At 34.6% G+C, this 51,894-nt stretch overlaps 3 protein-coding genes and 1 pseudogene across 3 annotated transcripts; 2 read left to right on the top strand and 2 right to left on the bottom strand.

Moving 5' to 3' along the window:
* Positions 1 to 4,674: 4,674 nt before the first annotated feature.
* LOC114393802 lies at positions 4,675 to 8,044 on the bottom strand. Its single transcript, XM_028355258.1, has 3 exons — positions 7,789 to 8,044; positions 7,559 to 7,632; positions 4,675 to 5,519 (listed from the first exon to the last, which is right to left on the bottom strand). Exons 1-3 carry the CDS (start codon positions 7,806 to 7,808, stop codon positions 4,834 to 4,836), a joined length of 780 nt encoding a protein of 259 aa, XP_028211059.1. The 5' UTR covers positions 7,809 to 8,044; the 3' UTR covers positions 4,675 to 4,833.
* A 14,193-nt stretch (positions 8,045 to 22,237) lies between these two features.
* Positions 22,238 to 22,936, top strand: LOC114376064. The gene has a single exon (XM_028333983.1). It carries the CDS (start codon positions 22,238 to 22,240, stop codon positions 22,934 to 22,936), a length of 699 nt encoding a protein of 232 aa, XP_028189784.1.
* A 9,833-nt stretch (positions 22,937 to 32,769) lies between these two features.
* Positions 32,770 to 33,601, bottom strand: LOC114376051 (annotated as a pseudogene).
* A 6,773-nt stretch (positions 33,602 to 40,374) lies between these two features.
* Positions 40,375 to 43,233, top strand: LOC114376042. The gene is made up of 2 exons (XM_028333953.1): positions 40,375 to 41,832; positions 42,292 to 43,233. Exons 1-2 carry the CDS (start codon positions 40,375 to 40,377, stop codon positions 43,231 to 43,233), a joined length of 2,400 nt encoding a protein of 799 aa, XP_028189754.1.
* Positions 43,234 to 51,894: the final 8,661 nt, after the last annotated feature.

Below are 51,894 nucleotides of genomic sequence, written 5' to 3'. Positions count from 1 at the left end.
TATCAAATTAAATTAAATTTATCATTTCTAACTAAAACTAACTTAACATAAAAAAACTAATAACACATATTAATAAAACTATAATTATCAAATTAAATTAAATTTATAATTTCTAAGTAAAACTAACTTAAGATAAAAAAAGCTAATAACACATATTAATAAAATTATAATTATCAATTCAAACTAAAAATAACTTAAGATAAAAAAAAACTAATAACACATATTAAATTGTCAAATTAAATTAAATTTATAATTTCTAAGTAAAACTAACTTAAGATAAAAAAAGCTAATAACACATATTAATAAAATTATAATTATCAATTCTAACTAAAACTAACTTAAGATAAAAAAAAATAATAACACATATTAAATTATCAAATTAAATTAAATTTATAATTTCTAACTAAAACTAACTTAAGATAAAAAAACTAATAACACATATTAATAAAATTATAATTATCAATTCTAACTAAAACTAACTTAAGATAAAAAAAAACTAATAACACATATTAAATTATCAAATTAAATTAAATTTATCATTTCTAACTAAAACTAACTTAACATAAAACAACTAATAACACATATTAATAAAACTATAATTATGAAATTAAATTAAGTTTATAATTTCTAACTAAAACTAACTTAAGATGAAAAACCTAATAACACATATTAATAAAATTATAACTATCAATTCTAACTAAAACTAACTTAAGATAAAAAAACTAATAACACATATTAATAAAATTATAACTATCAATTTCTAACTAAAACTAACTTAAGATGAAAAACCTAATAACACATATTAATAAAATTATAACTATCAATTCTAACTAAAACTAACTTAAGATAAAAAAAACTAATAACACATATTAATAAAATTATAACTATCAATTCTAACTAAAACTAACTTAAGATAAAAAAAACTAATAACACATATTAATAAAATTACAATTATCAATTCTAACTAAAACTAACTTAAGATGAAAAACCTAATAACACATATTAATAAAATTATAACTATCAATTCTAACTAAAACTAACTTAAGATAAAAAAAACTAATAACACATATTAATAAAATTATAACTATCAATTCTAACTAAAACTAACTTAAGATGAAAAACCTAATAACACATATTAATAAAATTATAACTATCAATTCTAACTAAAACTAACTTATAAAAATACTACTAATACATATTAATAAAACTATAATTATCATCACAATACAAATAAAATAAAAAAATAATTAAACAAACTTACAAAAGAAGAGGTTTGCTCAAACACAAACAGCACATCAACACTCCTTCGTTTTTCCTCAAACACACAGCACCAATCTTCTCTTTTCTTTTTTTTTTTTCTCGTGTGAAATGGTCTACGAGGAGGGGGGATTTAAGCAGCTCAGGCAACGCAAGTCGCTGCTGGTGCTGGCGCCTTTTGCCAACCAAAACGCCATTGAAGATGGCGACTTCCTGCAGCGTTGCAGACTGCACCCACCTTGGAAACAGCCTCTGCTGCCTGCACCCTAGGAACTCTGCACCCTCAACTCGCCAGTCAAACTGGCGAGTCCCCTACCCTGCAACACGCCATTGATGCTGGCGACACCATGGCCAGCTGTCGCGTTCACACGGAAAGCGCCATTCCCTCCGGCGATTTGCATGTGCTCTACGTAAAAAAGAGCACCATGCAGGGATTACTTTAGAAACAGACCCATTTCGAGAAAAAGTTTCTAAAAGTAACCCCATGCAGGAAATTTGCCGTGGTAGGTCATATGCTCAATATCTAAGTACCTGGTGGGGGTCACGGGTCACGTGCTTGCAAATATGGGTGTTGGTGGTAGTTTGTTTCGATTTTTAGATAAAAATCCGGAATCAAACATAAAATAATAATGCAATTCTATTTGATATTGTTTAAATATAACATCAAATTTAAATCAAATCAAATTAATCTTTTATGATTTGGTTTGTTTCATGGATTTTTATTTTTTTAATCTATTATTATAATTTAAATTAAATTTACATAATTATTATATATGTTGTATTATCTTTAAATAATTTTTCATTAAATTTTATTTAACATATTTGAATTAAAAATTATTATTTTCACTTCTATTTAGCATAGATATAAAATAATATTACCAACTCTTTTTGTAACATAATAATAATTTGTGCATAATTTGATATTTAAAACTAATTTTTAAAAATATTAGTACAACTTTTTTTAACATATGAAAAAAATATACATATTAATTATAAAGCAAAAGAAAAGTAATAAATTATTTAATACTTATCATTAATTATCACAATAAAGATCAATATAATTATAATATACTGTTTGGTGTGATTTGATTTTTTATAACAAGATCGAAAACTGAACCAAATGGCAAAAGGTATACGATTTTTTAGATTATTGGTTTTTGTGATTTTTGGTCTAAGTGGTTTTCAATTTTTTTCAATCATTTCGCGGTTTACAAACAATTTGATTTAATTTTAAACACCCCTACTTGCAGATCTGTTTTGACTGTTGGGTGTTGATTTAGGTTCACGGTGGCGCAATGGTGGTGATTTGGGTTGCTTTTGGAGGTTGGGGGTGTCATGCGTGTTCACAAATCTGCGTTCGTGGTAGCGCAACGGTGGTGTGACAGTGGTGGTTTGGGTTATGTGCAGAGATTGGTAGTGTTGTGGGTGTGGAAGAAATTTAGGATGACGAGTGAGAGGAAGGGTTAGAGAAAGGAAAGGATGAGGTGAGGAGTTGGTCAACCTAGCAAAATTAACAGAAAAAGGTATAATTGAAGCAATTTTGCAGAATAAGTAACCTGATTAAATTTTAAATTATAATTAAGAGATCAAATTTATAAATAATAAGCCTACAAAGTTTAAGCCATTAGCCATAGCTTACTCGAAGAGGTGCTATGGTTTTTTTACTGTTTTAGTTACAGCTGCATCCCATATCCATTTATCCGTAAATGATTGAACAATACTCAGGTTATGGTTTTCGTGCATTCCATTTTATGAGTGATTATTTGATCAAAACACAAATAATATCATGCCCTAAGACTCACCAAAGCTAACCTCACTAGAATCAGTCAATAGGGGTGAAAATGAGCCAAGTTAAACCAAACTTTACTAGACTTGAATTTGGCTTGAGTTGAGTACGTAAAACTTGAGTTTGGTTCATTACCTGTCATAGGTTTTTTTTAAGGCTCGACTCGACTTACATAAAAGCCTGACCTGACTTGACCAACGAGCCTATTTAAAAACTTGTTTAAAGACATCTTTGATTAATTAATTATTTTAAAACCTAGTGAAATACTAACTAAAAAAAGAAATTTATAAAATTTCATATAAGTAATATACAAATCCAAAAATAATTGATAAACAAAATTATATTGAATTCAAGTCGTTAAAGCACAAAGTATATCAAAAGAAAATAAAAAGAGCATAATATTAAAAAATGTATGGATTAAAGATGATTTACACTAATATAGCTTAACAAATTATTATTAGTTAAATTAACAATTTTTAACCCAATTTTTGAATATATAATTATATTAAATATTTTTTTTAAAAAAATATTAAACAACACATACACCAATTAATCATGAACGAAACTGATCATTAAGCATGAACGTAAATTAAGCGCAAAGACAATTAATTAAGCACTAAGCATGCATGGATTAATAGCAACAAATATAAAGTAATTGGTGAAGAGGAAAAATTGATCAGTATTCAATAGTAATAACAAAACCTCAAAGAGAACTATGTTTGATCCTCAAGAGAAAACAATGCTGGAGACATAGCCTTCCATTAATCAGTAGAAACGAAATAGATTGAAGCCGAAACGAAATTGCAGAAAACGAATTCTATTCTACGTGAACAGTGTGCATGAACAGTAATAAAAACTGAAATTCTAAAATCCTAGAATTATTCTCCTCTTCGAAAAAAACTCCCTAAACTAAAATTTTGGTGCTGTTATATAGGTCATCAGCCCCAAAGCTCTCAAATCTATTATAAGTCCATGTCCATAAACGAAATAAAATAAAATCTGGACAAAATAAAATAAGATTTGATGAAATAAAATCTGGACAAAATAAAATCTAAATGGAATAAAATTTGGATAAAATAAAATCTAAATAGAATAAGATCTGGATAAGATAAGATTTGATAAAATAAAATTATTATTATTATTATTATTATTATTATTAGTTAAACAAGCCGGTTTATCAAGCTTAACAAGCTTTTTTTTATAATTTGAATTTGACCTTTTTATCTAATAAGGCTTTTTAAAAAGCTTGAGTTTGACTTTTATAGTAAACAAGTTGAGCGAGCCGAACCTTACATAAGCCAAGCCAAAGGTCCTTGACAAACTGTTCGGCTCATTTCTATTCCTATTGGACAGGAATGCAAGATGAATGTGTAAGAAAATATATCCCAATATAAACTTTTCTTAATTTTGGATAAACTTTTCAATAAACACTAATATAAAGAAGATAAGAAAGTAAAATAAATTAAACTTTAGTGAGTTAAAATTAACTAATACCTAAGCTAATTTATAAAAAACACTCATTTAACTTCTCCAAAAATTGGTTTTAATTTTGCATACTCTTAGTTCATTTGCCTTTTTATTTTCTTCTAATAAAAGTGCTATTGAGAAGTTTATCTAACCAGGACCCTTAGTGCAAGAAAAGTTCAAACAGCAAAATAAATTATTCAAATCCATAGCACCATTCAAATAAATTTATCTCTTACAGACCCGGATTGAAAAAAGAAGAGCATGTGATTCACATACCCGGGACATTCTTAGGCAAATATATTTTAAACAAAGACAATGCTTAATCATTGAGTAACAAGCTGAGGAGATTGACGAGAAATATTCGTTGGAATTTGGGGTTCAACCACTTGCAGCAAGCCAGTGGCCAACCTTGTGGTTAACTGTTCAACCGGTACCTTCACCGCATTAGGCCTCATTCCAATGTCTGCCATATACCTACTAGCACAGTAGACTCCAACCGCCGTCGCTGCCATTCCATAAACGTTAGTAGTAACCATACGGAGGGGCGAGGATAGAGCAGCAGCAAGAGGTCCCCCTATGATGGAAACTGCTTGGCCACTTTGTCCGATTTCTAGGAGCCCGGTTTTGCAATAGATAGCAAAGTCTTCACAGTTTTTCTTGAAAACATTATAGCACCCAAAGCCATTTTCGAGCAGGTATTTTGCTCGATGGATGACGATATCATCACTATCAGAGACTGCAAGAGTACATGTTCCACCGCGGGCTTTTGCAAGGAAGAGGGCAGGGGTAACGGCATACTCGAACCGATACAGGACCCCACCAGCTAGGAAGCAGTTCAGGCATGAGGAGATAACCCCGTGTTCCTCTTGGGGTGCCATACAAGTAGGGCAACTTTCTCGAGACTTGGCTGGTCCTGAACTAATGAGGAGAAGATCTAGTGCAGTACCGGTTCCTACTTCTTGGCCACGTCTAGTGAAGTGAATGACTTTGTCATCACTGACATAGATGCCTATCATTCATTCAGACACAATAGAAGATTCTGTCATGACACAGACAATGAACTACAAATGAAGCATAATTCAATCTTGATAGATATAATATAGTGAGATACTCTACGAATAACAAGAGCACAAGCAGGGAAATGGGAGGGGATGTGAGAACTGGAAAGTACGAAATAAGGAAGATAATAGTTAATAAGCAATGTCAAGAACTCCAATAATAAATCATAGAGAAATCTTCAAATAGAGATTCCTAGGAACAGTGGGTGTAGACAAAACTCTTACAAAACACCATTGACTGTGATACTGCATTAGCTACATGGCTCACCATTGTCTTCCACTAAATTTAATTTTTGTGCTAATTTGTTAAAAAAAGACAATGTTGACAAATATAGTTGCATGGCACATGTTCAATTGTATAATGTAAGAGAATTGTTCAAAATCTCTTCTCTGTTAGTAACCTTGGCTCTATCTAAAGCTACAATCTTCACCACTTGCTCCCTCGTATGGTTTTCAATTTCCATGATCCGTAAAGCAAAGTGAATAGTTTTGTCCACTATTTAATCTCATTATACATGTCTCATTATATATCATGCTAAACCATCATTTAATCATGAAATTTTGTGCTAGAAACTTAAATAAGACCTCAAAGAAGTGTAAAATGAAGATCAAGAAAATGAGGACGCAAGGAAATTTTGAAATTTGAAATGAAGACAAAATTTAAATTATGTATTTCTAGAGTTATCTTCCCTATTTTTTCGTTGTTTTCTTTTCAACCAAACAAGAGAAAATCTCAAACTACAAAGTTTTTTTTCACCTCAATTTCTCTCTTCCTCTGAATCCAAACATAGGGGTTAGAGATGCAAGGCGCACACACACACACACACATATATATATATATGTTTCTCATGACACAGAAGCCAGTTATCTCCTTGCAGTTAATGATGTTCAAGACAAGTGTTATTTTATCTCCCAAGATGAAACTTTTCTTTTGTCTTCAAGGGTAAAGCAAAGTCACACTATAACTCCAATACAATATTATATGCAAAGCCAAAGCACAAGCCCTGAAGATGGAACTTCTGAACCAATGTGTTGCTTTTCGCTATTGTTCTCTTTCCCATGTTCAAGGTTTACAAAAATGAAAGCACCAATAGGGCCATGTTTCCATTAATTTTTAAAGTTATTATCATGCCTTGTATGGACCAATCATGTTATACAAAAAAAAGTTATTATCATGCCTTTTTTGGACGAATCAGATAATCCTATCATTTCATTGACAAATAATAAGGTTATCAAATGAATTGAAATTAAAATAGATACGACCAAAACCGATATATGAGTTAATATATGTTCTAAACTCGCAAATACCAAATATAATGGAAAAAAAATCTAAATACTAGGAATAGAAATAAGAATGGAGTTCATTATAGGACCTATTTTTTAGAAGATAAGAATCCAATCCACACAGTTGAAAATGAAATCCCTTTTCATGGCAGCAAATGATCAAAGAAGCAACCACACAGGTATCTCAAGGGCCATATCAACACTTCACTATAGGTCTAAAACCTTACAAAATAAAATAGGGTAAAATATGTTTTCAGTCCCTCCCTGTACTTTCGGTCAAACTTGGTTTTTAGTCCCGAACTTCAACTTTATGGTCCGTGAACTTTACAAAATCAGTGGTTTCGGTCCCTCATCACAGTGAAAACAGTCTATGTGGAGGGACAAAATCACTGTTGCTTTTAAAGTTCACGAACCAAATTGATCAAAAGTTAAAGTAATGCCAATTTTTTATGGAAAATACAGAGACTAAAGACACATTTTACCCAATATAATAGAATAAAATTATAACATAGTTTACTCTATGAATCTCCTGATGTTGAAGACAAGCACGGAATCTAAAATTCAAAATCATTAACTGCTTTTGCAACTCCTACTTCATTTTCATTTGAACCACGAACAAACTCCACAAGCAGGAGAACACGAAAGAAGAACAATAATACAAAAAAATAAAAAAGGAAAATAAAATAGAAAAGTGAAGAGAGAGAACCGTGATGAGCATATATATACGCAGTCCTCCAAGAGTAGATGTGATCCCCTGGTTTCAGGCTCTCTCTAGTTACTCTGCGCATCCATTGTTTCAATTCAGCAAAAAACAAATCCGTTCTTCTTTTTTTTTCCAGACAACAACAACCGCAGAATAAAAAAAACCTTTAAAAGACCACAAAACGGGTGTTTTTTAGTTTTGACCAACGTTGGAGGAATCGAAACTAAGCGTACCTGTTAGACAGAAGTCCCATCTCCGTTACCGTTTTCCCCTTTCCGATGAGAACGGAACAGCTTCGATTCCTCTCCTTTTTACTGGGATGGGAGAGAGGAGAATTGAAGAAACGGTTTGGGGGTGGGAATGACGGTTGTGCCCTTTTCGGCGATGGCTTCGCCGTTAAGGAAAAGTGACGGTGGGAAACTGTAAAATGGGATGAGAGTCGAGGATGGGTTAATAAAACGTGGCAACGCGTTGCTAAGATGCTTTCATTTATTGGAACTTGTATACGTACACGTAGAGTAATGGAGAAAAGGAGAAGAACAACAAAAAGAAAAAAAGATTAAAGATTATTTAGCAACATGTACCAACTTGCATTGGGTATCTTATGGGATATGCTAGGTGCACCCAGCAATATTGCTGGTGCACCCAGCAATTCAATGAAAGGTCAATTTTGTCCTTCATTTAAAAAAATAAAAAGCATTTTTTCCCTCTTTCGGAAGCATTCTCTCTTTTCAGTGAGTCTCTTCCGCAAAAGCTTCTTCTCTTCTCTCTTCCCCGACAAGCTTCTTCTCCGCGACCTTCTCCGACAGCCCTTGGACCCATTTGCTTTCGAGGTAGGTGACCTTCTTCTTAGCTTTGGTTTTGTTATGCACTACATTAGGGTAGGTTAGTGTAACGTTAGGTTAGTGGAACCTTAGGGTAGAAGACGGAACATTAGGGTAGAAGACGAGAGGGGAGAAGACGAGAGGACGCCGGAAAAAATGGCGCAAAAGGCTGACGACGGAGTCTTCCGGAAGACCCGTTAGGGGTTCTTCCGGAAGTTCCGGAAGAACCTTTTCCGGAAAGTTTCCGGAAGAAGTGTTCTTCCGGAAGTAATTTAACGTCTTTCGGAAGAACACTTCTTCCGGAAGACTCCCGGAAAACCTCTTCCGGGAACTTTCCGGAAGAAGTGGTTCATCCGGAAGAATTTCGGAAGACGCGCACTTCCGGAAGAACTTTCAAAGTTCCGGAAGACCTTTCCGGAAGAACCCCTTCTTCCGGAAGTGGTTTTTTTGTTTTTTTTGTGTTTTTTTTTTAAAAATTTTTTAAACAGAAATTGTTTTGTTTTTTTTAAAATAAATTATTTTATTTATTTTGGTTATTTTGTTTTTTAGATTTTATGAAAAATGAAGTTTGGGTTTTTGATGTCATATTTTTTTATAATTTAAATTGTGTATTTTTACTAAATATTAATTTGTAAATTAATTTTTTTTTTATAAAAGTAGTTGTGTTTGTTTTTGTTTATTGTTTTTTTTTAAATTAGTGTTTTCTCTTTAAAAATGAAGTTGTCTATTTTTATAATTAAAGTTGTGTGTTTTGGAAGTTTTATAAAAATACTAATTTTTTATAATTAATTAGTTTATTTTATTATAAATGAAGTATTTTATTTACTAAAAAAATTGTGGATGTTTACTAAATAATTTTTTTTACATTAGTTGTTTAATTTTTTTTAAAAATTAAGTTGTGGATGTTTAGTAATGAATTATTTTTATATTAGTTGTGTTTTGTTTTTATAAATGAAGTTGTTTATTTTTTTTAAAAAAAAATTAACTTGTTGATGTTTACTAAGTAATTTAGTTGTGTTTTTTTTTAGAAATGAAGTTTCTTATTTTTTTTTTAAATTAAGAGTTGGATGTTTACTAATTAATTTTTTTTACATTAGTTGTGTTTTTTTTTTATAAATGAAGTTGTTTAATTTTTTTTAAAAATTAAGTTGTGGATGTTTAGTAATGAATCATTTTTATATTAGTTGTGTTTTTTTTTTTATAAATGAAGTTGTTTAATTTTTTTAAAAAAAATTAAGTTGTGCATGTTTATTAATAATTTTATTTTACATTAGTTGTTTTTTTTTTATATAAATGAAGTTGTTTAATTTTTTTTTTTAAATTAGGTCGTGTATGTGTGAAAATAATTTGATTTAAGTTAGTCTTATTTGTTTATAAATAAAGTTGATTTTTTATAAAGAAAATTGTGTATATTTTGACCGAAAAAAATACGTGTTCGACATGATTTACAGATCATGGCCAGAACACGAGGTTTAGGTCGTGCCATAGGTAGAGTTGTAGGCAGAGATAGAGCTGCTGACGAGGATGCTGGCGATGTTCCCGAGAGGCGTAGGCCTACTGCCTCAGCCCGTAGGCTACGCGTTCATCAGATGACTACGGAGGGACGTGATATGGTTGAGGACGTCGCTGACATGACTGATGATGTCCCTGAGCAGCCTACGGAGGCACCTGAGATGCGTGCGGACGCACAGGGTGCTGATAGTGGTGAGGGGTCAGATGGTGATAATGCTGCAGAGGGATTCCCTGGTGGTCCACGTGACCCGTCAGTGCTCACATCATTTGCCGAGCATGTTGCACATGCCATTTGTAGTGGACAGGTATTTTAATTTGTTAATTATTTGTCATTGTTTATTTATTTGTTTATGATTAATTTTTTTTAATAATTGTATAATTTGTACTTCAAATCAGGAATGTCCTGATTTGAAGTTAGTGTCACATGGGAGGAAGGTGACACTGATTGGGAGGCCAGTGCCTGAGATTGAAGGCCTGGTGGCTGCCACAGGATTAAGTCCACTGATAGATTGTTCAGTTATTACTGGCGATCCTGGACTTATATCCGCATTTGTGGAGAGGTGGCACAGTGAGACTAGCACCTTCCACCTTCCAGTAGGAGAGCTGACGATCACATTGGATGATGTGTCGTCCATTCTACATTTGCCCATCACTGGCGCCTTGCACAGTTTCCACGCTCTTTCTACGGAGGAGGCCAGATTCTTGCTCACGGAGTTGCTGGAAGTGTCTGCGGAGGAGGCCAGAGCGGAGACAGCACTCACACGCGGAGCATATGTACGATTAGGATGGGTTCGTGACATTTATGAGACCAGATGTCAGGCCCGGCGGTGGATTGTCGCAGCTCGCGCTTATCTGCTGCACCTTGTCGGTTGCACTCTTTTTGCTAATAAGAGTGCAACATACGTGCATGTTGTCCACCTTGACGCTTTCCGGGACCTCGCTCATAGTGGTGGTTACGCTTGGGGGGTTGCCGCGCTGGTTCATATGTACGACCAGTTAGATGAGGCTTGTAGGACCACCACCCGACAGCTTGCGGGGTACTTAACGCTACTTCAGGTAAATTTTGTGTTTATTAATATGTTAGGTTCGATTATGATTTAAACATGTTTTTATGTTATGTTAACCTCAATTATTGTGTATTGCTGGATCTATGAGCACTTCCCTAGTGTGCATCAGTGCGTGACTGACGATACATACCAGGAGACGTCCCCACGTGCTTCCCGGTGGTTGACGTCGAAGGCGCACATGAAGGGCATCACAGGAGCACCCTACAGGGCACGTTGTGATGGTTTGACCGTCACAGATGTGTCCTGGTTGTCGTACACGGAGCATCGGGGTGTTAGGGCGTTTCAGGAGATTTCATCGTTCCAGGGTCAGCTCAGATGGGGTCCTATGATCGTCACAGTTCGACCGGAGAGGGTGGTACGCCAGTTCGGTTACATCCAGAGCATCCCTCCGCCGCCTGTTAGTGCACGATTGTCACAGGATCAGATAGATGACAGGTGGATTGAGTTTGCGGATCACTTACTACCTGCGGGTCAGCCTTGTCTAGTGCCTGGGCAGGTATCTGCGGATTACATTGAGTGGTTTTTCCGCATATCTCACCATTTCATGACACCGACCCAGGCAGCTGACCAGTAGAGGGATGCACCAGCTGCAGACCCTGAGGACTACATACAGCCGCCCAGCCCCCAGGTTCCAGTGGCATTTGACCCCCCTCCATATGTGGTAAGATTATTTGCGCGTTTAATGTTTTATGAGTTGTTGTTTATTTTGAATTTCATAATAAATGTTTTTACTGACTTTGACAGGATGATTACGAGGGATATGAGGCGATTGCACAGAGGTTGGAGCGTGTGCTCAACCTTAGGATAGTCACTGCAGGCACAGAGTTATATGACATTATGCAGGACTGCCTGACGATCGCGAGAGGGGGACCCAGTGCTGATGGGACGGTCAGGGCTCGTCAGAGACGCCGCACGGACCATTGATCATTGTATTTATTTTGTTGTGTTGTAGTTGACATGAATATTTGTAATTATTACAGTTTTTGTTTAATATAGTTGACGTGTTTTGCATAGTTTATTATTTTATAATATAGTTTGTTATTCCGATTGTTTGTGGTCCTTAAGCGAAGTTTACGGTTGCTTTAAATTTATTTTTAAAAAAAGGGAACCTAGAATCATGAGTTTTGTTTGTTAGAATTACATAAAAAATAAAAGTTTTTAAAATGATTAATAATTCATAAGTGAACCCTTTTTCCATGTTCAAGTACCCATGTTTGTAAGAATTACATAAATGAACCCTTTTTCCATGTTTGTAAGAATTACATAAAAAACATAAGTTTTTAGAATCATGAGTTTTGTTTGTAAGAATTACATAAATGAATCTTTTTTCCATGTTCAAGTACCCATGTTTGGGATTTTTTTGCGTGGGTGTGCCTGTGCCCTGAGACAATGGAGGGCGGCCATTTCTCATGTTTGGACGTCAAAGAATCCAAAAAAAATAGTCCCGTTCCATGGTTCCGTCAACTAACACGTCAAAACAAAGCCTCAAAATCCAAAAAAATAGGAAATGAACCCTTTTTCCATGTTCAAGTACCCATGTTTGGGATTTTTTTGCGTGGGTGTGCCAGTGCCCTGAGACAACGGAGGGCAGCCATTTCTCATGTTTGGACGTCAAAGAATCCAAAAAAAATAGTCCCGTTCCATGGTTCCGTCAACTAACACGTCAAAACAAAGCCTCAAAATCCAAAAAAATAGGAAATGAACCCTTTTTCCATGTTCAAGTACCCATGTTTGGGATTTTTTTGCGTGGGTGTGCCAGTGCCCTGAGACAACGGAGGGCGGCCATTTCTCATGTTTGGACGTCAAAGAATCCAAAAAAAATAGTCCCGTTCCCCGGTTCCGTCAACTAACACGTCAAAACAAAGCCTCAAAATCCAAAAAAATAGGAAATGAACCCTTTTTCCATGTTCAAGTACCCATGTTTGGGATTTTTTTGCGTGGGTGTGCCAGTGCCCTGAGACAACAGAGGGTGGTCATTTCTCATGTTTGGACGTCAAAGAATCCAAAAAAAATAGTCCCGTTCCATGGTTCCGTCAACTAAGACGTCAAAACAAAGCCTCAAAATCCAAAAAAATAGGAAATGAACCCTTTTTCCATGTTCAAGTACCCATGTTTGGGATTTTTTTGCGTGGGTGTGCCAGTGCCCTGAGACAACGGAGGGCGGCCATTTCTCATGTTTGGACGTCAAAGAATCCAAAAAAAAATAGTCCCGTTCCATGGTTCCGTCAACTAACACGTCAAAACAAAGCCTCAAAATCCAAAAAAATAGGAAATGAACCCTTTTTCCATGTTCAAGTACCCATGTTTGGGATTTTTTTGCGTGGGTGTGCCAGTGCTCTGAGACAACGGAGGGCGGCCATTTCTCATGTTTGGACGTCAAAGAATCCAAAAAAAATAGTCCCGTTCCCCGGTTCCATCAACTAACACGTCAAAACAAAGCCTCAAAATCCAAAAAAATAGGAAATGAACCCTTTTTCCATGTTCAAGTACCCATGTTTGGGATTTTTTTGCGTGGGTGTGCCAGTGCCCTGAGACAACGGAGGGCGGTCATTTCTCATGTTTGGACGTCAAAGAATCCAAAAAAAATAGTCCCGTTCCCCGGTTCCGTCAACTAACACGTGAAAACAAAGCCTCAAAATCCAAAAAAATAAGAAATGAACCCTTTTTCCATGTTCAAGTACCCATGTTTGGGATTTTTTTGCGTGGGTGTGCCTGTGCCCTGAGACAATGGAGGGCGGCCATTTCTCATGTTTGGACGTCAAAGAATCCAAAAAAAATAGTCCCGTTCCCCAGTTCCGTCAACTAACACGTCAAAACAAAGCCTCAAAATCCAAAAAAATACGAAATGAACCCTTTTAACAAATAAATTTTTGGACCACTGAAACAACGCATTCAACTTTATTATGGGAATTAAACATGCCGTAAACATATAAAGGTTACATCAACGAAAAAACAAAAAATTAAACATGACATTCAGTTGTTTAGCGACGTCCCACTGACCTCGTCTTCAACATATTTAGTAAAGACAGCTAAAATTTCTATTGGTCCATATTTTTTCCAGTAGTTAGATTGTACTAACACCTTCAGCAGTTCTTCGTTGGTGATAAGCTCATTTATTTCATATTTTATAACCGTATCTGAATACTCAAACCGAGCTGGTTGGCGGAAAAACAATCGTCTTACCGTTTGTGATTCGTGAATTCCAAGAGGGGGAATCCCTTTAGGTGCAACTTGCTTGATTAAATTCTTCAGTTCATCGATGGTACATGTTGAAGGAATTTGAAATTTCTTAGGATTTTTTCCTGTGAACGCGCAACCAACAAATTTGTTCTGCGGTGGCATGTTCCATTTGCCGTTGTAATACAGGATCGCGTCATGAATACGAGGCATAGTGCATTCAAGTAAGTTTATTATTCCATCTGGTGTTCTTCCAACGGTGCATAATAACTCAATCGGACCAACACAAGAAAATTGATCATTACACATTAACATTGTGTTGACATCGTCATCATTTATCAATTTGATACACTCAAAGCGAATTTGGTTACCTGTATCGGTGAATGGCTTCCGGTAGTGAATTTCATCCAAAAATTGTTTGTCGGATAGCTGAAGGGTATTGTGTATTCTGGTTTTTAGGCTTGCAAAATCACACCTATTTGGTACTCGAATGGGCACCGGAGTTGAAGTTTGGAAGTAAACCCCAGTATCATTGTGAATAATCGATCCATTTGGATAAATGAAAGCCAACCTTGAGTTGACAATCGTCTGACTGCTAGTTTCTCCTAGAAATGCCATAGTTTGTGTATCAGTTGGGAGATTATTTGAAAGCAAGATAATGTGTGATTTAGTAGCCTAGTCTGCCATATATATAGATGGTTGTGACCGAGCCTTTGTTTAACTTTGTTTACAAAAAAATAGACACGCGTAAATGTGTAGTCAAGTCAGCCAATGTGTTGTCGCTAATGTGTAGTCAAGTCAACCAATGTGTTGTCGAGCGACTGCTAGTTTCAAAATGTGTACTGAAGTCAACCAATGTGTTGTCACGCTCAAACTGTAATACGCATGCATGTCATTATGTGTTGTCAATTATGACAATGATGTATGCTGCACGCGTAAATGATTTTTGTTGGACCAACAATTTCCTTGCTTAACCAAACGAGTAGTTGATAATATTAATTGGTTAGTGACGGGTTACAACGAATTATATCGCATAATGAATACAAATAAATAAACAATGAATGTTTAGTCTTCATTTAGGTCTACATAGTGTGTTTTGAATGACATCAAGCTTGTGTATTCCTGCATTCTACTAATATATGGAATTGCCCATTGCTTTGCCTGAGAATAACAATTGGTTGACCACAACAGCGCTGGGGGCGGCAACGGACAATGGTCTTTCAAATAAACCTGTTGTACATGAACAAACATTATATCATGCGCTGACCGTGCCAAACGAACCAGCGAAGTCATTGCATAATTGTTACACTAACTATATTCAATGTACCTGAACAAAATGATTTCCAAACACGTGACCGACACATATGATGCGGTGGCCAGAAGAGTCAGGTGGTGGTTGACTTCTAAGAGGGAAAAATGTCATGCTTTGTTGTTGGGACAACGATACAAGGATTACGTTATACCGTGAAGCAATCACATATCCCATGTCTGTTATATCCATCCACTTGTCCACACTAACCTGAATGAACCAAACATACACATGTAAGTAATTTAAACATTGTTATTAAAAAAAATTAACCTAAAAACATACCTTTGAAAATCCATCAACAAGTAGGGACAACTTTAATTGTTCAAATCTCTCTGTGCCACCGAAGAGGTTCATGTACTCATGCGACCACCTGCCAAGTTCTTTAAGCAATTCATTACGCACTAACGGCCACGAATTTTCCCCCATACCTAATAAAGCGCCAATGGACCGATATCCACAGTTACCGTCCGCTTTCACATCCACAACGTCACGAATGAAACCTTGAAAGAATGACGCAAATTGATCCAACATCGGGATGATCCTTGTTGGCTGACGCGGTTGAGAACATGATGCACTTCGTTTCACTGGAGAGTTGTTGCTTTGAATAGAATGAAAAGCATCAACATACTCCCAGTAAGACGGATCACGCTTTGTGGATGTTTGACTTCTTTTCATCGGTTTCTTCGGTGCACCTTTAGTGTTCACCTTTGATGGAGGAGGGCACATAGAGTTATGATCAGGGTATGCGATTTCTCGAAGTTTACTCTTCAGATTTACTTTGCCAGCCACATCAAGTTCATCAAACCTTTTAGATATGACCTCTATTTCTTCCTTGATGGTGACTTCCGTCTCACATAACCCTTGGTCTGAAAAGCAAAGTCTCCTCCAAAAAAGATGGACTGACTCCAATGGGATGCTGCTAGCAATATACCTAGAAAGCTCACATGCACAAGGAAGCCCGTGCGTGCTTCTCATCACACAACCACAAGAAGAGAGATTGTTGCCGAGATAACGTACACGGTCAATCTCAGAAGCAATCTGATTTAAAGCATCCCTCGAAACCATCCCAAGAAGCCTCTTGTATAAGGTTTTTTTATATACATGGCCAACCACATGCGTACTGGTTTCAAAGGATGCTTTAATTTCGACGTGTTGCAGCGTGATCATGTTGTTCATGGCATCCCAAACACTACATAGGTCTCCAATGCTATTTTGTAGTACTCTTTTGAGAGCCCAATGAGCTGATTCAACCCTACATTTAAAATACACAACAAACATGAAAATATACAACAATTAAATACCATTTAATATTAATCGTTACTAACAAATAAAATCAGTTGTTAATACCTGTTTGTTGTTGTGTTGCCTAGGTGCATGACCTTATTCGTCCATGCTGTAATAAATTTTTCCTTGTGGGGGATAATCCATGTGTCGTTAACATAGTCAACGAACATCGACCAAGGCGAACAAGCAACTTGAAACTTCTGATATGACTCATGGAACTCGTATTCTGACGGACAATCAACCAAAGTACCCCAGTTATCCATTACATAGTCCCACGCATTTTTTTCCCCGATTAAAGATTTGCATTTCGCCTTCACATTCTTATCGATATGAAACCTGCACAACAAATTAGTAGACTCGGGAAACACAGTTTTCACTGCATTCATCAGTGCTAGGTCTCTGTCAGTGACAATAACAAGAGGGAGGCGATCGTGTCTTAAAAATAGGCCTCGAAATCGTTCCAAAGCCCATACAATATTATTAAAACGCTCAGCCTCCAGATATGCAAACCCAACAGAGAATGTCATCGCCGTTGGTGTCACTCCAACAAAGTCAAGTAGTGGGAGTCTGTACCTGTTTGTTTTGTAGGTACTGTCTATAAAAAATACCAGATGACATGCATTGCATAACTTTACTGCATCTGGGTGACACCAAAACAGATCACGCACCACAACTTCATCCTTCAATCTATGCCAATGAATGTATTGATCACGTTCGAGAAGCTTCATCAGATGCTGCATTTCGGTATCAGCTCCTCTTATTGAAGAACGATATGCACTTCTTGCATTGTAAATTTGCTTTATCGTGGTGTAACTATCGGCATTGTGTTCCTTCAACGTTAGCAAGATGTTTTTCGGTTTCACCATCGACTTTGTCATATCAGCAATAATTTTCTTTTCTTCCTTAGTCAATCGCCCGGCGTATGGATGTCCAACTAAGGACTTCGCCAATTCATGATTATGAATCCCACAGATCAACTTCACCATCCAACCTTCCCCTCCACGCACTGGTTTCCCACGAAGCCTGAAGGGACAACCACATTTCCTACTCCCGGTGTCTTTTCTAACGAATTCTTTATTTCTACACTTGTACGTACCACTCCTTTCACACCCAATTAACACAAATGAACTTCTTCCTCTGCTACCGGTCTCTGTGTCAGATCTCATAATCACTGCAACAAATCCATTTTCATGGGCAACTGTTTGAGCCCATTGCAAAACATCATCTCGAGTAGCGAATACCTACAACGCAACCCTAACACATTAATTTTCATACAAACCATCAATTCAACCAATGACTCAAATTATCTATGATTACCTGAGATGTATTAAAAGCATTTGAACAATCGACATGTGGTTCATTCACTCCACATTCTTCTTGATTATCATAATCATAATCCATATGAACTTCTTGTGACATCGCAAAGTCATACCTCCATTGATCTTCGTTCATCTTAAGGACATATGCATCATACACAAGTACATTCAAATTATCATATAACCACATCCAAAAATTTACTACACCTTAAATAACAAACATATTAATAGGACATATGCATCATACACGACTATATTAAAATTATCACTATATTCTAAATTTATAACTACATTATTTACTTAAACTAAACTTATCACTATAATAAACAACTAATAAAACATTTTTGTACCATTATACATTTAAGTTACCTAAATCATTTAATATTATACCATTATACCTAATTAAATCAATAATCCACAACATATATAAAACAGAAATAAAAAAAATTATAAAACAGAAATATATATATATATATATATATAAAACAGAAATAAAAAAAAATGCTAATAATTTAACATTCCGGAAGACCTTCTTCCGGAAGTTACTGAGGCCCATTCCGGAAGAAGTGCTTCCGGAAGTGTTTTCCGGAAACACTTCTTCCGGAATAGGCCTCAGTAACTTCCGGAAGAAGGTCTTCCGGAAGTATTTTCCGGCAACACTTCTTCCGGAAAAGGTCTCAGTGCCTAAAATTTCTTCCGGATACACATTTTTTTACTACTTTTCTTCTCTAAAAAGTCGGAAAAGAAAAAAAATACCCATAAAAGCGTACCTCCGACAAAATAGGAAGAACAGCCACTAACAAAACTTCAAATACCGAACACGGGACCACCGAATCTCTAAATACTTCATGGGACCACCAACAAAATAGCGAAAGCGCAACCGGAAGAAACAAAGCAATCGGAAGAAACAAAGCAGAAGAAAGCGAAAGGCAGTAAAAAGAAGCAAAGAAAGCGAAAGCGCAGTAGAAAGAAGCGTTTACGCGTTAATTTAAAGAAAATTACACAAGGGCAAAATCGTCATTACATACGCATTAAATATTATTTTATTTTTACTTATTATTATAAAATGAAAATTCTTATTTCGTTACATACGTTCACTAATTATTTAATTATTTATGTATAATAATATTAATTATTTTATAATTTAGTTTATCCATTAAAATTAAATTATATTATCAAATAATTTTTTTAAAATAAAAACTTAAGTTCCGGAAGAAGGTTCTTCCGGAAACTTCCGGATGAAACTTCTTCCGGAAACTTCCGGATGACGATCTTCCGGACGAAGTTTGTGGGTACTTCCAGAATTCCCAAATTCTTCTTCCGGAAGAAGTCTTTTTCCGGAAACTTTCCGGAAAAACTTTTTCCGAAAAGTTTACGGAAATACTTCTTCCGGAAGAAGAATTATTGAAGGGCAATTTTGCCACTTCACTGTTTGCTGGGTGCCCCAACAATAATGCTGGGTGCACGTAGCAACTCCCGTATCTTATTTATGCGTTTGATCTACTGTCCAATATTGGTGGGCTAAGTAAGGATTGGATTGGGTATCTTATGTTATTCTTACATCATTTTCCACTCTTTCCACCCCATATTTTTTCCAGCCTTTTAAATTTCAAAAATACCCTTAATAGAAATATATTTCTGTTGTACAATATACACAATGGAAGGTTTGGGCGCATTGCCCCTATCATTCACAAATAAAAAGAATATTGTTATATATTAAATAGATAACTTATGTTACCATTAATTTAAATTTCGATGAAAAGATATTTTACATCACAATTAATTTTTTTATTATTAAAAAATGTGCCCAGAATCCTCACTTGTCTGTAAAACATACCTAGATGAAGTGAGAAATTCATTTATTGAAACATGGAAATAAATTATTGTTTGCTTTTCTATTCTTTTAATTTAAAGTGAATTGATTGTGTACCAAGGAACATGCACCGTTGAACTGTTCTTTACATATTTGTATGCAGACATGCACCTCCTAAGCTACACTATGATGGTAGCTCATATGTCATGCTTGACACTGACATTGAAATTGTTTTTGTTAATTTTTCCCATCTTTTTTACACCATTAATTATCAACTTACATGAAGGAAATTGGAGGAAGGAAACAAGGTGGGAAACATTAGTAAAGCAAAACCTATGGCAGGAGAGCAGAGCAACATATTGGGAAAACTCGCTATGTTTTCACACAGGAGATGATTCCCGAGGAGCTAGATGAATGCAAAAATAAAGGGTTGTGTTATTTGTCATAATAAACCCCTCTTTGGCCGTGAATGTCTCCTGAATGATAAATTATTACATGATTATAGATTACCAAATGTTTATGATCCTACACTCCTATTACATGCTACTTCTTCTGAACTTAAAGTAAATTTAATTGTCAAAAAGATATATGAATTAAGGAATTCAGTTAATAACATTTAATTTTAAAAAAATATTATTTAAAATCTGTTTTCTTTCCTAAAATATATCTTACCTTCTTCATAGTAGTACTCATAAAATAATATTTGGAATACTGTGCCTTAATAATATTATTTAAAATCTATTTAAGTTTCCTATTTCTTTCATTAATTTGGTGACTTATCACTTGAATACTCACGCACTCATCATTGCCTGTTTTTATCGCTCACTCGTCACTAATTGGAGTATCTCACTTAAGGCTCCCAATAAAATTTTTAGGCGGCAAAATTTTTATCTCACTTAAGATAGTGACAAAGTCACTCTCGGTGTAGTAACTTTTACATTCTTTTATGCTTATTTATCTTAATATTTTTTATACTACTTATTTTTGTTATATGATGTTTTACTGATTCAAAATATTTTGTTAGTTCATGCAAATATTCAAATCTTGCCTGTCGATGTTGATTTAAATATCCCATATAATGATTTGAATGACGTTAACAATGAAGCATCATTGATAGACTCCAATGAAGGACTTCCAAATGAAAAAACCCAATATGATTCAAACAATGATGGAATGGAGATGTCTGTAGAAGTGACTATGAAGATTTGGTTTCTAATAATGATAACGAAGATAACATTGTCGTGGATGACCAAGAAGAAACTAAAACATCTGTTGAAGATACAAAATTTTGTTTATTAATTAAATGAATAAGTCTCACTTTATTTTATTTTATTTTTAAAATTTTAGGTCCCTGTTTAATTAGTTTTATTAATTTTAATTACTCTCTCTTTAATTTTATTAATTTAAATGAATTAGTCTCTCTTTAGTTTTTTAATTTTAATGAATTAGTCCCTGTTTAATTAGTTTTATTAATTTTAATGAATTAGTCCATATTTAATTAGTCCCTGTTTAATTTTATTAATTTAAATGAATTAGTCTCTCTTTAGTTTTTTTAAATTTTAAAGAATTGGTCCCTGTTTAATTAGTTTTTTTTAAAAAATTTAATGAATTAGTCCATGTTTAATTAGTTTTATTAATTTTAATGAATTAGTCGCTATTTAATTAGTTTTATTGATTTTAATTAGTCTCTCTTTAATTTTAATAATTTAAATGAATTAGTCTCTCTTTAGTTTTTTAATTTTAATGAATTAGTCCCTGTTTAATTTTAATAAATTAGTCCATGTTTAATTAGTTTTTTTAATTATTCCCTATTTAATTTTATTAATTTAAATGAATTAGTCTCTCTTTAGTTTTTTAAATTTTAATGAATTAGTCCATGTTTAATTAGTTTATTGATTTAAATTAGTCTCTTTTTAATTTTGTTGTAGAAGAAAAAATTATTCAGCAAGAGGGGCCATCTAAAAGACGTGTTTTCTTGGATAACAACCAACGGAAAGTTATCTCTCGAATTTTGATCAATTCAAGTAAGAATGATAAACTTGATAATGGTGTTGCTAAACAAGTGGCTCTTTCTTGTTCGGTCTCTATAGATGTTATTTACCGTATTTGGAAACAATTGAAACTAACAAGTGATGTTTGCCACTTGAAAGCCAAAATTTGTAGTCGAAAAAGAATTGAGATAGATTTTGAGAAAGTGCGTGATGTTTCCTTACCTAAGTGGAGAACTCTTCGAGGTCTAGCATATCCTTCAGGGGTGGTTAAAAGTAAGACAACATTGACGAAATATCTTAGAGAAGGGGTTTTGCGTCGACATTCAAATGCACTAAAGCCACAATTGAAGGATAATAATAAGAAAGCCAGACTTAAATTTTGTTTGTCCATGCTTGAGGAAAGTAGCATTTCTCATGATCCAGTGTTTAAATCCATGCATAATGTTGTGCATATAGATGAGAAATGGTTTTACATGTCCCCAAAATCCTCAAAGTTTTACCTACTTGCAACTGAGGATGATCCATATCGCACATGCAAAAACAAAAATTATATTGGTAAGGTTATGTTTTTGGTTGTGATGGATAATCCTAGATTTGATGATGAAGGCAACGAAAAATTTAATGGGAAAATTGGCGTGTTTCCTCTAGTTACTGAAGTTGTTGCAAAAAGGTCAAGTGCTAATAGAGCATCGAGGACACTTGAAACAAAACCAATTACTTCTATCACTGAAGAAGTTAGCCGAATGTTCTTAATTAACAAGGTGTTACCAGCTGTTAAAGAAAAATGGCCACGAGAAGACGTGGGGGAAACTATTTACATACAACAGGCCAATGCACAATCTCATATTTCTATAGATGACGAGAAATTTTGTAGAGTAGCTATCGAAGATGGGTTCGATGTGCATTTAACTTGTCAACCACCTAATTCTCCTGATTTAAATATATTGGATTTGGGCTTTTTTAGCGCAATTCAATCATTGTGGCAAAAGGAAGTGTCTATGACAGTTGATGACCTTATTGAGGTTGTGCAAAAATCTTATGAAGCTTTGTCTAGCAAAGATTCAAACAAAAATTTCCTTACTCTTTAGTCATGTATGATTGAAATCATGAAGAAAAAATAATCGAATAATTATAAAATCCCTCGTACGAAGAAAGATGCAATGTTTGCTAAAGGTGAACTACCTAGTCATTTAAAATGTGATTTGCAATTAGTTCATGAAGTTGAAGAATACTTAAACACCATTGAATAAGGTATGGAACTTGTTACTATATAAATTATATTTAAATTACAAAGCATATTGGTTAAAGAATTTTGACGTTTGTGAAAACTTTGACTATGTGGACATTCCAAAGGCAATCAACTAGCACTAAAAGGATGCTAGCAAGTAAATTGGCATGGGACCTAAATGTTACTATACCGCGCACTGCTTGCATGTTGCATGTTGCATGTTATTGTACCGTTCAAGTGACTTTTGCATGTAACTAACTCATAGTTTATTTACGTTTAGAAATTATCCTTTATAATAGTTTTTTTAGCCATATGATGTTCTAAGAGTATTATAGTATTACTACTAACAGAAATTGAACTTAAAAGAAGTTGTATCGAGAGAGAGAAAGAGATCGAGAGAGGAGAAAACGAAAAACAGCTTATGGAATGATAAAAAACAGCTTAAGCTTTATTTTCTAGTAAGTATGGTTTATATACAAAATTGAAAATGAAAAAGAGAAAGTTAGTTATTCAATTACAAATGAAATGAAGGGTAAATGAAATGTAAATGAAATGCAATAGCAGCAACTCTGCAGTAGCGGCAACTCTGCAGTAGCAGCAACACGAATTCTCTCATAGTGGCTAAGAGCCCCCCTCAAGCTGGGAATAGATGTTTATCATTCCCAGCTTGGAAATTAGTGTCTTGAATTGAGTAGGAGATAAAGGCTTGGTAAAAATATCAGCAAGTTGCATGGAGGATCTAACTGGAAGAAGCTTGAGAAGGCCATTTAGTGATTTTTCGCGAACGATATAGCAATCTAATTCGATATGTTTTGTGCGCTTATGGAAAACCTGATTGGAAGAAATTTGAATAGCAGATTGATTATCACAAAATAGGTTAGCTGGCTGAGTGAATGGAATGCGAAAATCTTGAAGAAGGTATGTAAGCCATTGAAGTTCACATGTGGTGGTAGCTAAAGCACGATATTCTGCTTCAGATGAACTTCGTGAGACAGTGGATTGTTTCTTGGAGTGCCATGATATGAGAGAATTACCAAGAAAGATGAAGAAGCCTGTAATAGAGCGACGTGTGTCACGACAACCGGCCCAGTCTGAATCACTAAAAGCTTGAAGACGAGTTGAACCAGTTGTAGGAAAGAAAATGCCACATCCCGGTGAACTCTTGAGATAGTGAAGAACCCGAGAGGCGGCTTTTGAGTGATCGGTAGTTGGGTTAGCCATGAATTGGCTTAATTGCTGCACAGCGTAAGAAATATCTGGTCTAGTGTTAGTAAGATAGATGAGCCTACCAACAAGTCGACGATATGAAGAGGAGTCTTCAGCAGATAAAGGATCTCCGATGCCTGCTTGAAGATGAGTAGAACTATCCATAGGTGTTGAAGCTAGACGGCAAGCAAGCATTCCAGAATCAAAGAGAATATCTAAAACATATTTCCTTTGACATAGATGGATGCCTTGCTGGGAACGAGCAACCTCAATGCCAAGGAAAATTTTTAAAATGCCAAGATCTTTAATCTTGAAGGTTTGGTCCAGAAATATGGTAATACGATTGATAGCCATTATATCATTCCCTGTTAGAACTATATCATCAACATACACCAAAAGGGCAGTAAATGAGGTATCATTGAAATAGAGAAAGAGGGAATGATCAGCTGAAGCTTGATTGAAACCATGAGTAAGAAGAAATGAGGACAAACGATGAAACCACTGTCGACTAGTCTATTTCAAACCATAAAGTGATCGTTGTAATCGACAAACTTGATTAGGGTGTGAGACTTGCATTCCTGAAGGCAGCTACATATAGACTTCTTCATTTAATTCTCCATGAAGGAATGCATTGCTAACATCGAGTTGACGAAGGTGCCAACCATGAATAGCAACCAATGCTAACAATAATCAGACTGTTGTGAGCTTCGCAACTGGAGAAAAAGTATCAAGGAAATCCAATCCTTCCATTTGAGTATACCCCTTGGCTACAAGTTGAGCCTTATATCGTTCAACGGAGCCATTAGCATGATACTTAATCTTATAAACCCAACGACACCTAATAGCTTTCTTATTAGCTGGTAAGTCTGTAAGGGTCCAAGTGTTATTCGTTTGTAAAGCTTGTAACTCGGCTTGCATCGCTTTAAGCCAACAACCATGTTGAGATGCTTCAGCATATGTCTTAGGCTCAATAGATGTAGAAATGGAAAGAATAAAATGTCTGTGGGATGATGATAGACGCGAATAAGATAGTACAAAATTGAGAGGATGACGCACTGAAGCTGAATAATCGAGAGGATGGCTCACTGAAGCTGAATTGATATTAGCAGCTGAAGTGAGAAATGCATGATAGTCGTGAAGGTAAGTAGGAGGTCTTCTATCTCGTGTGGAACGGTGTAAAGGTGTGGCTGAATTATTGTCTGTATGTTCACTAGACGTGGGTAAGCTTACAGGCACAACATCATGTGTTTCAAAAGGAAAATGATCAAGTACAAATGGTGTAGGGGAAACCAAAGGTTGTGATTGTTGTGTTTCAGGTTGTGAGGGAAAGTGATTTTCATAAAAAATCACATTTCGAGAAACAACTAAATCATTTGAATGTAAATTATATACCAGATAACCTTTTGTATTTGGCTTAAAACCCAGAAAAATGCATGGATGTGCTCTTGGGTCTAACTTTTGTCAATGTGCTGAGAGTGTGGAAATGTAACAAAGACATCCAAAAACTTTGAGATTTGATATATCACATGGACTTCCAAACAATTTTTCATAAGGGGATGCATTTTTCAAAAATGGAGTAGATATGCAATTTATCAAATATGCTGCATGACTTAAAGCAAAACACCATAAACTATTAGGCAAGTTTGATTGAAAAAGTAATGCTCTTGTTACATTCAAAAGATGTTGATGCTTCCGTTCAACAATTCCATTTTGCTCAGGCGTTTCAACACATGTTGTTTGATGTATAATGCCCTTTAAACTATAAAAATCATTCATAAGAAATTTCAGGCCATTATCAGTTCTAATTTTCTTAACCTTATTGTCAAATTGAGTTTCAACAAGAGCTATAAAGGCTTTGATATGTTCTCGTGTTTCAGCTTTGACATGCATTAGAAATATCCAAGTAAAACGTGAATAATCATCTACTATGGTTAGAAAGTATCAATGTCCTAGCATTGAAACCTTTGAACAAGGTCCCCATATATCTATATGTAAAAGTTAAAAACTATTCGATGCATGTGAGTTACTGGTGGGAAATGGAAGTCTTTTATGTTTAGCATAATGACATGTATTACAAACAAAATTCTTATCAAGCTTTAAGAAAGGATAGGTTGACTGCATATTTCTTAAACGTTCAAAGGAAAGATGTCCCATTCTGAAGTGCCAAAGATCTATAGGTGTAATAGTACAATGTGGATGAACAATGTTGGTTTCAATGTTGGATATGGCCGTATAGTTTGGGGTGAGGTAGTACAATCCATTTCTCACTTTAACTGTACCAATCTTTGCTTGAGTGATCACATCCTGCATTAAGCATGAATCAGAAGAGAAAACAAGTTTACAGTTATTGGTAGAGACAAGTTTAGATATGGAAATCAGATTAAAGGAAAAGGAAGGGACATATAACACTGTTGACAGGATGATAGAATCTGAAATGCATATGTCACCAGAGTGAGTAGCAGTGACATGATGGCCATTTGGTAGTCTAACTACAGTAAAAGGATTCAGCTGAGTGTAGGATTTAAAAAGATGAAGTGAGGTTGATACATGATCAGTTGCTCCAGAATCCAAGATCCATGTGTTGAGTGTGTGTGTGTGGTTTACAAAAGACAAAGACTTACCATGAGCTGGTGTTGTGTCAACAGAACAGGAGGCTATCTGTTTAAGATTGGATGACATGTTAGTTGAGTTCCCATTAGTTGATTGTTGGATTAAAACAAGCAATGCTTTGTATTGCTCAGGTGAAAAACGAATTTCCTTGAACTCTAAAAGTTGTGTTTGATCATTGGTGACTGCATCATCTCCTGCCACCAAGCTGTTAGCACTGCTCCTTGGGTTAGAAAACCTGTAACCTGGTGGGAATCCATGCTTTTTGTAGCATACATCAATAGTGTGACCCATTTTTCCACAATAAGTACATACTTTCCCACTCATATGGCTGCTGGACTTGTTCCTTTCACTGTTATTTGAAGGAACTCCATGTTTCTTATAGCAAACATTCTCAGTATGTCCAGTCTTCCCACAATAATTACAGGCCAATTTTACTGCATTAATTAAACTACCTTTCATGTCTATGTTATTAGCAGCTATCAAATTGCTTCCAATTTGTCTTTCCTGTTCTGCAACATAGGAAAATATCCTTGATATTTCAGGTAGTGGATCCATGAGGAGGACATGTGATCGCACATTTCCATATTGTTCATTCAATCCTCTGAGAAACTGAATTGCTCTATCCTCAAGCTTTCTTTGAGCTACAATATTAAGTGCTAAACATGTGCATCGCGTATTGCATGAGCATATAGGATCAGGTCTAAAATTTTCCAGTTCATCCCTGTGACACCCTCTACCCCTCACATATATACTGATAAAGGAATAAAAATCCAAATATTAATTAATAGCATTTTTTTTTACATTTGTAAATACAAGTTTTTCAAAGGGATAAAAGGCTCACATTCACTTTCTTCTACATCATATTCAAACTTGTCCAAATAAATGATAAAGTTATCTCGATTTAAGCAAGACCGTCTAAGACTTCATACAATTAATATAAAACCCTATATCCCAATGTCACATCCTATCAGAGCGTTGTGTCTCGACGTCCTTCAACACAAGATTCCTTAAATCAATTCACCTAGTCGTCTGCTCCCCCGAACACAAAGTTCAAGATCATCACAGGATTCAAACACAAACAGCACACGGGGAGTGAGTTATCACATTCCTAACTAATAGAGAAACAAGACAACTAGATATATATATCATATAAACTAAATAAAATTTACTTACACGTAATTCACGTAATTCCACCACTTTGTCATTCAAAGTTCACTTTTCATCCATCAATCACACTTTTCAATCATCAATCACATTACACAAAAATCACATTCTCTGATCAAGACATAATAACACATCAATTTCATAATAAACAATTAGCAAGCGCATGAGACAGTTATGCTAAGACTCAAGCCTATATGCAATGTGGTACCATGTCAGTGAAAAACCACCCTGGGGCGCTTAGGAGTACATAACAAGACACACCACACAATGGGTTTGTCAGGTCACTCTCACTAAGTAAGATCATAAGGAGACCAGTCAGGGTCACGATATTTTGCGAGAATGCTCCAACCATATGGGATCAGCATAGGCTTAAAGGAGCACTCAAACCCGGTGACCCCCAAGGCCTACACTCCGAAGAGTCCGTCAGGGCCTCTCCCTCCTGATTTAGGTCCAACCCCTAAAATCATTTTAGCACACAGACACTGCTAGTGAATTATACAATACCTACGACCTCACACTCGTGTCTTAAGCACGTACAACATATTGCGCTACAATTTAGCACTGGTTCCTAAATAGGAAACCTACACTTTCTCTTTAACACTGCGCATTTATACTTTTCTCAAGATAACACTGGTCGGGTTATTGTACAATTCACAGCTTACAACACAAATAATGTCACATCAAGAGTTAATCACACACTTACTCACAACCAAAACTCATTCACAATTTCACATCTCATAATGTCACAATCCACCATCACATGTTTTCACATATCTCACAATTCAACACCTGTTCTACTTTACACTTTTACTCAATCTCAATAACAATATTATAATCTCAAGGCAACATATCATTCCACAATTCATCACATATTTCATTTATAAGCACTGCTCATGAATTATAAAATACCACGACCTCACACTCATGTTTCAAACATGTTTAACACAATTGAGCTACAATTTAACACTGGTTCCTAACTAGGAACCTACACTTTCTCTTTAATACTGCACATAAACACTGGTCGGGTTATTGTATAATTCATAGCTCACGATATAATTAATGTAACATCAAATGTTAACACATCCACTTATTCACAATCGAATATCATGTCCACACTTTAACATCTCATAACATCACATCAACCATCTCATAACATTCCCAATGATATTCATAAGGTACAACATACACATGTTCATAAAATTTAACCATAATATTCTCAAACTCCAACACTTAATAATTTTTGGAATCATACTATAACACTCTACAATATTATTTACATAAATTATTAATATAAATAACTACCTCTATATATATAAACTAGCATACATCATATTAAATCACAAATTTCAAAGTAAGCTTTCAATGCACAAATTCTAAATAATTATATGAACACTTTGGTCAGTTTCAATTATGATATTAATTTTTTAATTTATATATAAAAACCTAAACAACAAGAAAAAGAGAAAATACAAAATCAATATCTCTCCCTAAATTTCTCCTTACTTTATTTTATCAATTCATATTAATTAGAAAAAGTACTCAATTTATAGGGTTCACGCTCCAGATAATAACATATCAATTTCACAACAATTGATCTGTCAAACATATATAATTCACTGTAATAATTATAAGGATAAAATGAAATTGCAAAAACACTCAAAAACCCATTCCAATTGATATCTCTAAGGATCCCTACACATGTTCTCACTAGTTCCCAATTGTGAATAACTCATCCCTTACCTCTAAGAGGACTCACGTGTCTTCCGACAATGATAGCGGCATCTATAGCGGTTCCCTGAGATTCCTCAAGTTTTTCCTCCGACTGCTCCGATAGAATTCTCGAACGTCAGAGAGACGGAGAAGAGATTGAAGCCTCCGCTTGTACTGTCTTCATGAAATTCCTTTTTCTCCTACCATGAATATTATCTCGCAAATCCCAACGGTGAGAGTGTGCGAAATTTAATTTTGAGCAACATATCCAAATTTCATGAAAATCCAACGGTTAACAAAACCGGGATCGTAGTTTTACCGAGACAGTTTTGGGTTTCTACGGGAAAATAAAAAGCTACAATGCGAAGAGTTTTCCTCTAAGCTCATACATTATTTTGCAATTTCCAACGGTGAGAATGCTCGAAATTGGGTTGCGAACGTGGTGCTCAAATGTCACGACGATCCAACGGTGAATGTGTTCGAGATCATCGTTTTTCTGAGACAGGTTTTGTGGGCTGCGGGAAAAAGAAAGGGTTTTGAGAGGAGAAGGGGAAAAACGAAAATGAGAGGCTGAGGAGTCTGTTTGAAAAACCTAGCATGTTACTATTTATAGCTAGGGGCATTTACGACCTATTATTTACTCTATTTATTTATTTTTATTATTTTTACTAAAAAATTCTTAAATTTATTTATGAAAAAATGGGATGTTACAATCCCAAATTATGTGCAATTTCGTGAAATACTCTATAACTGAAAGGTTACCTTACCTAATTGAAGCTGTCTCTTGCTAGAGATCAGAGATCCTAAGAAGATCACTCTGCACATATCTGGATTTTAGGTCTTTCCATATTTCCTCTGCCTTATCCATCCACAAAATACTTTGCCTAATAGTCATGGATACTGAATGAACGATCCATGAAACCATCATGTTGTTGTAGCGCCTCCATGCTCCATAAGTTCGATCAGCCTTTAGCGGTTCTGGTGCACCTCCATCGATGAATTCAAGCTTATTCTTTGCACTCAGAGCAGTCATCATTGATCTGCTCCATGAATGATAGTTCGAAGAATCAAGAACTGGTGAAACAAGTGATACCGCTGGATTTTTGCTTAGATGCAAGTAAAGAAAGCTATCCACACCAGGTGTTTGTGAATCTCTCTCACTCATGACTATAACAATGGAGATGAATCAAAACAAAAATCGAAACAGAGACGAAAGCAGGTTGAAACGATATCTTCGAGTGCGCAGCAGAGCTCTTCAATGGTGAAGAGCTCTGATACCATAACAGAAATTGAAATGAATGAATAAAAGAAGCTGTATCGAGAGAGAGAAAGAGATCGAGAGAGAAGAAAACGAAAAATAACTTATGGAATGATCAAAGACGGCTTAAGCTTTATTTTCCAGTAAGTATGGTTTATATACAGAATGGAAAATGAAAAAGGGAAAGTTAGTTATTCAGTTACAAATGAAATGAAGGGTAAATGAAATGTAAATGAAATACAGTAGCGGCAACTCTGCAATAGCGGCAACTCTGCAGTAACAGCAACACGAATTCTCTCCTAGTGGCTAAGAACTAATCCTAGTATTAATACTGCAATCACCACACTAAAACATTTATTGTGACAAATAAAAATGATTTTTTTCTCATGCATTTTTTAGCACCAATTTCCAAATTACAACTAATAATATAATGATCCTAAGTAAATCTTCATCATCTCGTTAATTCCTTTATTCAATTCTTCACTCTCAAATCCAAAGTCCATCCATTCTGCGGGCAATTTATTCAAATCCAACATACATTCTTCAACACCATCAGACACTTTGTTGAGGTCAAAATGATTTTTAGTCTCATTGGCAGAAGTTTCACCTCCAATTCCGACCCTAATTGATGACTTAATTTCTGTTGTTGTGACCTCCTCTTTGTGGCCAGAAATGACACTACTACAAAATTCATTTTTTAAGACGCGTGTTCTAAGGCGGTTGTTTAAAATCGTCTTAGAATATGAAGCGGTGGCAATTTTGTAATAAAAGAGAAAATTTTTATCTTTAACGTCGTACATTCTAAGGCGGTTATAGACGACCGTCTTAGAATGTCCTTCGGTGGCAATTTTGTAATTATCAGAAAGTAAGACAACGACGTTTTTACGAAAGACCGTCTTTGTATATGTTTTTACTTTTTAACCTAGCCCACGAAGGTTCTTTCGTTCTTACTCCGCTCTCTCATCCGTGGTCACCCTCTCCTTCAACCGCAGTCTTACGCCGCCGTTTCATTCTTACGCCGCCCTCTCCTTCAACCGCAATCTCTTGGAAACAAAACCCCCATCACACAGTGTCTCCCAACGCCACAAAGAAGAGGAAAAGCCACAAAGAAAGACATATCAAGGACACTGATGCTTTTCCTTTTGGGACTGTTACTTCAAGGTATGTTCTCGTGCTTTTCATCAATTTCATTACCTTCTCAACCAGCTAAAATATTTGACTAAAACTTATGCATGTTGTGGGTATTTCCATGGGCACGACAAACTAACATATGGAGTTAGCAAGGGTTAACAACTTTACTGGTTCCAGCAACGAAACTGGGTCTCTTTAATTTTGTGGATGGTTCCAGCTAAAATGTTGATGGGGTTGAAGTTTTTTATTTTCTTTAATTTTGAGTGTCTATTTTTTTTAAAGGAACCCGATATTTTTTTCTTGACTGCAGGTATCACATTGTAATAATCAGCTTTTATGTGCCTTTTTATTTGAACTAGTTTCTGGATTCTAATAATTATGTAATATTTGCATTTGTGGATAATAGGGATAGGATTACCTTGATTTTTAAAATATATGAAGGCTATAAGCATTCTTCATCTTCCAGGTCTTCTGAAATTTCTTCTCATTCTGCACCACCAGAAACAGAAAAAATAAATGTATCATTGGAATTGAGGTTAAATAGTATTTTTTTTAAAAAAAAGAATAAGCATCTATACAATATTTTCAACAAAGAACAGTTGAAACGTCAGAAGTTAAACTTTCTCACCAAAATCCCTTGGCACTTTGCATTTGAAGCACTCTGTCCTGCTAGCATAATTATGTACTCCACAGCCGATTCTGTTACATAAGAAAAAGGGAAAATAAGGTGAAATACTTTGAATTAGGAAGAAACTAATTAATTAGGATACAAGCATTTGTATCATATTTCTTTTTTTTTTTTCTTGTGTGCAACAAAAATAACTGAACTCTTTCATGTTGGCCAACATCGGTACTGTGTATTTACTGGCATGGCCCTAATTCTCCATCTCAAATAGGCACCTTTTGTCCAAATTCTCTCATGTTATTAAATTACATTGCTCACATTTTATGATAGTTTGGAATGTATGTTGGTGACATGTAGTCAGTATTTGTAGTCTCAAATTAAATGCAGGCTCTCTATATTGAAGTGTGAGGCAGCTGATAATGTGATGATAAATAATGTAGGGTAAGAATGAATGATACTATTTGGAGTAGTGAAAAAGTGATGGTAATATGAACTAACCTTGGGCAAAGCCAGTCTCCATTCTTTCATCCTAGGGGAAAAGTGTAAGATCCATATTCTCCAGATTTTGTGCCATATCCTGAACAGTAATAATCTTTTATTGCACCACATCTATAGCAGCTTGATCTACTGACATAGTTATGAGCTCCACAGTTGCAGAACCAATCCCCTGCTAATGCTTCAGTCTTGTTGTATCTGTAGGTTGAAGGGTCAGTTCCCCCATACTTGGGGTATCTACAACTCTGGCATGTTTCCCTCTTCTTGAAATTTATGTGCTCGCAAACACCACACATCCAATCTCCTCCATACCAGCTCATTTTCCTGATCAATATCCAAACTTGAAGCTGTAAATTTATGTAGCCTAGTCACACAGCAATGAGAAATATTACTAGTCCTTGTTTTATGCATTATGAGTTATGACCCTACTAAAGGCATGCAAATTTTTATCCATGGATAGGTTATTTGCATAGGGAACTACTGCCTTAGGTGATAGAATACTCTGTCATGATAGCATAGCAATCTTGTCAATTTTTTCTACTCTATTACCATGAGGTTCCAACACAGTGCATTAACAAAGAAAGATTACACATAATAAGATATTATTTAAGATGCCAATGACAAGCATGGAAACAAGAAATTTACCTTTTAAGAATAATGAAACAGTAGAAGTATCACGCTAGTAATGATTTTTTGTTGATATAGTAGTAGTACTTAGTTTTGAAATAGCTAGCTTGCGAGTCAAGATGGTGAGTCTGTTGCTTGTGTTGTGAGACTTAATATACTATTTGTAAGACCCATTGTGGTGGCACAAATGTCACTTCATTCCCCGGTAAAATGTAGAAATTACTGGAAGGCGTATATAAAAGTTTGCACCTATTCTATTGTAATTCTTACAAATGGCTGGAAAGATAAGTAATCTTTTTCAATAGCATACTATTGCCATATTATGAATATATGTGTTAAGAAGTGGGAAGTATAAGAATAAAAAAGAGTGTATTTTAAGGTCCTGCATGATTGCAATAATACTGAAAATAGAGTAAGTTATCAAAAGGCTAGAAATGAAATAGGAAAAGTTGTAAATGAGGGACAATCGATCCAAACCTTTAAAGGACCGGACTTTTAGCAAAATTTTGGGATATAATGGAGAACATAAAATATATAAACTTGACAAAAGTAGAGAAAATAAATCAAGAGTTTTGGTTATAAATAAAAATAATAAAAAAATGAGGCTAACTATTTTTATAATTTTCTCAATGCTTCACAAGGATCAGACTATAATATGAAAGGATTGGAAATATAAGAGAATGAACAAAATTTAATTTACTATTGTAGAATTTGAGATGAAAAGGTAAAAGAAGCTAAAGAGGATTGAATGATAGATAATAATTAAATTGTTGGCTGTTGAAGTATGGAAATGTGTAGAAAAACATTACTGTATATTAATTATTTGACTCACATAACTGTTATCTTAGATTGTTTTATACATTTTAAAGAAAAATTAATAAATAGATGAAAAAAATATCAATTTTATAAAATTAACCTTATCATCATTAATTTATTTTTAATTTTTGTTACCTATATCATTAATATTATAAGAAATATAAAGAAAAAATAATTAATATTATATTAAAAATTAAAATAACAATTATTTATGATAATGCTTTGTGGGTGTGTGCTTAATCAGCTGGTATGCAGTGTATTTGGCTAAGCAAAATGCATGTCTTTTCACTTTTCAGTTAGTGTATTTTTTATATACTTTGGTATAAGATTGTTTCCTAACTTATTTTGGGCTTTCTGTTGATGGTTACGTTTGAGTTTTGTTGTATGATTTGAAGAAGGATTAGAGTGCTCTGCTTTTTCTTTCTAATAATGCAACAGAGGCTATGCATTATGTTCATTAAGTAATCAATTATAATGTGCATGCAGGGTGATTTTATCTTTGTATTGGGTTTGGGTGGAGGGTAGCATAATAATTTTCCAAATTATCTAAAGTTTAGTTTGCATTAAAGAACTTTCTGAAGTTTTTACTTGTTTTTGTTTATAGGTTGCTTCGTATGAGTTTACCACCTTAACTTGCATCCCAGGTGTCATCACATATCGTGGAGCTAAAATCCAGGTATTTCCACATAAACATATTATATGTTGATAAATTTATCACCTTACTGTGCAAAAGATATTCTGCTTGTGGGTTGATAAGCCTGGGATGCCTAAAGCTGAATTTAGTTGTACCTTTTTCTGATAATAGTTAGAGAGAAGATTAAATGATATGTGAATGTTGCCTCTCTATATTAGTAGCCTCTGACTATAAGCTGCATGTGTGCTCGGGTCTAAGGAACATTGGCATAGGTTTTGGCAAATTTTATATTTCATCCTCTCACTGTTCATATTTCATGTATTAGTAAGTAGAGTTGTTTGTGTTGGTTGTTGGACCATAATAAAGTGACACTGACACGTAGAGAATCTAGGGCTACACTTGGTTAATCTAAGACTAGGTAATAAAAAGAAAATACTTCATTCATTTCATATACACTTGGTTAATCTAAGACTAGGTAATAAAAAGAAAATACTTCATTCATTTCATAACCTTCTTACAACTGAAAAGGCTCCCTTTATAAGGCAAAGCTCCCAGCGGGCTATAAAGCAGAACCATACAGATAACAGATAAAAGTAAATCGCATTCTAATTGAAAATTCTAATAATTGGCAAAGTCAGTCATCTAGGATGGTCTGCGTGTTTTTTGCTTGGGCCTTGCTGTGGAGTAGGCTGAAGTACTAGCTTTGCTTCCGGACCAGCTATCCCTAGAAGATTTTAAGTGATAAACACCTAAAGTTGATTAAAGCTTTGTCCTGTGTCATTTAATTGTTTGTGTTGATATTTTTATCCATATTATAAATGAATATATCTGGAGTTTTATTTTGATTGGGCTGAATAATTTCTTAAATTAAAAATTTGAGAATATCTTTTTAAGGTTCGTAATGCTTGTAGGAGTACAATCTAGTCTGTCTGTTTAAACTGTCAAATTAGGCATCAAAACATTTTGAGGATGAAGTTTATACAACTATGCGGAGGAGTTTCTTTTGTTTTTTTTTTTATATATAAATAATTTAGGCATTAAAGGGTTAATGTTGACTGTGTTTTCTAAATCTATTTTACCAAGAAGTCCCATTAATATTGTTTACTTCAAAATAAAATTTTTAACCATGAAAAAGCTTATCTTCAATTAGTTTGAACTTAGGTTCAGTTGGATATTAGTCATTTTATTGGTTCTCTTATTTGACATAGCAAGCACAATAAATTCCCACACTAACTGTTGGGTTCTTTGGAAGCATGTCAACCAACCAGAAAAATGATAATAAAAATAGATTATTCAAATATTGCTTATAAGGTATTAAAAGGTAGGCTTCTATTAAAAAAAAAAAAAGGTAGGCTTCTAATCCAGAAGATTATTATTCATCAACCGTGTTTTAGGAGTTTTTAAATTCTACGGGGATATATTTAGATGTGTTTTTAACTTGTTGTTTCTTTCAATTTATTTCCTTTATCTCTATTTTTAAGTTGAATTTTAATATTTTTAAAAAGTATTAATATTTAAAAAAACCTTAATTTTACATTTAGTTTGAACTAAAAAATTTAAGCTGAAATCTTATATTTTATTGGACAATTTTGATAGACTCATTTTTTTATCTTTATAAATAAAAAAACAAACATATTTTATTATGAAAGATATATAGAGAGAGACTAATCAAGTCATGTAAGTTATTTTAAAATATATATAATTTTTTTAATTGGTCACATGCTATTAAAAATGTGTTTGGAAATATATTTTGCAGTCAATAAATAATTAAGCTTCCATTAAGACATGAAAACTCATACCAATGATGCATGAGCTGACATACTATTAAGCTTTATCATCTATCTATAATTGGGACTTACCGTGGCAATTAATTGATTCACAAATTTATTTTTTATTTATAAATTACACTAAATTAGTACTGAACTTTTCAATTTATTTTATTAGTTTGGCTTGAATTTATTTTATCAGATTTGCGCTCGAGTATTCAACTTGAAAAACTAACCTCCAGTATGAGAGCTATGATTCAGATAATTCCTTTATATATTTTTTAGACATTTAACAACTCAATTAAAATTAATTTTAGATCAATGCATTGTAACTATAATGTCTTTTTCAATTTGGGTCTACTCTATGAAGTTTACCTGCCTGACATTTTTGGTACAAAATCATAAGTTTAATATTATTATGATCCAAAAAATTATTATTAAATTTTAAACTAATGGAATCAAATTTCAATTCACTTTTGTTAGGTTGAGTTTGATAGGCCAACCTTTTATAATCCATTTTTCTCACATATACAATTCACATGCAAACTGCAACTTAAATTGAAAAATTAAAGGAATCAAATTATCTCCCTCTACCACCAAACTTGTCAATCTCACTGTCATGTATCAAGCAAACATAAAAGCAAAGGCAGTGAAAGACTTTTACAGAGTTGGTCACATATCATCTTTTTTTTTTTAAATTAGCTTTTACATAATTTAAAAAAAGATAAACTTAAGATATTTTTACATTCCAAACACTCAAACAGGGAGGATCATTTGTGATCGAGTATGTTTTCTGGTTTCTTTCGTCATGCTCTCAGTATTCTGTTGCTTTTTAACTTGATCTTGGTCTTCTTCGGACTAGTAGTACATCATCCATATGCTTAAATCATGTTTAGCTTGCCAACATATTTCAGCTTTCTTCCTAAAGCTGCTCTTTTTTTCTCACATTCAGTTTATTGCTTACCATTTGGAATAGTGACAAGTAAAGACAAATCACAACTCACGGTCATCCAATTCCAAGAATAGAGGTTGGTTCCTTTCTTTATAGCTGATTATATTGCCTACTTCTTTTGTTCATTTATTCAAGATTTGAAGAAATTTCACTCATAAAGATGGATATTTAAAGTTGTCGTTTAGATCTTTGAACTCTCATGGCTAATTTTACAAAAAATTAATATATTATGTTAAGTTTCCTAATTTAACTGGTAGCTCTCTTTAACAAAATTTTGACAAAATTAATTTCATTCAAATGTCCAATAATAACCTTTAAGAGGCAGCAGATTCAAAACGAGGGGAATGTTCAGAAATGAATGCTCATAAATAAATATATTTGTAGGCTAGCTTTTTGTTTCTTAGTTATCAATTTGGTCTTCAAATTATATTAAAAGATTTAATTTGATTTCAAATTTCAGCGGCTTTTATTTATGAACAGTGGCAATTACTATATTTATTATTAGTTTAAAAAATAAAACAAATTTCATTTCTTTTTCTTCTTCACTTTTGGTTCTGTGCTTCGTTTCATCCTCAAAAGGATTTCCCAAGGCAAAGTCACGAGCATATTTAAGACATTAGAAATTGGGTCTTTGGGGACCCTTTAAATCCTTCTAAGATCCTTGAGTATGCCTCTGGAATTCCATTTGTCAAACAATTAGTGTATTCTGTCATATTGTCATCAGCAACATATATATCCGCAGCGAGTTCTGCACCACTCTAAAGCATAGGCATTGCATACAACAACTACTTCTAAAACTTTTCTCCAATTGCCAAGGCTATGTCTCCAAAACTTGAAAAAATAGGAGGCTTAACAGACCTATGGAGCTGATTGCTGGACAATTCCACATGCAGTTGGGTAATTATCCCATCACAATAAACCAGTACTTTCTCCTCGAAGCCTCTACATACATCACCAACCACACCCACTGTGATAGCAAATGTCCTGCACCCATTATATTAGGGACCACCTGAACCCAATACAATGATTGAAAATGTGCTGCACCTATTTTATAATTCCTTGCAGCTGCCATCCTTTCCCAATTACCCAAAAGCATCTCTCAAATAAATGTCTTGCAGAAAGACTTGCACCATACTACCATACTTAAGGACCTATTTTATAATTCCCTGCAGCTGCCACTGACCTTACCTTATTCTAGAGTAAGTTCACATGTAGCTCTTAAAACTAGAAGCAACTAAGGCTCTACATCACCCCGTTTCCTTCAATCCCTAAAAATTAGCTTGGAAGGTTGTGTGAGAATACCTATCATTGACTGAAAGACTAAGGCAGAGGATCATATCCTCTGCATTCACTTGTCAATGCATTTAGTAACTTGGAACTATCAAATGAAGATTGAATAACTCATTTTATTTCGACCAAATAATTTTAAAAAATGAATTCCAAATTTCAGTTGTTCAAAATTGAACTACTGAAATTTAGAACAAATATAAAATAAATTGAATGCATGAAAATGTGACTGCACTGAATTTATTTCCCAAGACAAATAGAAGTCAGTCTGAAGTCTTGAAAATGAACTAATGTTTTTGTGTTATTGAATTACCTTACAGCCATATGTTGTATGTGTGTTTCAATTTTTTTTGTTACACAACTGTAATGTTGTTGTGCAATTAAATATGAAATTATTCTTAATTTGTAGGTACCGACTGTTACGGATTGGCAAAAAGTACTTGCTCCTTCAGTCTTACTGCAACAAATACTATCATACTGCTCATCTTCGGAGGTATGTATGCCATTCTTAAACTGTTGTGGTTAACTATTATATTTTTGCCCCTGATGTAAGTATTGTTTATTATTACATTCTACCTCATTGAGTGAGCCATAGTTCCCCGTTTGAGCTTCAATACAACGATTAATACGGATAGTTTGGATTAATTGTTGTATTGAATCTTGAATTGTCCGTTTGGACAGTTTGGGAAGACAATTTTTTTTTACTTCATTTTGACTTACAAGTCAAGTATGTTGTGTTATTTTTTATTATATTTTGGTCACTGCATCTTGCTTTGTTCTCTGGGTGCATACATGAGCGGTGTCAATTGATGTCACCGCTTTGATGTCGTGTACTTGGAGACCAAAGCGAAATGCTGCCGAAATTTAGTCCAATTTAACATAACCGCCTTAACTTGTTTGTTTGAATGAAGTAAAAAATTGTCTTCCTAAACGGGGTAGGGTCACACCTTTTTACAATAAAAAAGAGAGGTTCGCATGCATATCAGATAATGAACCTCGTTTGACAGTACACCAAATATGGATCGGAGTTGGATGAAAAGACCACGCATAACTGAAGAGTACGAGAATGGGGTTGAAGATTTCTTGCAATTTGCCAAACAAAATGCTCCAGACTTTCATGGGGTATACTTCTGTCCATGTGTGAAATGTTTGAATGGTCGACGGCAATCTTTGGATGACATTAGAACACATCTGATATGTGATGGTATCTGTCCTACTTATACAAGATGGATATGGCATGGTGAGTTATCAGAAATGTCATCAACCCCTGGAAATGTTGGAGTTCATGAAGAAGTTGGTGATCATATAAAAGACATGCTACGCGATCTTGGACAAGAGGGTTTTAGGCAAACACATGCACCATATTATGAAAAGTTAGATAATGATTCAAAGACACCGTTGTATGTCGAATGCACTAAGTATACACGGTTGTCAGGGGTGTTAGCTTTGGTGAATTTGAAAGTAAGATTTGGGTGGAGTGACAAAAGCTTCAACGAATTACTGTTGTTATTGAAGAATATGCTTCCTGAAGATAACACGCTACCGAAGAATCATTACGAAGCAAAGAAGATATTATGTCCTGTTGGAATGGAATACCAAAAAATACATGCTTGCCCTAACGATTGTATCTTGTATAGGCATGAGTATGCTGAACTGCGCAACTGCCCTACATGTGGCGTGTCACGCTACAAAGTGAATTCCAACGATTGCGGTGAAGATGCAACCACATACAAAGATCGTCCATCTAAAGTTTGTTGGTATCTTCCAGTAATACCAAGGTTTAAGCGATTGTTTGCTAATGCAGAAGACGCGAAAAATCTAACATGGCATGCTGATGGCATGATCAAAGATGGATTGCTCCGTCATCCTACTGATTCTCCTCAATGGAAAACAATTGATCAGCTGTATCCAGAGTTTAGCCAAGATCCCAGAAACCTAAGGGTTGGTCTTGCTTCGGATGGAATGAATCCATTTGGAAACTTAAGCTGCAATCATAGTTCGTGGCCTGTTTTGCTAATAATCTACAACCTCCCTCCTTGGTTGTGCATCAAGCGGAAGTACATTATGATGTCTATGATGATAGCTGGTCCAAGACAACCAGGAAATGACATTGATGTGTATCTTGCTCCCTTGATTGAAGACCTCAGAAAATTGTGGGTAGAAGGGGTTGATGTGTATGATGGGAATGCTCATGAGACCTTCAAGTTGCGTGCCTTGATATTTTGTACCATTAATGACTTTCCAGCATATGGTAATTTGAGTGGATATAGTGTGAAAGGCCACCATGCATGTCCCATATGTGAGAAAGACACAAGTTACATCCAAATAAAGCATGGCAAAAAGACAGTGTATACAAGACACCGAAGATTTTTAAAACCTTTTCACCCATATAGGCGAATGAAGAAAGCCTTTAATGGGACATCTGAGATTGACAGTGCACCGATTCCTTTGTCAGGTGTTGAAGTTCTTGATCGGGTGAACAACATTACCGTTATCTATGGGAAGACACAAAAAAAGGATGGCTCCGCAAACAAAATTTGGAAGAAAAGGTCCATCTTTTTTTATCTGCCTTACTGGTGCAATTTACATGTGAGACATTGTTTAGATGTTATGCATGTTGAGAAAAATGTCTGTGATAGTTTGGTTGGGACACTGCTTAACATTAAAGGGAAGACAAAAGATGGTTTGAAATGTCGTCAAGATCTAGCAGAAATGGGCATACGTCAACAGTTGCATCTAGTGTCAAAAGGGCTTCGAACATATTTACCGCCAGCATGTCATACGATGTCAACGTCTGAGAAAAAAAGTTTTTGTCATTCTTTGAAAAATCTTAAAGTCCCACAAGGATACTCTTCAAATATCAAGAGCCTTGTATCTGTGACTGAAATGAAGTTGGTTGGTTTGAAGTCGCATGATTGTCATGTTTTAATGCAGCAATTATTGTCTGTTGCCATTCGTGGTATATTGCCTGACAAAGTAAGGGTTGCAATAACTCGATTGTGTTTTTTCTTCAATGCCATCTGTAGCAAAGTCATCGACCCGAAACAGTTGGATGATTTGGAAAATGAGGCTTCGATTATCATTTGTCAGTTGGAGATGTATTTTCCACCAGCCTTTTTTGACATAATGGTTCACTTGGTTGTTCATCTGGTTCGAGAAATACGGTTTTGCGGGCCCGTGTATCTGCGATGGATGTATCCGGTGGAGCGGTACATGAAGGTATTGAAAAGTTATACCAAGAATCAATATCGGCCAGAAGCAAGCATTGTTGAAAGGTACGTGGCAGAAGAAACTATTGAGTTTTGTTCTGACTACATTGAAAATGCTTCACCTGTGGGTCTTCCTCTAAGCCGTCACGAGTCTAGCCACCAAGGTAGGGGGACACGAGGATTCAATGTTGTAACCATGGATCGCCAACAACTGTCACAAGCACATTTATATGTACTAAACAACACAGCTGAAGTTATACCATACATAGATGCTCACAAAGAATATGTTACAACTTGTCACCCAACCATGAATATGATGCGTGTGTTGCAAGAGCACAATAAGAGTTTCGTCAATTGGTTTAGAAAAACAATATTTGCTAGCGACAACGCTTCTAAGACATTATCATTGTTAGTTGTTGGGCCTAATCTCAATGTCTTAACTTGGAAGGGGTATGATATCAACAATTATTCTTTCTACACAAAATCCCAGGATGATAACAGCACTATACAAAACTGTGGAGTAACGATTGATGCTCATTCGGAGCACTTTAGTAGTGCATTAGATAATCATCCTATTCGAGCATCCATGCCTTATTATGGACTAATTAAGGAAATCTGGGAGCTTGATTATGGTGAATTTAGAGTGCCTGTTTTCAAGTGCCAATAGGTTAATGGAAATGCTGGTGTCCGACAAGACAAAATGGGTTTTACTTTGGTTGACCTTCAAAAGATTGGTTACAAGGAAGAGCCATTCATCCTGGCAGCACAAGCAAGAAAGGTGTTTTACGTTGAAGATCCCAGTGACGCGAGATGGTCAGTGGTTCTTCAGGGTAAAACAACTGGTATCCCTCCCGATATTGATGCTTCAACCCTTGATGTTAACGACATCCCGACGTTCTGCACAGAAATGCCTTCGGTAAATGCTGAAAATGAGGAGGATGATGTATTTGCAAATCGGATCGATCATGATGAAGGTTTATGGGAAAATATTGCTACTTGAATGTGGTATATAACCCAAATTTTCTTTATGTTGTCCATTGTGATTTTCAATTTGCTATTATTTGTCTTTCATTATAATTTCAATTTCATACTTGTATGTTGTGACAATTAAGTTGGCATAATTAATTTTTCTTTTTTATTGCAGCCATGACAACACCCCCGAGATCCCCTCCACCACCAGATTCTCCTAGTGCAACCACAAAAAGGAAGACTAGACAAACTACCAGGCTCCGAAGGTTGACTGCACGAAGCTTATATCAAGCACGACCAACTGTCCACGTCAACACTAGTACTGGTAGAGGATCTGGCCCGCATAAAGAAAAATTCCATAGTTACTTGGGGGTAGTGGCGTGGGAGAAAATCCCTATTGTTCAGGCTACTTGGAAAGATGTCCCCGACACTCTAAAAGTTATTGTATGGGATGACATTTTGGTAAGTCCACTCAACTGGTAACGAGTTTACTTTTGTGTATATTTAATGCCTGTGGAAATTTGGTTTATGCAAGTACTAATTGAAAAGTATTTATTATTTTAGGCCAAATTTGATATTCCTGAAGGTTTAACTGCGAAGAAGAAGGTTATGTCCACGGTTGCGACAAGATGGAGGCAATTTAAGTCCTCCCTGACCTCCAAATATGTATACAATGACAAAGACGATCAACAAAACATTGATCCATTTGCTAAGTATGGTTTCGATCGAGAAACACGGGAAGCATTTTCAAAGACTCGACAGACACCTACTTGGAAGGTTTAAATTGAATTGTTTTTACTCAACATTTAACTTATTTAATTGTTGTCAAAGTTTTGATATATTGACTTGTATTTAATAATGCTGACAGGGAATCCGTAAAAAAGCACAGGAAATTCAAAAATTCAACGACTGTCCCCACGTACTGTCTCGTGGAGGGTACGACGTGCTTGAAAAAAAATTGATGGCCGAGAAAACAAAGTCAAGAGTGAATCAAGGTGACGGTACTGACAATACAGATGTGGTCGTCGACCCTCCATCCCCTATTGCAAGACATCTGAAGTGGAAGAAGGCTAGAACTAACAAATTTGGGCAAATGACATCTGCTGCAGCTCAAGAAATCACAGACAAAATTGTAAGCTCAATATATGTCACCCTTAAAAATTTTAAGTTGTAATGACACTTATAAGTTTACTTGTTGTGATTGTTACAGGATGATTTGCAGGAACAATCAACACAGGGAACTTTTGTCCCGCATGGTCGTGAAGACATTCTGAACACTGCCATTGGCCGTCCAGAGCACCCAGGTCGGGTTCGTGTTGCTGGACATGGTGTCACTATAGGTAATTACTATGGACCGCGTGGTAGTGGCTCCAACACTTCTTCGGCGACGATGACCGGAGATAAATTGGTGGAAATCATAGGAAGTATAAAGTAAGAGTTGAGGAAAGAGGTAGAAGACAAAAACAAACGGACTATCGACTTATTGCAAAAGCAATTGGATGCGATCAAGAGTGAGTTATCACAAATTCAAACGCAACAGTCAGCTCCTTTTAGACCGTCTATCCCTGATGTATTGGTTGCACGTGTCAGCACCAAAGAAAGATGTGCCGAGGCTGCTGCAAATGTTGTTGCTAAGGAGCGGTCTACACTTGATGCTTCTATTGTGGGGTTATACATTGTGTGTGGCGATAGTACATAAGTGGTGGCTGCGGGAAAAATGTATGGAGTTGGTGGCATTATACACAATGTTGCTTATGCAGATGATGTAGTAAGGGTTTGTGTTGAGACAATTTACGGTGGTGACGCCAGTGTCCCGTTTCCAATTTCAGAGATTCAGTACGTCAGGGACGCGAGTAGCACATTCATTGCATGGCCCATACATCTAGTGAAGCCTATAACTGATGTAAGTAATATAATTATCGCCCTGCCTAATGCCATTTAATTGAATACAAATTTGGTAATACACCATTTGTGATTAACTTTACTACTTATTTTGTTGTACCATATAGGATTCAAATCATAATGCGTGTTTGCCACTTGGACGTCTTGGTGAGGCTGAGGTTGCAGCTGAAGCTGATCCGTTGGGCGAATTGATGAAGACATTATTTTACGTGTACAAGAGTCCAGTGGAAGTGCCGTGGGAGGCCACGCAATTTGGACTTCCTGATGTTGGGGCAAAATTTTTCATCACACATGTTGATCTAGCGGAAATAATATCAGCTGACAAGTGTTTGAACATATCTATCCTGCAGCTGTGGACCATGTATGTCATTTTTCGTCAACCTTTATGTTTGATTACGTCATAACCAACATTGTTGAATCTAAAACATTTACAATATTCATGACTTGTGTTGGAAATAGTTTTATGAATAATTGTGGTAGAAGCAAAGTTGATCAGTCACTGTATGGTCTGTTGGAGCCTCAATCTATACACAATGCTAAGGACAGACGTGAACAATGCCAACAATACATTCAAACATGGGTCAAGGAATCACAAAGGCAGTTGTACTTAGGAGCTTACTTGCATCAGTAAGTTGAACTGTTCTTGTAGTTGAAGTCGTTTTTTTTTGCTTGAATAAAAACCTAATTGTAATTGTCAACTTTAGGGCACATTGGCAACTATTTGTTTTGTGTCCAAGGGAAAACACGATTGTTTGGTTTTGTTCTCTGAGGAAGAAGCCAGATATTAACATCAAAGCCACAATTAACAGGTTCTATTCAAATATACAAATGATGGTTTGTGGAGGTAACTGTTGTAACATATTCAGAAATAATGGTTGTCATATATATGGTTGTTTGTATTTTTTTTACTAGTGCAATGAAGACAATAACCAGTTCTTTCTAAGGCATGTCTAATCAACCTGCACCTCGATGGGTTGAACCAAAGGTTAGCAATTATTGAAGTTCTCCCTGTTTCTAATGAAGCGTTTGTACATGTTGAAGTCTTGCATCTTAACTAACAATTTTCACTGTTAAATTTAGAGTCATGTCCAAACTGGAGCATACGAGTGCGGATATTATGTGATGCATTGGATATGGTGCATAGTGACTGGTGGATTGAAGGATGACTGGAACAAGGTATACGTAATGCATGGACTTACAATTGTAGGTTTGGTTAATATTTGTTAAGTTACTAATAATGTCATCAATTCTTAAATTTGTAGTGGTTTTCTGATGGATCACCGTTAGACGTGGAGGCCATCACCACACTTCGCCAGAAATGGGCAACATTCTTTTTAAGTATTAGGAAAAGCGGATGCTAAAGAGGATTTTCATTATGTAGTAGAACATTTTTAGTGTGATTACATCATTTCGTTTAAAATTTCAAACAATTGTTTCATGTGACATTAATGGTTGCAAACAAACTACTTGATGGTTCGGTTAGCTAAGTGTATATGAAAGGCACAATTAAGGTCTCCATTGTTTATGCTTAAATTGTTTTAGTTTGTGGTTTTATTTTATTACAAAATATTCATTTTAATAGGATCAACGCAATTATTAGTTCATAGATTCATTTTAGTAGGTGACTTTTGTTAGGGCTCATGTTTACTATATGATTAATTAATTTTACCACTTGTTTAGCTTGTTTCAAGTGTGATGCACTTGTTCAGTGTACTTGCATGGTGCATGTTAAATAATCGAAAGAAACAACTATCAACGTAGACTTGGATGGCCTCGTCGTTCTTGGTGGTGATGACTTAAACACTAATGTGTGCCTTCTTGCTGAGAATTTCAGGTTTGTAGCTGAATTTTATTTCTGTTGTAATTTGTGTCTTAGGACATTCCCATTCATGAATATGCATAGTCATCCTGCAGGTTTAATTGCTATAATATGGATTCATGCAGGATCTAAAATTTATAAATAAGTTTAAAAAAGATGCATTAAAACCATTGAATTCATAACTCAGGTATGTATGACTTTTACCTGAGAGATTCAAGTTGCCTAAGGATGAGGTGCAAATAATTAAGTGATTGGTTTTAGGTCTTTTTCAGGACAACATTGATATGAAAGGTTGGGGTTTGATAAAGTTTTGTTGTTGTTCTCACCACTGATAGATATTATATATTTTTTAGTGTCACATTTCTTGATATTTTGTTTCTAACAGTGGGGATTATGGTGATGCTATCACGGTGGAAATTCGGAGAAGAGTTCAAATTTTAGCAAATTCAAGTGCTGACCTACTTGCATTCGAAACAGTGCCCAATAAGCTTGAAGCTGAGGTATCTTAAAGCTTTGGACAGCCAAATGCTAAAATCTATCCCCATGGTTCTTTTTTATCTCTGTAAAAAGTGTCATCCGTCTTTTAAAAATTATTGAATCATAATTTTTTTTCTAACTTTACCCTTAATTAATATTTATGAGTGAGAGAAGATTAATAAAATCATAATAATATTTTCTATATTTTAAGGAAGGGTAATTCAGTCAAAGGAACTTGTTTTGCTTATAATCGAGGCTATCTAATGACATTCTTATTTCTTGTGCAATAACCTTAAAATGTAGATAATGAACGAAAATCAAATCCTTGATGATTGAAGAAATTCTGTTATATTTGTATAATTCATTTTGGTTGATGTGCTTTTGTTCCATGTTACCATGAAATGTGAATCACATAAACTTTTGATGGATGTTTTCTTTGAGTGAAGAAGTTTTCAACAAAATTTGGCCCAAATTTTGCCTTGCTTCCCTTGACCACTACAAAGCATTAATTTTTCGATTCTGGAGTTTCCATTGCTTTTGTGAAAGGGTAAAATCACTAGTAAAGCAACTATAATGAGTAACTCACTCAAGCATATATGATCAATTAAAATCCTGGAACAGGTACAAAATAATAGTTATCTAAAGCTAAATATTAGTATTGGACAATTAAATTTGTAAGCCTTCACTTGCAATGTTCATTTTTTTGTCTTGACTCTCGAATTTATCTAACTATATTGACTAAGGAGGCTTTTGCTCAGCTTCTGGAAGAAGAGGACATAAAGATTCCAGCATGGTTTTCTTTTAACTCATGGAGTTAATGTTGTTAGTGGTGATTCTTTAATGGAATGTGGCTCTATTGCTAAATCAGGTAATAAAGTTGTCGCTATTGGAATCAATTGTACCCCACCAAGATTTATACATGGTCCAATTATTGAACGTATTTTTTTACACATGATAAATTCTTTTTTTGTTTTTTATAACCTCTCCTATTCTTTTAGTTCATTATTAGTATTGTTGTTTCAGTTCTAAAAGTGTTAGTATTCACGTTGCCAAGTTGTTTTCATTTTGATAAGTCATGTACATTAGGGTGAATAATAAATTCACATGGAAAATGGCTTATATATATCTGTTAGTCATGTACATTAGGGTGAATAATAAATACTCATGGAGTTAAATAGCTTATTTTGATAAGTCTGTATAGGTTCAACCGTTCAAGAGTTGCATGATATTGTAAAAATAGCTTTCAACTATTTTTTATTTTTTTATGAAGATGGCTTATATGAATGGAAACTTCTCTGAGTAAAGTACTTAACCTATACCCTGATACAGTTTTCACATTAATGTGAAACTATTTGTTTCTAGAAATGTTGATAGTGTCATTTTCCCTTGTTTTTTTGTGTTACTTTCATGTAAGAAATGTGTCAGTGTTAATAAGCTATTATATTATTATTATAGTTATGGGACTTGTCTTTGTGAAATACTTATTCTTGATTCACATATGATATCTTCAGGTGACTACAAAACCAATTGTTATATATCCAAACAGTGGAGAAACTTACGATGCTGACCTAAAGGAGTGGGTGGTAAGTTTATTTCATGTGGTTTTACTATTACAATTTAAAGGATAGGCAGGCCTACTTTGTCTTCAAAATTGAAGAAAGGTCTATTATAGAATGTAAGTATCTAAATTATCATATAAAAAATAAACCACTATGCATTGGAAAATTGGATTTTGGAAATTATTCTGCTTGAATCAAGTAATGACAGATTTCACATCCTTTTATTAATAATTGTATACAAGTACATCTAAAGATTTTAAGGAAAGACTTAAATAGTTTTTTAGCCCCTATAATATTTATAGGGTTATTTTCTTTTTGGTCCTCTTAATTTTTTTTTCCTGTTTTGGTCCTTATAAAATGTTTTTGTTTCATTTGGATCCCTGTCGTGATTAGTGATGACATGGTGTTAATAGAGATTAGAAAATAGCCAAATGTTTCCTAAATTGCAGGACTAAAATGAAATTTTAATATAAGGACTCATCAAAACTTTACAATTTTATAAGAACTGAAACAATAACATCATGGACTAAAAAATAAAATTATAGGGGCCAATACAGGAAAAATATTAAGACGATCTTTCTGAATTTTATTCCAAATTTTGGGTTGATTTCTCATTTAACCTTACATGATGGAAAGTTAATAGATATGTAGTGATCTTGAAATTAATGTCTGCACTCATGTGTTGGACATAGTCAAGAGAGATTAGTGATTATTTAATCGTATTCAGCCTGTGCAATTTTCTATATTTCTTGGAACACAATAGCAAACAATGCATGTAACATAATATCATAAGAAATTAATGGAACCCACATGGACATCAATTCAGAAAAGTAAAAGTATACGCTTAACCTATCCTTTAATTCCTTAAGTTATGTTCATGTTTTAAGCTATGTTTATCTAGTTTATTGTATTTTTCAAGTTATGAACTTGATGGTTGCTTAAAGTTGATAAGTACTTCATATTGTACACATCCTTATCTTTGAGAAAAACCACATATAGCATGGAGATAGTTTCTTAGAGATTCAATCATTTTAAAGAAAATATTGTGGGATATTTCTTGAGTTATGTATACTGTTGTGTTTTCAGCAAAATATTGATGTTACAGCAGACAGAAGTGCATAAATTGCTAAAGCAATTAGCTTATGAGAGGTTTTGTGAGGCTTCAAATCATAGTTCCAATGTCAATCTTGCTGATAAATCAAGAAAAGTAAAGGTAAAGATTAAGCAGTATATTTTCTGATATAGGACAACATTCCTTCCATTCCATTAATTGCTTTTATAAATGAAAGGCTCAAGAAAGTACAAAATATGATTTTAGGGAGTTTTTAAGTTGGTTGAAAAAGAAATTTGTTTAAGAGAAAGTAGGAAACTACATGGAAGGAAGAGATATTCTGCAAAATATGGAAACTATCTACATCTGGCAACATAAAATTATTAAGTATATTCATAACTAGTGTGTACCTTAGAAACATGGGCAGAAAGAACTCCAAAGAGAAAGACAAATCCATATCCATGACAAATTTACAGAATGAAAAAACACCCTTGAAGAAGGTAGCATTCTGCTTCAACCAGGTACAACAAAGGGTTGCTCACAGTGCACTCCTAAAATTTTAGCTTCTCTGTCTTTACAAAGCCTTATATAATGAACTGTCATAAGACTAATTCTCCCAAAAGTTTAAGTTACTAGATAGAAGCCAATAATGGTTTTATATCTCTAACTGAATTAACATTAATGTTCTAACACATTAATGCTCCCTAGGTGGCTAGGAATCCAATAAAGATGGTTCTGAAGAAAAATGGTTGACTTAGCATGCTTAAAAAAATATGCATGTCCTCATAAAACATGAAAATAAAATGGAAATGGAAATCTAAAATGTTTGTGAAGATACTCCCATAGTTTGTAGCTGTTAAAGTATAGATGAACTATTCTGGGTTATTTATTTTTTAAATGTATTACTTATTAAAACTTCAATTTAGACTAAATGTTTGTGAAGATACTCCCATAGTTTGTAGCTGTTAAAGTTTTAAAATAGAAATATGCATTTGATAATTTGTATTTCGATAGAATATTTTATGTTAAAACCAAGTTAATATATAATTTTAATATGGGCCTGGATTTGATGATCTAATAGGTCTTGCGGAGGTTAATTAATGTTCAAAAAGCCAAGTCACGTGAATCAAAAGAAGACCCCTTGGAGTTACGTTATCCTGTGACAAAAGATACTCTTGTGGCTGAGGTAATATTTTTTCTTTGTAGTTTAAATGTTTTGTTGATATTAGCTAAGTAACAAATTAAGAAATAAGAATATAGTCTGTAATATATGCACCTTTCTTGTCATTATTCAGAGCATGGAATAGAGAATGAATCATGTTAGAATACCTGGATAATCTGATTAACAATTTTATTTTTTAAATATATAATCTGAATTTGATTTGTATGAAAAAATATTTATAAAAAAATAAATTAATAGATTAATTGAATAATAATAATAATAATTTTATTAGGTGCTAAAACAGTCTCTCTGTACAAATTATAATCCGATTATTATATACACCACACCCTCTATTTTGTCGCTTCATATCTTTTATTACACTATATCAT

Source organism: Glycine soja, chromosome 2, assembly GCF_004193775.1.
Source record: "Glycine soja cultivar W05 chromosome 2, ASM419377v2, whole genome shotgun sequence".
Lineage (NCBI taxonomy): Eukaryota > Viridiplantae > Streptophyta > Magnoliopsida > Fabales > Fabaceae > Glycine > Glycine soja.
This window is presented reverse-complemented; position numbering and strand designations above follow the sequence as displayed.

What these genes read in the sequence shown, in the direction of transcription:
- LOC114376064 (XM_028333983.1), top strand. Translation starts at nt 22,238, where the DNA reads ATGCTTGAGGAAAGTAGCATTTCTCATGATCCAGTGTTTAAATCCATG.
- LOC114376042 (XM_028333953.1), top strand. Translation starts at nt 40,375, where the DNA reads ATGGATCGGAGTTGGATGAAAAGACCACGCATAACTGAAGAGTACGAG. An exon ending in GTGTTGAAGTTCTTGATCGG is followed by an intron (nt 41,833 to 42,291) that starts GTGAACAACATT and finishes GTTTTAATGCAG; the next exon opens with CAATTATTGTCTGTTGCCAT.
- LOC114393802 (XM_028355258.1), bottom strand. Translation starts at nt 7,808, where the DNA reads ATGGGACTTCTGTCTAACAG. An exon ending in ATGGGACTTCTGTCTAACAG is followed by an intron (nt 7,633 to 7,788) that starts GTACGCTTAGTT and finishes ATGGATGCGCAG; the next exon opens with AGTAACTAGAGAGAGCCTGA. An exon ending in GTATATATATGCTCATCACG is followed by an intron (nt 5,520 to 7,558) that starts GTTCTCTCTCTT and finishes AATGAATGATAG; the next exon opens with GCATCTATGTCAGTGATGAC.